The sequence below is a fragment of the Pseudorca crassidens genome, chromosome 2 (assembly GCF_039906515.1).
Source record: "Pseudorca crassidens isolate mPseCra1 chromosome 2, mPseCra1.hap1, whole genome shotgun sequence".
Taxonomy (NCBI): Eukaryota; Metazoa; Chordata; class Mammalia; order Artiodactyla; family Delphinidae; genus Pseudorca; species Pseudorca crassidens.
The window spans coordinates 120,296,398-120,368,486 of NC_090297.1; the positions used below are offsets into that span (position 1 = coordinate 120,296,398).

The window sequence follows — 72,089 nt, forward strand, 5'->3', positions numbered from 1 at the left end:
ACTAGCCCCTCCATCCCCATTTTCCCCATTTCAGTAAATGGAGAACATTCACCCTGTCACTCAGGTCACTTTGCTTTCTCTCACACCCCATATTGTGCAGGCTCTACTCTCAAAATATAAATCTACTGTTACCACCCTCGCCCCCGCCACTGTCACCTGCTTCCTGATTATAGCAACAGCCACCTGCCCGTCAATGCCACTCCTGCCCTTGACAGTCTGTTCACCACACAGCAGGTGGAAGGATCTTTAAAAAACATATCAGCTATTATCCCCTGCCCAAACCACCCAATGGATGTATATATCACTTAGGGCCTCGTGGGCTGCGTCCCCTGTCTGCCTCTGTGACCCCCTCTCCCATCACACACCTGTCTCATTCTGCCACATCCACAGCAGATGCCTGTTCCTCTCACATGCTTGACACATCCCCATCCTCAGGTCTTTGTGTCGTTCCGTCCATCCGGCGAGCTCCTGCCCCCCACCTTGGCATGGGTCATGCCTCTCTTTTATGTCATCTTCCCAGGCTGGCCGTCCCTGGCCTTCTTAGCTAAAAGAGCCCCCATCATTTCTATCCTTACCCTGTTTTTATTTTCCTTCATAGCACCCAGAATACTTCTAGAAGGACATACAAATTGTAAAAAGATGGTTGCCTCTGTGAATGGAGACCAAAGGGCGAGAGTAGGAGGGAAATGTATTTTTCAGTGATAATTATTGGAGCTGTCCAAATTATTTCCCATGGGCATGAACTAGCTTTTCAATCAAAAAAAGAAAATCCCCTTTTGTCTGGTCACGTGTTGTTCTAATTGGACACATTTTGCCTTATTGATAACACTCCTCAGCCTCCCCTATTGCCCTACCAGGGTCTTCAAACATCTCCAGTCCACACTGATTTCTCCAAATGGGACCACCACATCCTCCAAGTTTTGTTTTGGTTTAGTTTTGTTTTTCAGTGTGGGGAGGTTCCTTACCACCAAGATCAAAGACCAGAGTTTGATTTCACATATACTATTCTGACAGCTCCAGGGACAGTGGCTCCCCTGCAGAAGGACATTTCTCCACTCCTCTCCCAGGGAAGCTCGGAGCTTCGCTCTGTCCCAGTTACATCTCCCCTGCTCTCCCAGTAATTCTTGATTGTTCTAAACCCCCAGTCTGCCAGTTCCAGTTTGCACCAGTCTCAGAATCACGCATCATTAGTTTGGGCAACACCATTTGTAAAGGACAGCGGGGATGTGTCTTTCAGTAGGAAGTAAAGGGGCTGTTTCCTGCCCCGCTGCTTGTCCCTGGCCTGGTCCACAGAACCTGAGACCCACAGACATAGCTCCTGTGTTTCTCAGATGACCAAACAGAAGCCTAGAGTGAGGCACTTGCCCAAGGTTGCTCGGTGAGTTAATGAAGAACCAGGACTAAATTCAGGTCCCCAAGTTCCCAGTTCTAGGCTCTTTCCAGCCAGATCACCATCAGGGGGCCATCCAATTAGGCTGCCCCTCAGCCCCAGGCTTGGTTTTCAGGGGAATTGAAGGAAGGGGAGGGAGGAGATCAGGTTCACAGCCAGAGCAGGTTCTGGAGTCTCTGAAGGGCACTGGCCTCTCATGGATTTAACCAGGGCTTGGGGCCAGCTCCTGAGCACACTTGGGACCTATAGGGACATAGGTCCCAAGTGTGCTCTGAGGGACATTTCCTCAGACCTCAGCCTCCTTCACATACCTCAACACACATATAATTTCCCTTCCATGATCCAGAATTGGGTATCCTTTAAGTTGACTGCAGAAAACTCCTACCTCTAAAAAGAAAAAGAAAACAAAGTATTGCAAAAGCAGAGGTCACTAAACAAAACTACTCTTCTCTGTGGTGATGCCTGATTGTTTAAGAAAACACCAAAAGCATGGGATTCCATCTGTAATGGATTTAGCCATCAGAGATTACACACTCTCATGGTCAAAATGAGTGATAAGCTTTGGTGGTTACAGGTCTGCTAGGGAAAGAGTCCAGAGGCAGCTTCAGGTGTAGCCTTCACGTAATGCTCCCAAGAAAGTTCATTGTCAAGAGTTTCTCATCCAGTGCAGGGGGTGGTGATCTCATACGATCCAGTGTCGTGAGAAGAGAGATTGCCTGCATTGTGTGTGCTTTTTGAGGCTGTGTTGAAGGTCTGCAGCCACGAGCTGTGCTCCAGCCTCATCTAACACACACTTGGACTGCTTGGTCCTGGAACCTTGTCTGCTGGTCTTGCTGTGCTCAGAACCATAGGTTATCTGAGCAACTTCTCTCTGTGGGATGGCCTTAGCTGAGCAGTTCTTTTGGAATTCTTCTGGGACTGGCTGTAACCTCTGATGGTGTCAAACAGCTACTAATAACAAATTGAATTCTATCTCACCAGCAAATTAGTCATTATTACTGCAATATTATTTATTTGGGGGAACTTAAATTATTGTATTATTCTGTATTGGCTATGATACATTTTATTAATAACTCATAACAATTCTAAAATCAAACAAAAATAATAGCTACTGCCTTTTCTGAACACTTTCCTATATGCCAGATTCCCTATTAATTATGTCGCTGAATATCAAAAACACATTGTAGGAATAAAGTATGATTATGCCCATTGTACAGATAACAAAACTGAAGAGGGATTCAGTGAGCTGTCAGTCACACAACTGATAAGTCAGGTCCACCTGACTCCAAATTTCATGTTTTAACCACCATGTTATACAACCTCCCATTACTGAGTATTTAGAGCATTTATAAGATGCTATTGGCATCATGGAGGAAGTGATTCTTTGGTGGCCTCTAAGTTTGACCTTTCTACCCGTTAACCAAAGGGGTATCAGTGAACCCTAGTTTTAGCTTCATGCTACTGCTGCCAGGTATGCAAAGACGATCTTCCTTCCACAGGACATTGTGGAACTTTTTTTTTTTAATTTTTTAATTTAATTTTATTTATTTTTTTACACAACAGTTTCTTATTAGTCATCAATTTTACACACATCAGTGTATACATGTCAATCCCAATCACCCAATTCATCACACCATGATCCCCACACCCCCGCGGCTTTCCCCCCTTGGTATCCATATGTTTGTTCTCTACACCTGTGTCTCAACTTCTGCCCTGCAAACTGGTTCATCTGTACCATTTTTCTAGGTTCCACATACATGCATTAATATACGATATTTGTTTTTCTCTTTCTGACTTACTTCACTCTGTATGACAGTCTCTAGATCCATCCACATTTCAACAAATGACCCAATTTCAGTCCTTTTTATGGCTGAGTAATATTCCATTGTATATATGTACCACAACTTCTTTATCCATTCGTCTGTCGATGGGCATTTAGGTTGCTTCCATGACCTGCCTATTAGTGCTGCCATGAACACTGGGGTGCATGTGTCTTTTTGATTATGGTTTTCTCTGGGTATATGCCCAGTAGTGAGATTGCTGGATCATATGGTAATTCTATTTTTAGTTTTTTAAGGAACCTCCATACTGTTCTCCATAGTGACCATATCAATTCACATTCCCACCAACAGTGCAAGAGGGTTCCCTTTTCTTCACACTCTCTCCAGCGTTTGTTCTTTGTAGATTTTCTGATGATGCCCATTCTAACTGGTGTGAGGTGATACTTCGTCGTAGTTTTGATTTGCATTTCTCTAATAATTAGTGATGTTGAGCAGCTTTTCATGTGCTTCTTGGCCTCTGTATGTCTTCTTTGGAGAAATGTCTATTTAGGTCTTCTGCCCATTTTTGGGCAGCACCACAGAAAAGACCAGGGTCACAGTCAATTCAAAAATTCACTTCAGAAATCTTTATGACATCATAATGCATACTATTAACTGGCAGTATATTGTCATGAACTTAATTTCCTTCAACAAGAGTGATTCAGGACCTACTATGAGTTAGGCATTATACGAATATACAAATATTTACATAATGAATAGGTCCCTGGGTCCCAAGGAGCTCACAGTCTAGTGGGAAATGTATAATTATGGTACATTATGATGAGAATTGTCATAAAGTACAAAGTTCAAGAAAGCCTAGGGTAGGTCTGTCTGGAGGAATCCCAAGAGGCCTAGCGTGTAAACTGAAGGAGGAATTTGAACTGGGGCTTATAGAGTAAGCGGGAATTGCAAAACCAACAGAGAACAAGAAAAGAATCCAAAGGGTAAATAATGTAAAAAGGCTGGGGAACACTGTGAGTGCCAGTGGATGCCAGCAAGCACCGAAGGGTCTAGTGGGAGCAAACAAGTGTGGGAAGGAGGTTGGGTCAGATCCTAAAAGGCCTGGACTCACACGTGTTAGGAAGATTGACCATCATCTGTCCACAAGACAATGGTGAGCCATTCAAAGTTTCTGAGCAGAGGAGTGGAGCAATTAGAATGGTTTCCTGACAAAAAAGATCACTCTGGAGGCTGTGTGGCCAACAGATTAATAGGTATCTGGGTCTGGGTAGATTTGATGGTCCTGAATATTTAATTAAACGACTTTCCTAAACACGAAAAGTATGATACATTTTAATGTGTTTCTGTCTCTCTCTCTATGGCAACTAATCTTAATTATCTCAGAACTCTGAGCTCAGGAAGATATCTCACCTGTTTATCTTCAGAGGGAACAAGTCAAGGGTTTACTCTGAGTATTAAATGTGCATTTTTATATGTTAAGGGCTTAATTAAATAGCATTGAAATCCATATGCAGCTTATTGAAAGTGAAAGCACCTGGAATGATAGAGGGAAAAAATATATAAAAGTTACCATGTTGAAGCATTGTTATTAAAAGAACAGAAAACTCCTGTTAAAAACCAACTCATGGTACCCTGGTGTCTTAATCTGTTCAGGCTGCTATAAAAAATGCCACAGACTGGGTGTCTTATAACAACAGAAATTTATTGCTCACAGTTCTGAAGGCTGGAAGTCTGAGATCAAGATGCTAGCATACTTGGATAAAGGCCCTCTTCCAGGTTTCAAACTTCTTGTATCCTCACATGGTGGAAGGGGCCTCTTTTATAAGGCATTAATTCCATTCATGAAGCCTCCACCCACACGACCTAATCACCTTTTAAAGACCCCACCTCCTAATATCATCACTTTGGTTTTTAGGCTTTAACCATAGCACCTGGATTTCATTTGCTACAGGTAAATTCATGTCCTTTGGGTTCTTAGAGCATCTTTGCCCATTACAAAGAAAGCCTGTGGAGGAAATATGATCCAGCCTACACCTGCTGGTCCCCCACACCTGCTCCCTCCTCCCCCAGAACATAGATAGGCACACACCCAACACCCAACACCAGTGTTATAACCCAGTCTACCACTGTGGTTTAACTGACTCCAAAAGTTTAAAGAAGTCATCCCCAAAGCAAAATAAATTGGAGTAAGCACCCAGGATAGCAGGACAAGTGGAAAAGAAAGAAATCTCAGTAGAGTCGAACAAAAGGAGTGGACCCTGCATCATATACACCAGTATATGCAATCGGCTGGTCATCTATTCATTCAGAAATCAGAGAGCACCTGGTATCTGCTCAGCTCTGGCCCAGGCACTGGGAATGCAAAGAGAAATCAGAAACAGCCACTCTCCTCAAGGAACGTCTATCTATATCTTTTGATGCTTACTGCAATTCTGTAACTGTTTAAGTATTCAAAGGAGGAAGCTGAGGCTCAGAGATGCTAATTCACTTTAAGACCAAGGATCCCTGCCTGGGGGTGGGAGGCAGGGAGAGGGTGGTAATGAGGCAATAAGACCAAGTGTGAGAGCTCAGGAAAGCAAGCATCATAAAAGAAGTCCCCAAGCCAGGGGCCAAATTTACACACAGGGACCCCAGATGAGGGGAAGAGCACTGTCTAGACTGGAAGCCATTCAGACCATTATGTTCCCCACAGACCATCTTAACACTAAAAGCATTAAATAAATAAATTAATTAATTAATTAATTAAAAAGGACTGACTTCTTAACTACAGTAAAGTTACTTAGGAATCAGCAGGTATAGAGGTAAACTGTGTAGCCTCTGGGGACACAAAGATCTGAGTTCAAATCCCAGCTCTGCTACCTAATAACTTCGAGCAGGTTACTTGATTTTGCCATGTGTTAACAATACTTATCTCAAGGGCTTGTTGTGAGAATTACATGAGATAATGCACCTAATGTGCTTAACACAGTGGCTGGCACTCAGTGAGAATCAGTAAAAGTGAGTTAGGACACTTCAAACTCACCAAGCTCAGAAATGAAAGAATGGTTTGTTCTCACAAACCTGTTCCTTCTGCACCTGGATTCCCTACCTGCGTGATTTCCACCCATTCACCCAAATCAGGAGCCATTCTCAATTCCATTTCTCATACCACCACCCTTCCCCCTTTCTCTGTCATCTTCATCATCACAGCTAACATGTTTGATGTATTTCTATGTTCAATGAATATGTTCATATTTTTTCTGTGATGCTAAGCTATGCACTTTAGAAGATCTTTAATTGGGCAGAGAAACCCTTATGGGGAAGGTACTATCATTATCTCCATTTTGCATTTGGGGAAATTGAGACTTAGAGAGGTTAAGAAACTTGTCCATGGTCATACAGCTAGCTCCATTAGACTATTTCCAAAACCCATATGCTTAAACATTACACTGTATTGCCTCCCAACCAACCAGTCACTAGATAAACCCTATGGATTCTCCTTGTTTAGTTCTTGTTGGATATATTTCTTGTCACTGCCCAATGACCACGACCTGCTTTGCTAAAGCCCAGGGAGGGCTGTGGGTTTTAGGAATGGAGGTGTGGGCCACCATGGGGAGCTTTGAATGCCAGGCTGATGGGGAAACTGACCAACACTGAATCTCTGAGCCTGAGAAAGCGTGCTGTTGGGCTGGAAGCAGCCTCAGGAGAGGGTGGGCAGGAGGTACTGAGGCCAGGGATGAGAAGAATACATTAGATGTGAGGTAGATGGGGCCTGAAGTGAGGGGGTGGGAGTGGGAATGAAAAGAAAGTCTGGATGCGACAGACATTACCTCACCAGGCACAAATACTCCCGAGGCTGGAACGTGGTTTAATAATTCTGTTACTAGGGCAACAGCAAAAGAATCTATCTCAGAAGGAACCCAACGTGGACTGTTTCTGCACAGAAGTGTGGCAGCTGTAAGCTGGGAAAACAGAGGTGACGGCAAGTGGCCAAATGATGCAGCAGGATATATGGACCAGGATTTTCTCATAGGCATTTTTCCGACCTTTAACCCTCTACAGTTTGGGGAGTGGAGAGACATCTGAAGCAAGCTCTCCAGGAAGAAAGACAGTAAGATCTATGAAGCAGAGGCTCTTTAAGCCCCATGACAGACTAGGGACCCTGCCGCTGATACTTAGATTAATCTAAGGACACCCACAAGGGAGGAGGATGCCTTGCCCACATCCACCCTCATAGTGAAGCTGAGCAGGACCCTGTGGGGCTCCTGGGCATGGAAACCTTTCCATGTTCCCTGTTCCTTGTTTGTAGAGAATACATTCCAGCCTCCTTGAACTTCCTTGAGTCCCAAAGGGCAGATTCAGACAGTTGCTAATCAGGGAAGGGAGGGGATGCAGAGACAAGGGAGGAGCAGACAAGAAACAATAGTGCAGCCTTGGGGCAGAGTCTTGGTTCCACCTCAAGGGATACACATAACAATATCTTTTGAGCTCCTAATAGAACTAAAACCCCAAATAAATGGAAGATGTCAGTATTCTTCATTCCAGAGAAGACCACCTGAGGCCAGATTAAAAGGAACCAGAGAAACTCATCAAGAGATTATCTGACACCAGATTGAAGGGGTGCAGGCCCTATACACACCCTAATCTTATCAGCAGCCCCACCCTTGACGTATTGCTCTAAAACTCCTCACCAAATCCTCCCAGGTTGGGACACACAGTTTTCAAGGACAGGAGCCCACTGTGTCCCCCCTTGCCTGGCAAAGCAATAAAGCTATTCTCTCTACTTCACCCAAAACTCTATCTCTGAGATTCAATGCAGCACCGGTGCACAGAGACCAAGCTTTCGGAATCAACAGGAGCTCTCACAGAGAAGAGCTCAGATGGAGAGCATGCCTGGTGGAGGAGGCAAAAGCATTTATCACAAAGTTAACCTGTCACTCAACTATCTACTTTCCTCTGACTTGGTATCACTGGGACTATGGCCAGGTCTTAAAGGTCATTTTTTCAGTCTGTCCAGGAAGTGAAGTTCTAGGAAGACCTGCCCATAGGAGTGGGTCCATGAGCTCTGATGGGAAGTACTGATGCTTCTTGCAAGGCCCATAGTACAGTAGGTTTTCTTCCTATGAGCTCCCTGCTTCTCCCTGCCTTTTACCATTTGTCCTGGCAGAAGCAGCATGATGAGATACCCATATCATTCCACGTAGCTCTGATAGCCAGACCTTCCAAAAAATTAACACTAGGGAAACTTTGAGACTTAGAGACATTCTCACCAGCCTCACTCAGGATTAGTGCTATCCTTTTCAATTTCCAAATCAAATACCAAGTTGACTGCTCTACATACCGTCAAGCAAAAAAAACCTCTAACATCTTCCTGTAGCGTTTGTGTTCAAAGTTTTTACCTCCCACATTATATATTTTCTTGAAAATCTGTCCACGAGGCATGCTGAAGGAGAGACAGGACTCAATTTCCTTCAATCCTCCTCCTGACTTCCTGTGAGCCTATGGGAGGTGTAGATTAAGAGACCACCAAAGGCTTTCACTGTATTCAAATTTCAGTATCAAACATTAAAAGAATAGGCCAGGGGGTAGAGTGGTCACACCTGATTATGGAGTGGTTTTGCACTATCAGGGGCTTCAATAAGTATGCACCACCAAATGGTTTGCTTTGCTCAAGGGATACAGCATGTACCAAATTGTCTTCAAAGGTCTAATGAATTCCTTCTTACAGGAGTGGCTACATAGGGAATTTGAGTCACCTCAGTGACTCAAATATATATACCAACAGTCTCAATCTTTAGTATAAGAATTTCAAGCTGATAAGTGTCATAAGCCTTTTGAAAGACAAGGAACCCCAAAACATTCCTAGATCATATGACAACAGTGGTTTTGATCTTGTCTGAAGTCAAGGTACCATTTGGTACTAGGAGGCAACAATTTATTCCATGGAGCCTGTAAAAACAATCATGAACATTTTGAGGCATTTGCCCATGATGCGGTGGTATGGTTTAGTAATTAAGGGCTTGCACTTAGAAGTAAAACTTTCTGAAGCAAATCCTGTCTGCATTATTTACCACCTCTGTGACCTTGGGCAGATGGCGCCTCCTAGAGCTTCTCTGTCTTCATCTGTAAGATGGGGGTCATGCTACGTGACTCACTGTGTTCCTGGGAGGATCACATGTGTGACACAAGGGGATAGTAAACAGTAGATGTGTTATATTAAATCATATGCAATCTTTTTTTTTAACATCTTTTATTGGAGTATAATTGCTTTACAATGGTGTGTTAGTTTCTGCTTTATAACAAAGCGAATCAGCTATACATATACATATATCCCCATATCTCCTCCCTCTTGCCTCTCCTTCCCACCCTCCCTATACCACCCCTCTAGGTGGTCACAAAGCACCGAGCTGATCTCCCTGTGCCATGTGGCTGCTTCCCACTAGCTATCTATTTTACATTTTGTAGTGTATAAAATCATATGCAATCTTTATAACAACCCTAGAAAAGCAAGATTTGTCATCCCTATTTTATCAAAAAGGAAACTAATACCCCTAGAACTAAGGTGTTTGCCCAAAGTCACTCAATGAGGAGTCTTCTCATCTCAAACCTCACACTACACCACGGTTCTCTCAGATCCCACGTTGAAATCTACAAAGAGCCCATATTCTCCTCCCACATCAGTGGGCTCAGGCAAAGTCACAACGTGAGTTTCAGGCATAATGACTACTCACCTAAGACTAGCTGTGGGCAATAGGATATAGATTTGTTATAAGCTGAAAATGTGATCCTATCCCCCCAAAACAGTGTGCAGTTTTGAGGCTTCCCCTTGGATTCTTCTGGATAATGAATGTTGCAGAAATGTGTAATGCAGATGAAGCCTGAAGACAAAGGCATCCCTGGGGAACACAGCAATTGGCCTCATTTCCCCTGGCCTGCACTCTGTAAGGTTCCAATCTCCTGCTGGAACTCAGGCAGCCAGAAGGAAAAAGACAAAAATAGTTCATACCAGGTGGTACTAAAAACAGACCCAAGGCTCATTATAGATAGATAGATAGGTAGGTAGATAGATAGGTAGATTTGGCCCTTAGGCCCCAGGCTTCCCAGCACGTCTTGGGAGTTTTTTGTGTTTTTCTTTCTTTCAGGCTGACCCTCCTATTAATTTTCATCTGCTTTCCACAGGACTTACCCCAAGCCTCATACCTGCTGAGATGACCTTGCTGAAAAGGGCTCAGACAATGTCAAAAGTCTGGAGTGAATTGGATACCATCAGCAGCTCCTACAGAAATGTCCTTGAAATTTTGACATTCTTTAGATCTAAATTCACTAAATACCCTGCCCAGGAAGCAGGACAAAGTACTAACTTGTGTGCCCCTAGGTTCCTAACCCCATGTAAGTACTGACTGGAACACATTAGCAGTTTTTACTTAATGGCACATGTATTATTTTCTGCTATTTTTCTCCTGGGCAAATAAACGTATGTCAAAATTACATTTCCCTTAGCACCTATACCCATGCATCTGGGTGGAATATTTACTGGTTAACTTTTACGGACTTGCTTACACTGTGTCAAGCACTGGGTGGTTGCTTGACTCTCTGTCCCTAGTGCTTGGGTCTTAAAAGCTCCAAGCATCTGTCCTCTCCCTGCACAGACTGGGTCTTCATAGAACTTTAAATTTGGAAGGGCCCTTAGAGAGCATCCTGTCTCATTTCACAGAAAGGAAATCAAGGTCCTAGGAGTCACAAAGTCACACTGCTTTACAGTGAGAGAAATCAAGTGTCTCGGTTGAGTCCACTTTGCTCTATGTCACCCTGCCCTTTCCTTTTATAATATCAGGGGCCTTTTGGATCACGAGAGAGCTGTTTGGAGGCACGCTGGTACCTGAGAGTGATCATTAAGCTGGGAAGTCAGTGTCTCTATCAGATACAGCTAAAAATAGAAGCCTGCCCAAGACCAGACTCAGCAAGAGAGATTGTACTGATACCAGGGGCTTCTCAGCGTGCTCACCTGATACCCCACCTGTGCTACGGGAAGGATCGTCATGCCGGCCACCTAGGGGGCAGAGGTAGGCTCATAAAACAGCTGTCCATACTAAGGGCAACTTAGCTGCAGCTGAAGCTGCATGAGTAGCTCACTGGGTGGTGCCTGACAGGTGGGGCTGACAGGTGACAGGTGGGGCTACGTGATGTGCTTAGAAGGAATAGAAAGGCTCTTCTCTTGGCTCCAAAATTCTTCCCCTACTGGCTCACTGGGTGGTGCCTGAAACCTCTCCATTAAGAAGGAGTTTGGAAGTCCTAAGGAGATTTGGAAATTATCTTGTCCACCTCTCCCAATATGTAGATGAGAAAAATAAAGCCCCAGAGACCTTAAACAACTCCACCAAGGGCAAACAGCCTCATCTAGAATTTCCCAAAAAAGGATCCCTGAGATAGTAGTTTCACTAGATGTTCCTTGAAAGAAGAATTTTTAAGGTTCTGAGATCAGGTAGCCTGGCTACATTCTTTACCCTCCTTTTTCTCGTCCACTCATTCACTAACACATATTTACTCAGTCTCAAAATGAAGAACACACTTTAGGGATCTGGTCTAACCTGGAAAAGCTGAAATTAGCCTGTGGATATTCAGACCTCAGGACCAAAAATTACACAGCTAGCTCAAGCCAAAGGACTATTCCTTGAGGTTAACCACTCATGATGCTTTGTTAAAATAATACTACTTCAGAGAGAGAGACACAGCCACTGTGTGTTGGTCAATAAGCTTTAGTATGCTTTATTCATCTAAGGCTTTTCTAAGTGACAACACTTGTAATCTTATGGCCAGACAGGTAAGCCTGAGCCTGAGGCTAATGTCTTGAGAAAGTTAGTCTACACGAGGGGCTGGAAATTCAATAGGGCAACATGGAGACACTGGTTCCCTGAGGAAAGGAAGAGTCAGAAAGAGAGAGAAAGTCATGGAAGAAAAGGTGGACTTACTTCACTCAGCATGACCATCTCTAGGTCCATCCCTGTTGCTGCAAATGGCATTACTCCATTCTTTTTTATAGCTGAGTAATATTCCATTGTGTGTGTGTATATATATACCACATCTTCATTATCCATTCCTCTGTCGATGGACATTTAGGTTGCTTCCATAGCCTGGCTATTGTAAATAGTGCTGCTATGAACATTGGGGTGTATATATCTTTTCGAATTACGGTTTTCTCTGGATACATGCCCAGTAGTGAGATTGCAGGATCATATGGTAGCTCGGGAGATTGGGACTGAGATATACACACCACTATATATAAAACAGAAAACTAATAAGGACCTACTGTATACCCCAGGGAACTCTACTCAATACTCTGTAAGGCCTATATGGGAAAAGAATCTAAAAAAGAGTGGATATATGTATATGTATAACTGATTCGCTTTGCTGTACAGCAGAAACTAACACAACATTGTAAATCAACTATACTCCAATAAAAACTTTAAAAATAAAGTATTGAGAAGATATTTTTAAAAAAGAAAGAAAGGGTGGAACATCAATAAAATCACTCCACGAGCCCTGGTAGGCCAGGCAGCATCATCTCTCATCAAAAAGAAACACAACACACACAGCGCCATCTAAATAAAGCATCCCCACCCCACCCCACCATCAAACCACACCTTTGCCCCAGCCCCGAAAAGAAACGATCACTTTGGAAATTAATTCTTCTCCATAGACTTCATGTTCCTAATTCCTCTCCTGGGCAATCATGTAAGATCTGGCCAGGAATTTATCATTTTTTTTAATTATAAGGAGAGGGTGACACTTCTATCAATAAAATTCTGCTTCAATTAGTACAATTACCATTTGGGTCATTATTTTAAGTGTTTAAATTTCTACTTAAATAAGGTCACTTTCAATTCGGTAAACACACCAAAGTCATCATCCTAATTCATGGCCTGGGAATGCTGAGTAAGTAAAACACAATCAAGCATTAGCTAACCAGCCACAAATCCACTTGAGTTTATTAATTTCTCTCTTGGCAGAGAAACAAGAAAAGGGAGCAAACCATCAGAGACATTCACGCATCATTCATTCAATAAATATTTATTACATACCAGGTGCCAGGCACTGTGCTAAGCTAAATATAGATTTCATTACTTTATTAATATTCAAGTTATGTTATCTATGAATGTTTCAAAGAATGAAATCCTATTTTCCCTAAAATAAAAATTTTAATTCCTGAGATGCTTTTTCTTTGTTTCTGCCCAATGTGCCTTCTTCCATAGAATGGGTGATACATCCTAACACTTAAGCTTCCAGACTCTCCATCCTTCCCTCCAAAAGACGCTCTCCCATTATCCTTCAAGCAGCTAATGAGTATAAACTCATACTAGAAGCACTAGTGAGGCCCTCATTATTTTAAAAATCCTAGAATATAAACGGTAAGAAATAGTTCCTATCATTGCACTCAGATTTTTTTTTAATACATTTGGGTTTTGTTTTAGGGGGAATATTTATACTTGCTCAAAAGGCTTTTAAATACTAGTACACATATATATTCCAAATGCAGACAGGGTTGTATGCAAACTGGGAATACAGTCGTAAGAACACCACCTTATTAGGGAATTTCCCTTGCCTCATTTCAAAGGCGCTCCCCCCTCCTCCACCCTTTCCCATCTTCTCCCGACAACATCCCAAAAATGGCACCTATCCAAACTCAATACCTAAGGAAGAGACCCACGCTGAGAACTGACCTCAGGTCACTTTTCACATCAGTAAAAAAAGGGAGTTGGACTGGAGATTTCCGTGATCCCTCTGTGGCCTGCGGATTAGGGGGTCCAATCTAGTCTAATCCACTGCACCTCCTTGGGGAGCTGATTCACACGCGCGCACACGGTGAATCCGTGCGCTTCCCCCCACTCCCCCAGGGACAGCCGGCTTACTGAGTTAACACAAAACACCCTCACACCACCCAGAAGAAGAGTCAGGACTCTCCCTCCCTCAGCTGGGCAGTCTCCGGAGGCTGCTGACATCACAAAGGTGTCAACTGGCAACCTCATTGTCATGTGGCTCTCCCCTGGCTCCCCTTCACTTGCGAACGCAGGGAAAGAGTGAGACCTTTTAAAGCCGCCAAGCCGGCAGGCTTCCAGCAGCAGTCTGGGAGTGAGCAATCAGCAGAGCCACCAAGCCGGGCGGCAGGGCATTGGGCCTCGCGTTTCAACTTCTGTTCAGTTCTCCTGTAATGGAAAATCGCTTCGCCCAAAGCCAGTGTTACAGTTCTTTCCAGCGCCCCTCCCCCCGCCCCACCACGCCCCTCGGCAGCCTCCCGATCAGAGGGACAGCGCCCGCTGGCAAGTGGAAGGAGGGTAGTCGCCGCTTCTTACTATGTCCCGTGCTTCAGGCCCTGGGCCCGGGTGGTTACTCTTTTCCTTTGGAATGGGACTGGTATCGGGGTCAAGGTGTCCAAATAATTGTCAGTGTCAAGCCCAAGAAGTGATCTGCACAGGGGTCCAGTTAACTGAATACCCCTCTGACATACCCCTGAACACCCGGAGGCTGTACCTGAATGATAACAGCATCCGCTTTTTGCCAGCGATGAATCTAGGACTCCTCAGTGACCTTGTTTACTTGGACTGTCAGAAGAACCTGATTCAGGAGGTGATGGATTATACCTTCGTCGGGGTCTTCAAACTCATCTACCTCGATCTCAGCTTCAACAATTTAACCTTGATCTCCCCATACAGTTTCTCCATGCTCAGCAATCTGGTGCAGCTGAACATCTCCAGCAACCCTCATCTGTTATCACTCAACAAGTACACCTTTGCCAACACCAGCTCTTTGAGGTACCTGGACCTCAGAAATACCGGCTTGCAGACCTTGGACCCTGCTGCCTTCCATAACCTCATAACACTCCAGACCCTGTATCTGAGTGGAAACCCCTGGAAATGCAACTGCTCTTTCCTGGACTTCACCATCTACTTAATAATGTCCCCTGTGAACCATCCAGGTGAGGACTTGATTGGGTGCGGGGATGAGGATGTGATGGCATAGGAGGAATTGGTTCCAGAAAAAGTGAAGTCAAAAGATGGTCAGTGTGGGAGAGATATCTGGGTAAAGTTGATTGAAAGCGTTCTTATTGCTCTGCAGGATCCATCCCTGGGTTGACTGGAGAGGCAGTAAGGACCAGTAGAAAAAGTTCTAGAATAGCCATCCAAATAGCTGAGTTCTGCTCCCGCACTCAGCCCTTACTACTTGGCCGTCCTTGGGGAAGTCACAATTTCTCTGTGCCTCAGTTTCTTGATCCATAAAGTAGGGACAGTATTACCAAACATACAGAGTTGTCATGTCAACAGGAAATGATATGTGTGGAAACGGTAAAGTACTGTAACTGCAAAGTGACAAAGAAATACAGGGACACTGTATTCCATTGGTAAACTATTTTAATCTGTTTAAGTCAGTGACTGACTTTTTTCAGGATCTAAAAGTAAATTCAGTCATTCATAGCCAGCAGAAAATCCAGTGGTATGATATACAGAAGGGAAAGTTCAACAGAGACAGAGGAGGGGCACGTGAGCGACCTGGACATGAATGAGAGAGAGAGAAGAGAAGGCATTTGATATCTTCTTTGTCTTCAGATGCTAACCTCACAAGGAAGGAGAGCACGGCATGAATGGGTGGAGAATGGACCACCAGTGTCCACTGTGTCAAGCAGGGAGATTCCAATCTCACAGGCAGACTCTCAAGTCTTACCTGGTAGAGTTCCAAGCCAGTTGCTGCCACTCTATCCACTGTCCCCACCCCTCTGCCATGGTCCCTGGGGCACTCTGGTGCCTCATCCCTTCTTCTTTTCAGTGACTTTACTGTCCCATTCTTATCCTTCAATTCCCCCACTCCACCAATACCACTTTCACCCAGGGAAGTCAGAGCTTAGTAGAAGTGTGAAATAACCCCTCACAGAAAGCCTGGAGGCACTGATGTAATTAAACCCTATCAGAACCAAATCTTCTCTGCCTTCCCTGGGTGTGTGTTTTTGAAAATATTTTCATGCACCAGCTTCACAAAAGTCCTGCTGAAGTTTCCACCCTGAAGTCCTGCCCATGTGGCAATATTCTAGAAAGATTCCTGACCAAAATGACAGACTTTAAGGCGCACTGGGGGAGAAGGAGATGGGTGGTGAGAACAAGTAAAAATGTGCCCTCCTGGCTTTCCAACGCACGTGTCTTGAACTGTCTTCCAGGCAGGGGCTGGAATCTGATGAGGCAAGCAAGGCTTCCAGGATGCAGAATCGAAGGTGGCACCGAGACTGAGTGTCTCCTTAAATTTTGTGCCCGAGGCACCTGGCCCTGCTGCCAGGTACTTCAACTTGAGTTAGAATAAATCAAAAGGAACAAATTTTGTCAGACCATCTTAACAGTAGTAATCATAAAAGAACACAGGAGCAGTTTCTTGGGGGGCTTGCCTTGCCTTTCTAGTGATCATGCTTTCCACTTTTCTCAATGACTGGTGCTGTGCTGCTTTCTAGAAAGCTCTCTAAAAGAGGGTCAGTATTAATCATTCTCATGCATCAAATGTGATTCCCCAATGGGATTCTCCCTGTCAGTGTTCATGTAACTAGCCTGTGGACCGGCATCATCTTTTCTTGCCACCTCCCCACCGTTCATACACATTTTCCTTGAGCAGAAACCACCAATTTGCCAGGAGGACCCCCTACTTAGCTGAAAAGGGTAAGTAGCTTGGCTTCTTCCCCAGTGCCTAAGCCTATCACTTCAGTTCCCACCAAATCTCCTGTAATCAGAATTTTGCTTAAAAAGTTGTATCTTCTCAGAACTTTCAGGCTAACTACTTTGGACTCCTTGACTCAATTCAATCCAGGATTGAAAACCAGGTCTGTTTCACTGCATATTTTCAAAAACGTCAGAGGCGGGTGTCTATCTTGTCAAGCTCATAAGCTCCTTGTGAATGAAGAGTCTGGCTTTTGAGGTAGACAAATCTTTCATCCACTGGCCAGTGGGAGCCCCCCACCCTGACGCACACACACACACACGCACACACACACACACAACTGCTAATCTGCTCATCTCCCTCTGCTGTTTGGTGGCGTAGAGGAACCCTCCCAGTTCACTTCATACAGAAATATGGTCTCATTGCTCCAGTTCACTACTATTATCTCTTAAAAACAACAGTGAGCCCCAGCTCAGACATAGAATAATTTAGCTTTGTACGGAGCTTTGCAGCTGCTGAAGTTTTTTCACACATGCTGTTTCAGTTTCTCTACTTGAGTGTCACACCAACCCTTAAATTTTGTGCTCTAGGACTGGAAGAGGCTAGGATGGGTATTTTTAACCCCTATCCTATGGTTGAGAAGATAGACTGATTCACCCAAAACCACACAGCTACTAAAGGCAAGAAAATGGTTGGAACCTCCTGATTTCAAATTCAAGTCTTTTCCCATGTGGCAACTCTCTCTTAAATCCTCATATTACATAACTATGATTGAATAAGTCACTTTAGTTATAAATATAAGTCATGTTTTAAGCATATGCCCACAGCACCTAAATTTCAGCTTTACCTGTCTACACTTGGAACTCACAGTAGATCATTTTCATTGGATAATAAGTCCTAGTCATCATAAACTCATTATAATATGCCTGCACTTCCCTTGCAAACTGAGGTTTCACCCCAATCTACCCGAACTCTAAAAGAATGAACCTAACCTCAGTGTTTGCTCTCCTTTGCATGTTATTCAGTCTGGTTCTCCCTTCCCATACACACACACACACACACACACACACACACACACACACACAACCACAAACATACACATGAACACACATGCAAACACATACATACATGCACATATACAAACACAAAGTTGTATCTACACGAACATACCATACATACATATATACATAATTACATACACACCCACGTATTACATATGCATGACACACATACACATATAAATGCACAGATACACGTCAACACATGAACACACACACAGACACATACACAAAAAGCTGAAAACACTCACACAATAAAATTCATTAGATGCTTCTCTTGCCCTTTAGCCAGACCTCAACATAATGGAAGATGTTTATTTCATGTGACTCTCATATGATGATTCCTGCCTCTGTTAGGTGGAAATATCTTTGCTATTTACAAACACTCTAGTTGAACTCTCAACCTTTAGCCCACCTATTATACCACATTTTCTATCAAAACGGTACTCTCTGGCATGTTCTAGAATGAGGTCTACACATCTCTTCCCCATGTGCCCAAATTTCAGGATACAGGAAGAATTTCTATGAAATAAGCTAAATGACCTGGTTGTTTATAAAGGAGAATCCAACTTAAAGATGGGTTTCATTTTAGACCCAGGGAGATACTAAACCTCAGTATTGGGAGATTTTGCCTGCAGTGCAGTATTGAGGTCTGCATGACAGCAGAATTCCAGTATATAGACCCCTTGTAAAGCAAGGCAGTGAAGTAAGGGACTTCCATGCTACCACTCAGCTCAGGCATTCATCCATTTAAATATTTATTGAGTGCCTATTATGTGCCAAACAAGTGTTCATAGAGGTAGCTAGCCAAGAACCCTGGGGTTGTGCATTGAGATTCATCTGACTATGGGCCACCTGCACCTTATGTGTCCCACGGTCCAATTAGGCACAGCAGAACTAACCTCATGGACACAGCAAGACAAAAAAGGCAAGCATGTGCCTTTTGGGGTAGAACAAGTACTTCGGACAGCCTCAGCTTCAGGTGGTGAAGGACGGCCACCATACAGGCAGGAGAGCCCAGTATGAAGAGCTCAGGTTCTGGAGTGTAATGGTTGTGGATCATAACCCTAGCCCTGCCACTTTGTATCTGTAGGAGATAGATAATTTACTTAAGCTCTCCACACTTCAGTTTCCTCATCTTTCAGACAGGTCTAATAATAGAACCAACCTCTCTAGGGCTGGTGTAAGGATGAAATGAGAACATTTAAAAACTGTCATCAACATTAAGCCTGGCACACCATAAACATTCAATAAACAAATGGTTGCCAGATGTAGGAAAGACACAGGATACTAAGAGAGTAGCAAATATCATTCAGGTCGTCCCTGGGACAAGCAGTGGACTTCAGGAAGGCTCAGTCTTATTGGAGGACAGTGTACCCTGTGCAGGAGATATGACTGTACAGATGCATATGGGGATATAAATAGGAGATGGGAAGGTAGGCAGCAGGTCCAAGGATTCTAATCCCTGAGAAAATGGGACAGAGGGAATCCTGGATTTGAATATTGGATGAGTTATGAATACAGGAGTTCAGACCCTGGGAAATAAAACCAGAAGCTGAAATCAAGGCTTGGTCTCAGCCCAGGCCATGAGACTCAGGGCTGGGCCAGCAGCAGCAAGGTGGCTCTTCCTGAGTCACCTGAGTCTGGAACTGAAGTTCTATCTTAAACACAAACCCCACTTCCAGAAACAGGTGTGAACGTGCAGACATCTTTCAAGGGATGAGGGCAAGGAGGTCAGTTCAACTATGGGGCAGACATGGCCTTAGGAGAAGGAAGTCACCTACATGGTGTAATTTTGTGATCTGAAGAGTAATGAGCAGCATTTTTGCCCCAGTCTCTCCCCATCCACTGCCTACCATTGGGCTAAAATTAGCCATTAGAGATTCATCCTTCTCGGTCCCTAAAAGTGCCCCAACCTTGAAAAGGATTGTGAACAAATATGTAAGTTCCAGGGCAGAATAATACCGGTGCCCCTAAGCTTTTATCAACTTTCATATCAGAGGGAAGAGTGAGTTCTTGGGAAATGCAATTAGCTAAGATTAATTCTGCAGCAGTGGGGGAACCTTGAAGGAAGCCAAGATCCAGGAAAGAAATGGAGAGGTGTTAAAACAAAAGACATGAGGGCAATAATATGTCCTTCCCCTATGTCACACCTTGGCTAAGTTCACCCCCCACAGAGGGGCTATAGAGGAGGCTGAATGTTTTATTCACCTTATTTCATCACAAGGCTACAGCAGATAGGAACATCAAAACTTTCCCATATTGACAAGAGATTTGGCGCTATCATCAAAAGTCTTCCTCAAAGGAAACCCTCCAATGATATACTCACCAGATGCACTGAAAACTGCCCAGTCCTCAAAGAGTTCACGTATTCACTTTCCAAACACAAAAATCATAGCAGAAATGGAGGTGAGTTGAAATGTGCTGGTTGCCTGGATGCTCTGATCAATACAGAGTTAAAACAGGTCCACAGATTCCATTTCCTTTTTGGCTCAGGTCAGAAAATAGGAGAACTAATTCCTGGCTGGAACTGTAATTTTCCAGTCATTAATGCTGTTTGAAGGTGAGAGTAGAAATTGAGCTCTTCCCAGGAGAGGGCTCCCCAGCAGGACGGGGTTGAATGCCTCTGAAGATGCTCTCAAAAACTCATGTAGCTCTAAGCTCCTGGACAGAAAAAGCCTGGCTTCCTACATGCCCTCCACCCTCAAAGTCTGGTCCACCACTGCCCAACAAAAGCTTATGCAGCAGTAGAAATGGTCTAAACCTGTGCTGTCCAATACACTACCCACTAGCCACATGTGGCTGTTGAGCTCTTGAAATTAGGCTTGTAGAACTGAGGAACTGAATTTTTCATTTTACATCATTTCAATTCATTTAAATAGCCACATGTATGGCTAGTGGCCACCATATTGGTGGGCGAAGCCTTTAATATAGGAAGATATAGGAAGCTTAAACTGGAACTTTAGAATCTAGCCACGTCCCAGGTAAGTGGCTATAGAGCCCAGCCCAGCGTGGAGATCTTCTGACACCCAAGTTCAATGCTTTCTCCCATGCCATGGTATTTCCTTACTATCAGGCACATCACAGTCTATTCAACTCTGAAACATTTATTGTATGTTTATTACATGCCCAACATTGTATTTATGTTGCTGGGGTGCTTTATCACAGGGAAAGAAGTCATAATTCCTGTCCTTAATAAGGCAAATCTAGGGGGATACAAGAGAGAGAAAATGCAGTTGAAAGCCAGGAAGCCTGATCCCAGTCATGCCTGTGTGTGATTTGGGGTGAGTCATTTTTCCCTCTGAGTCTCATTTGTCTCTGAAATAAGGGAATGGGATTAGATACTCTATAAATCCCTTCTCGTTGGCAGCCTATGAACCTAAATAGAAAGATAAGATGCACTTAGATGAAGGAAAAGGAGAGCAGTGGTCAGCAGACAGGGTCCCAGATGAGCAAAGTGCACAACGAGTCCGTGTCGAGGTGCAGGTGTTCCTAGAGATGAGGGCAGTGGTCACACAATTAGGAAGTGCAACCTCTAACTCCTGCACTCTCCCGCTTCCTGTCTTAAGCAATGGCCTTGAACAATGTCTGGCCTTGAAAAATGCCTCCACCCGCCAGGCACTTAGTGCCCTGGACTTTCCTCCCAGACCTGATCTGCTCCACCAGTGGTTCTCAAACTGTAATGAGCGCAAGAGCCCAGGCTCCATGTCTAGAGGTGATGACTCAGTGAGATGTTGGGGCAGGTGCTCCTTAGGCCGCATTTTGAGAAACCCTAGGACAATGGTCTGGGTTCTAGCTCTATGGTGGCCGCTCCATCTGGTGAATAAATTGATTTACACTAAGATGTTAGTAGCTAATAATGTTTTGATATGTCTCCCTCAAGGAGCATTTGCAATGTGACAGGGAACAACCAGAAACAGTGAGAATTCAGAAAATCACAGGCTACTAAAACGTAGATGTGGAGGTAGTCTCAGGACAGAGGTTCCGTCTGTGTCAACACTTAAATTATAGTCCTTAGGCAGTCCTGCTTCGTCCGATGGTGGGGCCCACAAGTCAAAAAGAGGAGTCTGCACAGGAGTGCTGCCAATGCAGGGGGACAAAGCCACTCAGGGACATCTGCAGGGAGCAGGTGGGTTGGGTCATGTGCTGTTTCCAGTCCAAGTCATTTTGAGGGCATTTTGAACAGGAACATCTCAGTCTCATTCTGAGGCTATTTCATCCTGTATTCAAAGCTGCTCTCATAGGATAATGGCCCCATTTGAATCCACCAAGTACAAAATCATCTACAGCTGCGCCAAAACTTAGATTTCCAGAATGAATTCAGGTCCTCACACCCTTCCACTATTAATGCTAGCCCATTTCCTCCACCAGGGAAATTGCAATAAAGACCAGACACCAAAAGAGGGAACAGCTGGGCAGCAGTCATTGCTGAGGCTGTCAACTGCTCCGCTAGCACATCTCTCCCACCTTATCATGGACACCCTGGCCTTGTGGCTCCCTCCTGTTGAGAGCCAGAGGAGCAGCCTCATGAGGACAACAAGGGGGCTGAGAGGGGTGCGACTGGGTCAGTGATCCCTAAATCATCCAGAAAATTCGAGAAGGAATGGGGATGGCAAGCATGTGCGGTTTGGGAAGGACCTCTAACTCAGCCCTGTTGGAATCCCTGAGGGTGGGTGATCTAAATTTCCCTCGAGCTCAGAAATGCCAGACCTCTATGCATGGCCCCTCTGATTGCCCAGCACCACTCAGGCCCCTGGAAGGAGGCAGTGCAAGGCCAGCCAAAGCAGCCAACCTCAGTTTCTTCATCTCTAGAGATGAAGAATTCCCCAAACTATAAGGAATCCAGCAAAGCATGGATGCAGCTAGAAAGAGAAACAGGGGTCTGGCCATCTAGGGCCTTTGTTTATGGTCTTTCTAGGGAACATGCAATGTATCCTGAGAAGTTTTGGCAGGCAGGCAAGATGGATACAGGGCCAGGAGGCTAGTATGGGCATTCAGACAAGAGAGGATGGCAACAGTGTGGATGAAGAGGTACAGACAGGTCAGAAGGAACTGTTTAGAAGGTAGAAGCAACAGGACTTGGGACTGAACTAGACCCTCCCAGAGTTCCCTGTACTCCCTTTGTGACTCTTAGCACAATTAACAGATTTGTATTAATTTAACATTTGTCTTCCCTGATAGACAGGAAGGTCTGTAAGAGCAAAGAGCAGGTCTGAATCTTCAGAAAGATTCAGACACAGAGAAAATGCTCAAGAAATATTTGAGTGAATAAAAAATCCATGAGACATGGAAAATAAAGGAAAAGAAAAAAATCAAGTATTGGCTTGGACAGCTATGGGGGCTCCACTGTGAGGAGGGGTAGTGAGGGGATTAGGAGAGAAGCCAAGTCCCATCATGAACGTGTTGAGTGGGAGGTCTTTGTGAGCCAGGAGGCATTTGGATATTCTGACCTGAAATTCATAATAGAGAATAAAATATATGTTTGGAAATCATCAGCTCACTGGTGATCATCAAAACCAAACAAAGGATGAGATCAGCCAGGGAAAGAGTTTAGAATGAGAGGGTAACAGGGCAAGGACAGAAGCTTTGGGGGAATGCCAACATATTGAAGCATCAAGTAAGAAGAGCAGAGAACTTAATAAAGTGAAGGGACCAGCAATGGAAATATGGTGCAGGGTGGTGTGGTCTTTCTAGACAGAGGGAAGAACAAGTGCAAAGGCCCTGGGGTGCAATGAGCTCGATGTAGCAGAAGGTGGGTATGGCTGAAGTGGAGTGAAGCCAAGGTAAGAAATGAGGTAAAAAATCAGAGGCCAGATCTTATAGGACCAACAGGCCATGGAGAGGCTTTTGACTTTATTCTAAATGTGACAGGAAGTCACGAAAGGGTTTTGAGCGAGAAGTGACACGATCTATGGTTTACAGCTGGTTCCCACTGCTAGATGGAGAGAGACTGTGGAAAGTGGGGACACAAGTTAAGAGGCTGTCACAGTTCAGGCAAAGGGAAGACTGTGGCTTGGCCCAGGGTAATGGTCCAGAAGATAAGAAGAGGTAAGAATTGGGATATATTTTGAAGGTAGGACTAACAGGATTGTCTCATGGCTTAAATTATGGGATGTGAGAGAGGAAACAGGAAGGGCTCCCAAGTGTCTGCCTGGGTGACTGGTGAACGGTGCTGTCTTCCACCACTGAACTTTTCTAAATTGCCTATTATCCATGAGGATAATAACTGTCCACTATCTGGATTTTTCTGAGAAGATGAGTTATTATTCAGCAGGTCCAGCTCTAGGCCAAACTGAGAGCAAACTAGGGTTTTCCATTAGCTTCCAGGAACTGCTTGGTACCATCCCCCAGGCCTGTCATGTAGCTGGCTCCCCTCCTCCATCAAGAAAGGCAGTAGCAGGGGTTCCCCAGGGAAGGGATTAAGTCATTGGCTTCTTTTTCAGAGGACTTTACACTTTAAGCCTTCTTTTATCAGTGGAATGAATGGTTCTATCTCCTGCTGACAGAATTTTGGGCACTGACAAGCACATGAGAAGTATTATGAGGAAAAGGGGTCTTTCTACCTCTAAATCTTGCCCATATACAACCACTTATACAAAAAAACCAGTCCTGTAGCCTAAAGCACCCTTAAAGCACAGGAATAATCAGATTGAACTTGCTGGATTTCAAGGTTGTTCCTGTAATGTTCCAAGAGTCTATGAATCAGGTTTAACCTTTACCAAAATATGAACTCTTTATCCAAGGGAAAAAACTGTATCAGATAAGAACTGTACTGCCCAAGCCCAAATGGTCCAAAGCCAAGGATGCTTCAGACCGAGAGTCAGCACACTTTCCATGAAAGGGCAAATAATAAATATTTTAAGCTTTGTGGGTCTTTGTTGCCACTATTCACTCTGTCATTTGTAACATGAAAGCAGCCATAGAATATACATGAATGAATGGGCATGGCTGTGTTCCAATAAAACTTTATTTACAAAAACAGGCTGCAGGATGGATTTGGCCCACAGGTTGTAATTTGCTGAAGCCTGGCTCATGCCATCAAGGGAAGACAGCTGAGTGATGAGGAAAAGAAGCTCTAGGGTGGCAAAGGTAGGAGCCAATGGAGGACTAGAAATGCTCAGAGGACCACGCATGAGGGTCTAAGAAGGGAGCCTTGCTGGCCAGTTGGCTTTGGTGGTGCTGGGCTGCTATACGGTCCAGTCTAGGTTTCCCTCTGGGGAGTCTTCTCCTCTGGGCCACCCATAGTACAGCAGAATATGATAGTGACCCCTCAAATTCTATCAGAAACCAGTCCTAAACAGCAAGGCCAAAAATATGAGTTTAAGAACTGCTGTATGAGATTAAACCGATAATCCAGCCATTCTCTATGCATTCAATAGACATTTATCAAACCTCTGTTGTGTACCAGGCACTAGGGATACAAAGGTGAACAGATAGGGTCTCTGCTCTCAAACAGTAATTGGGGAATAATAATAACTACCTTTTGCCATCATGCTGGCAGCCCTTGCATCCTCAGCCCCTTCCCCATCTGCACTTACCCTCATTTCCTTCTCTGCAGTCTCAGAGGACACTTCAAGGCTTACCCCTCCATTTGAACAGAACAGTCATCTGTTCCTGCCTCCTCCAGGACTTCACACCCCTTAGCTCACTGAATCCTTCCCCAGACTCTCATGAGGTAAGCAGGGATTGGTATTAGCCTAGTGTAGAGTAGTCTAAGATGGCAAGAGGTTAGTTAGCTGACCCACCTATAGTCTTCTATCTCCCCAGGTTCCCTTTCCTCCAGCCGAGCATTATGTCAATGACATTGACCCCAAGGGGCATTAATAACAAACAATATTTAATTCACTCAACAAACATACTTTGAGCTCTAGTATGTGTTAAGCACTATTCTAGATGTTGAGGACACAACAGTGAAAACAAATCCATGTCTTCATGGAGTTCATAATCTAGGGGGCAGAGGCAGACAAATGAATAGGTAGTTGACAAATACATAATTTAGCTGGAGAAAAGAATACGGAACATCTAATGATGTTCAGGCAAGCTAGGGCCTAAGGGGGAGAAATAAGGGAATTAGGCCTTTCTCTAGGTTCCAGGTGGAAGTTTCATGACAAAGTGCTTAAGCTGATGGAAACTGGTATTTGCTCTCCAAGTTGCAGTGTAATTGAGAGAGAAGTCTCCAGATTCTATCCTCTCACTTTACGTGGCCACCACATGGAGGCTGGCCTCCTCCACTCAGCCCAGACAGGTCCTAAGCAAGACTGCCCAGGGAGCTCAGAGCAGCCTGCTCCTCTGGAGAGCTCAGCAGACCCCAGAACTGTGGTCGCTTCTGCAGACCAAGAAAAGGAGCAATTCCTCTTAAAACCACCAGGTTCAAGCTGGCTTTCTGAAGGAAGGCTTTCTGGGTTCCTGCATTAACAGGTGTGGTTCTGGGCCCCAGAAACTCTTGCTGCTCCATGCATTCGATTTTGGCAGACAGGTTTTCCACCTGTGAGCAACGTGCCACATGTGGAACTAAATAAGAGGGTAGTTTATGTTTCCTTAGGAACTATTTGCAGGAAGAATTTAAACATTAATGATACCTGTAATTGTACCTGGGCGCTTTAACTGGGGCAAATGTCCTGCACCCATGAAGTAGAGCTGAGGAAGTGATAAGATGGGGCTTAGTCACATGTTTGTAATGTGAATGAAAGCCCTGGGATTGTGCAGCGCACAGAACACACAGCCTTTTCTCAGAGGCAAGGAGATCAAGAAAGGCAGAGACAGAATAATTGATGAACAATTTATTCATTCTGTAGCCTGGGAATAGTTAAAACTACTTAGTGGGGTGCTCAGGAGTAGAATTTAATTTTGTGAAGCACCTTATATGGTGTCTAGCACATATCAGACACTCCAGGATGAGTAGATAGGTCTATAAACTCTAAAGTCATCATACTAGACTAGGAAAAGAATGCATGACTAACAAGCTAAAGAAGAGGAAACGAAATAATAAAATAGAAGGAACATAGTCAAGGGGTAGGGTCATTTAAAAAGTAGGACAAATGGAAAACAAATAGTTAATCCAAATATATCAGTCTAACATTAAACATTAATGGGCTGATTAAAATACAAAGTTTGCTAGATTGATGAAAAACAAAACCAAACTACATCCTGCTTACTAAATATGCCTTAAGTATAGAAACATAGAAAGATCAAAAGTAAAAGGATGGGAAAAGCTACACAATGCAAACACTAACCAAAAGAAATTTGGTACAGCCATACTTATGTCATCAAACAGAGTACACTTTAAGGTACGAAGCATTACTACAGATAATAAGTGATATTGATCAATGAGAAAAGGATAAATCTACCAAGAAGAGGTAACTTTATATGCATCTAATAGCATAGCTTCAAAATAGGTAAAGCAAAACTTGACAGAATTATACAGAGAAGTAGACAACTGCATAATCATAACTGGTGGTTTTAACATACTTCCCCTGTAACTAATAGACAACTAACAATCTAATAGTAATGGAGACAATAGTTTTGAAAAGTCAATAAAGTCAATAAAAAGTCAAAGAATATAAAAAGTCGATAAAGATATAAATAAAATAAATAAAGATACAGAAGATCTGTATAAAACCACACCCTAATCAACATACAATGTACTCAACAAAGACAGAATACATTTTTTTCAGTGCACATGCAAAAACTACTAAAATCGACTTTATGTCCAGCCATAAAGCAAATTCTCGATAACTCTCAAAGGGTTGAAATCATAAAGAGTATGTCTCTGACCACAGTAGAACTGAACTAGAACTCAATAATAAAAACATTACTAGAAAATCCCCAAATACTTAAAAATTAAGTAATTCATTCAGTGAATGATAGCTCTTATTATCAGAGCAGTAATGATCAAACAAGGATTGTGTCATCAAGAGCTAAAAATGTCTCTAGTAGGAGAGAAAAGATGTACCCCTTTTCTAGCAAATAACCACCAAGCAACACAGGATGTGATAGGTGCAGTAAGAATGATACTAGGAAATGCTATAGATGAGTTCGAAGTGGGAACAATCACATGACTGCCCTCTGACGCGGTTTGGGATGGGTTACTGGGGGTAGATGCAGGTACACTAGACCTTGAGGGATAGGAAGGACTTGATCACGTAAAAGTTAGAGGAAGAGATATTTGATGCAAAAAGAGGAGTGTAACAAAGCTAGCTACAGATAAGGGGGATATGTAATCAAGGAATAAAGGCAGTTTAATATGAAAAGGGTGGGGTACTGGGAGAACTCAGAATTAAGGTGGGGAAGGTAGGAGGGGGCAGATCCTGAGGGCTCTGAACACCAGGCCAGTTGATCTGGATGTTATTCTGAGCCCCACAGGGGAGTCAGAGGAGGGTTTTGATCCAGAGTGTGGCTGGCAAGAGCCTAGCTTGCAGAAGGGGAAATCTGGCAGGAGTGTGTGAAATGGTCCAGAGCTGGGAAACTGGGAATGGGTGGAGACAGACCTGCTAAGAGTTGAGAGCTCACACCTTGGCGGTGACAGGCAATGAGGGGGGGAGAGTGAATGCAGCAGTAGAAAAACCCTCCCCACAGATCCACCCACATCCCTCACTTAAAAGCAGCCTAACGATGCATTAAAATCACTGCCTAATTGCTCCTTTCAAGGTAATGCTCCAAAATGGAGAAATATGCGTTTAATGTTTAGTCTCATCTCTGCCACCCAAGCGCCAATTTAAAAGCCTAATCTTTTTAAAAATAGAATGAGGTAAACTGCCGTAGGCACACTCCAGACCCTCAGAATCCCACGTTCTCCTTTCTCAAATACATCTTTCTTTGTATATTCCCACGTGGTGTCTCTGGCAGCTTGGGCAGGTGACTTAAGCCCTCTCTTGCTAGAATTCCTGAAGATGGCAGGGGCCTGCCTTACTCCTCACTAGCCCCACTCTTGGGCCTCCTGGGCAAAGCCCCAGAGGTCCTGGAAGCAGGCTGACTAGAGACAGGTCTTGAGGTGTAATTGTGTTCCTGTCCCTTTACAGCACGCTGAGATGGAGGCCCAAGGCCCCTTTCCCTCTCCCACGGGCCAGGGTTGCCCTGAGGGCCACTGTCTCACACTCATTCTAGAGAGGGGCTTCTTCCTCTCCTTTCCTCTGTAATCTTTGTAACCAGTGGATGTAACAGCCCCCATGCTGGCTTCCTCCTCGTATGTCTACAGCCTCCTCCATCAGGGAGTCCTCACAGCACCACAGACTTCAGGCCATCTTCCTGAAAGTAACAAATGACTTCACTATAGGTGCACTGACCCAGAACCAGGGTGCAGGGAATAGTGTCCAGCTTGGAGAGGACTTAGCACTCAGCCTGGACAGCTGTCTCCAGCCACCCAAAGCCAGCTGCCTCCTACCCAGTCAGCTCACTTCTGTATTCCTCTCCCTAATTCTCCTGCTTCTAGCTCCAGTCCAGACCTGATTTCCCTCACGTCCTTGGTCACCAAGGATATCAGTGTCTTCACATAGTCTGGAGTTTCTACCCTGATCTAGGTGAAGCTTCCCCCCACACTTGCCTCTCTCTGTATCTCCCACTTCTGCCAAAAAAGCTCAGATAGCTCAGTCTGGGTTTTCTCTGTCTCCTGTCCCCTGACTGGAACCTGCAGGTTATCCAAAACCTTCAAGTTAGGAAACCTTCCTGCGTCTCAGTTTCCTTATGTGTAAAACAAGGATGATAGTGTGTGTCAACGTTGCTGTAAGAATTAAACGAGATAGCATTTGTATATCACTTAGCATGTAGACAGAACTTAGTAAATATCAGCTGCTATTATGATTTGGATCATAGTTTTCTCAAACCCTGGTCTCAACCCTGAATGGGAGCTCATTTATCTAATGCTTATTTATATTCACCTGGACACCGCTCACAGGCACCTCAGCATCAACACGGCGGAGTATATGGAGCTAGAAAAACGCAGGGCTGATGACAGGGCTGAGTCATCTGTGCATCTATTGTGCAGAGTGTATTGTGTGCACTATTGTGTACAAAGCTTGCCTTCTCACCTGCGGCAGTTAAATCCTCCTAACTACCCTGAGAATAGGTATCATTCTTTGTAAGATGAGGCAATGGTATTCAGAGACAGAGTCAGACATCCTGCTGAAGTTTACCAAATTAGTAAGTAACAGTGTGTTTGAACCTTAGTCTGTCTGTCTCCAGAGCCCACTTTGCCTTCTGTTATATACTGAAGTCCGCAGTGCTTGGTGTGGAAAGGTGCTGAGAGAAGGAGCCAGGCAGCTGAGTCAGTGGCTAAAAAGGACTGAAGGCTCATGTAGATCATATGATCATCTAGTGATACCAACATCACCACTGAGAAACAGAACTGCTTCCGGTATTGGCTGTCTCTTTTCCCTGAGCTCCCCCTTTGTTTCTCCAGGTTGGGGGCAGGTGGAGCTGAGGGTGAGGCATAGAGAGCACACAGTAGGCATTTCCAGAGAATTTTGTCCCTCCTAAGTGGCGTGCGATGACATTGGGTGGCCTTAGTGATCCCTGGCTGGGCTCAGGAACAGGACAAGGGGAAAGGGCAAAGCAGAGGGGGAAGGAGGGGGTCAATAAGAGGAAGGGGAGACAGAGATGACGAGCACTGGTGGAGTTCTGTGGAGTGTCAACACTCCACGGCAATCTTGCTTAAGTTTCCAACCTCCCAGCTCCTGCTGTGGTCTCTCGTTCCTTGAGGAGCTTTAGAAAGCAAAGCCCATTTTCAGGAGGTGAATCTGAACACAGCTAAGCCTCGGGCAAAAAGCAGTCCAGGAGCAGTCTCAAACCTTAATGTGCCCCAGAGATCACCTGGGGATCTTGTTAAGATTCAGATTCTGATTCAGGAGGCCTTGGGGCGGTGCCTGAGATTCTGCATTTCTAACGGGGTCCCTGTGATGCCGATATCGCTGGCCCGCAGACCACACTTTGAGTAGCGAGAGTCCAGACAGCCTCTCCAAGTCCCTGCTGGCCTCAGCACCCTGGGAGTTCTGCTGTTTCAGCACTCTGCCTGCTGTGTGTTTCCTCTTAGATGAACAAAATGCCACGTGCCTGGAGCCCACAGAGCTGGCAGGGTGGCCCATCACGAAGGTGGGGAACCCGCTCCGGTACATGTGCATCACGCACCTGGACCACCAAGACTACATCTTCCTGCTGCTCATCGGCTTCTGCATCTTCTCCGCGGGCACCGTGGCTGCCTGGCTGACGGGCGTGTGTGCCGTGCTCTACCAGAATGCCCGCCGCAGATCGAGCGAGGATGAGGCAGAGGACGAGCTCGGGCAGAGGGTAGAAGCCAGCAGGAGGATTTTTCAAAGCAGGGTGGAGTCTGGCCAGGACGGGTTTCCTCAGCTGATTTAGTTACCAGGCGCTGCTCTCTGATGGACCTTTCCCCGGCTCCCTGCTTTCTGTCTTGCCCTCCCCTTCCCACTCCTCAAAGCTGTCTTAGAGGTTGAAGCCTACTAGTAAAATAAATAAAACATTTGGTGGCCATTTCACAGGTTGGTCCTTTCCTGTTCAACCAACCCAGGGATAATTCCTTGATCTCAGAAGGATGGCATAGAACAAAGTCTAGAGAAGCTGTTGGAGGCACCTAAATGCTGAGGAAGGCCACCCCGAAAGCGGGCCAACTTGTGTTTGATGAGCACCTACTATGCTATGCCCCTAAACTAAGTGCTGGAGGGAGGGATGTGACAAATACAAGATTTGAGATCCGTCCTCAAAGAGCAACAATTTAGGGCAGGGTTGTGGGGGGAGGGCAGTCAAGATTAAAATGATTCAAATGGAGAAAAATACAAGGCAAAATGACAAGGACTAACATGAATGGAATATGTCTATGGGCTATCTTCACACTTCACCTCCTAATTATCACAACAATCCTACTTTACAGTGACACTGTTTTACTCAAATGGTAAGCAGTACAGCCTCCCAAAGTCCACATTCTTTCCTTTGAACAAAGCTGCCTTTCAAAGGAATGTTTAGCAACATAACCAAAGGTTCGTCGTGTCAGCCTTGGACAAAACGAAGGAGAGAGGCACACAGAGCCAGCCACCACTTACGGAGGCCTTACCAAATGCCCAGCATCCTACCACGCTTCAGAAACATTTTCTCATGGGGTTAATCCTCACAACAACCAGGTCAGGAGGTCATTGTTTCCTCATTTTTCTGATGCTCAGAGAGACCACAGCTCAAGATCACACAGATGATAAGATGCAGAACAATTGCTGAACCTCAGGCTGCCTGACCCCAAAGCCCATGCTCTATGCACTGTGACCTCCTGTCTCTGATAAAGCAACAGAATAGCTAAGTGTGTACCCATATGGTCCTGCTCTCAGGACTGCTTAGGAGAAGGGAAAGAGAGCAGAAGGCAGGGGTGGCTCAACCCAAAGACCCATTCCAGGTTTTCCCTTTCTCTCTACCCAGATCAAATCATGCTCACGTTCAAAACTAGATCAAAGGCCCGCCCATGGAGCTAGCTGTCCCTAAACCCCCAACCAGACCTACCTTTACCTCTGCACTTCCGCTGTGAATTGCACGTTATTCCCCCAAATTTGTCTGGTGTGATGGTTAAGAGCATGGGCTCACAAATAGATTCCTACCCCTAGTTTTGTCCTTACACCTGGTTTTGTCCTTACACCTGTGTGAACTTGGGCTTCCTACTTGTCATGACCTTGAGGACAGAGACTGCCTGTTATTCTCCATGGACACAGCACATGCCTTACACAAAGTAGGGGCTCAATAAATGTTTATTATCGCATTCTATTTAAATCCCAGCTCACCAATCATTCTTATTCTGTTATCCCAATTGTGAGGGGTGACCATGGACAAGTTATTTAACTTCTCTGTGCCTCAGTTTCTTCATCTGTAAATGGCACTCATTATAGTGCTTACATCACAGAGGGATATTGTGAAACTAAAATGAATACCAATTATAATAATATATCCTGGAATAATTTTAGACTTACAGAAAAGTTACAAAGAGAGAACAGAGAATTCCCATATAGCCTTCACCCAGTTTCCCCCGAAGTTAGCTCATATTACAGTTATCTCACAGTACATCTGTCACAACTAAAAAAGTAACATTGGAATATTACTATTAACTAAACTTCAGACTTTATTTGGATTTCATCAGTTATTCCCCAATGTCCTTTTTCTGTTCCAGGATCCAATCGAGGTTACCACATTTGCATTTAGGATATTCTTAAAAATAACAATATATCTAACATTTATTGGGTATTTCTGTATGTCAAGCATTGTTCTGAGTGTTTCTATATATATTGACTCATTTAACTGTCAAAATACCCTGCGAGGTGGATATTAGCATTATTATTATCCCCATTAGATAAGGAAATTAGGGCTTAAGTAACTAGCTCAACATTACACAATAAGACCAGAAGTTAAACCAGCTCTGTCTGACTGTTTCCCCCAAAGCACTAGTCAATAGTAGCTTTCAAGAATTTAAACTACCAAGATAGTCTTGGCAAAAGAAATCTGAATTGCAGCTTTGCACAATAGTTTCTCTCCTAAGAGGCCCTGGCTCTTTCCACACACAAACAAAAACAAAACAAAAAAAAAGGACTCAGCATCTTCTCTGACTGGCCCTGAAGAGACTGCAGTGAAGGGGCAGAATCAAGACGCTCGGGGATCTTAGAGTCCAGTTTGGTGGAGACATAAGTAAACAGGTGATTTCAGGCCAGAGTGGTAAGTGAAGGGTAGGCCTCGGGGTTCAAAGGGACACAAGGGAGGGATACTAACCCAGAAAGTAGTAGGGAGTCTTGAAAGGCTTCCCTGAGGAAGAGACATCTAAGCTGAGACTTGAAGGTTGAGTTGGAATGAGCCAGGCAAAGTGGCAAAGAATATATGTGGGCTAGGGGGACATTCTAAGTAACAAGAACTACACATGCAAATGCCCAGAAGTGGGAAAGAGCCTGACACACCATTATAGCTAGAATATAGAGTGGAAGGAGAGGAAGACAGGAGAGAGGTCATGTAAGAGAGAGACCCAAGGCCAGACTCCGAAGTCCTTACGCATACCTTGTGTTACTCAGGGTTATGATAGGTTCTGCTGCAGTAACAGAAAAACCCCAAAGTTTCCTTGACTTAACACAACAAAGACACTTTTCACTCATGTACAGTCCAATGTGGGAAGGGCAGCCGTCCTCCATCCTGCAGCTACAGCCTCTAGAACACGAGCCTCAGGTCCACTGCAGAAGAGAGAAGAGATATAATGGGCATGTAGCTCTTACCTCCCTGGGCCTGGAAATGACACATGTCACTTTCCCTCACACTTTACATGGCCCCAACCTCATGGCAGTCTGTGTGCCAGGAAAGCAAAAGGCGATGGTGGACAAAATACTGCGTCTAGCCTACCGTGATAAGGAATTTGAAGTGTCCCCTGGGGACCCCAATGTCCACTCGAGAGTTTTTAGCATGAGAATCACATGGTCTAATTTGTGCTTTAGAAAGCTCACTCTGGCTGTAAGGTCTTCACCTTAGGTGAAGGGAGGGAGGTATGATGGCAAACAAGGAAACTAGCATATTGCGCTTTTCCAGGGGAGACAGAGGGTGACGGAGCAAGGGCTGTGGCACTGGGAACAGAGAGAAGCAGATGAATGGCAGTTATGTCGGAGGTACAGTTGACAGAATTCTGTGAGTGACTGGACAGGGGAGGTAGGGAAAGAATGGATGGGCGGAGGATACACAGAAAGTAGAAGGAGTTAAGGAGGGTGCCCAAACTTCTGATTTGGACAGCCAGGGGCCTGGTAGCACCAGTCACCCAGGCAGAGAGAACCATCGTGGTTTACTGGATGTAAAAACTGGCCAAACAATAAAACATGAGGAGCGGGACAGGGCGTTAGTGGCAGGCGTCGGGGGACGTGGGGAGACAGAAGGTTAAATCATTATTCTCTTCAGTGGAAAGTCAATAGACAGTGCCTAAAATTGAAAAATCAGATAGAAGCAATATAAGCATATGCTTTAGAGATACCAAAAAAAATCAGTCAAAAGAGTTTCAAGTGTCTGCCTCTGGGGAGGGAAAAGCATGGGGGAAAAGAATGGAAGATTGCTGTTTTTCATAACAAATTTTGTAGAACTACAACTCTTTAAATAAACTATGTGCTTCTGTATTTGATTAAAATTTTTTTTTTTTTAAAGAAAAGACTGGCTTGTCTAGGGTGTTGCTACCTTCAAGAGGTGTCTTTAACCACCTTTTTTATACAGAGGGGTATCCACATGATTTCAAAGGGCAATGTGCCTGCAAAGGGAATGTTCCTACTCCCTGCCAGATTTCTTCATTCACACTGTGCCCCTGAGCTTGAGTCCCAGAAAAACCAGAGAAGGCTTTCTAGAGGAGACCATGTTTAGCCTAGATCTTGAAAAGTCATAGGATTTCATGGAGGAAGGGACACTTCAGATGGATGGTAAGAGTGAAAGCATGGGGGTATGACAAAGAGAGATGTGTTTGGGGAATGATTGTGGTTCTGTTTGGCAGCCTGAATGACAAATTGAAGTGACTCTAGGATGGAAACAGAAGATCAGTCAGGTAGCTAATGAAACTGATTTTCACAAAATCTGGCCCATGGGCCACCTGTATCAGGGTTCTAAGGATCCCTCAGTGCTTCTAAATCCTCAGGAGAGGGTGAGACAGTAATCTGCATTATAATATTTTCTCCCGGTGAAACTTATACATACTAAAATTTGAGAAACGCTGATCAAGCACGAGTAGATAAAGTCCTGAAGTAGTGACCATGTGAATAGGAAAGAGGAAATGGTCACTAGACCTAGGACCTCATAGAATGCCAGGGCCTCTTGGGTCCAGAGTTGATCTCGGCCATCAGGTCAGGGTAAGTGGCCCTCCTGCCTGCAAAGAAATGCAGATGCTGGGGAACCAGCAGCACCCAACAGCTCCTGCCCACCACCTACTGCCATTCCTGCCTCACTAAAAGGACGCCCACTTCACACGATATGGTAGGAGAAGTAGTAACTTCCAGTTTCAGCTTTTCCATTACACATGTGATCTAAGATGTCGCTTCATTGCTTGGGTCTTAGTTTCCCCAAATGTAAAATGAGGTGGTTAGACTAGATTACCTCAAAGCCCACGTCATATCTAACCTTCTGAAAACAACTATGGATAATATCCAGAATATACAAGGAACTGAAAATCAAAATGATAAATAACAAGAACCCCAATAAAAATATTGGCCGAGAATATGAATGGGCAACTTATAAAAGAAGAAACCCCAAAAAACTAACTAGCATATAAAGAGGTGCTCACACTCATTAGTATTCAGAGAAATGCAAATTAAAACAATAGATGTTACTTTACACTTATTAGATTGGCAAAAAAATTGAAAACTGGATCATGTCACATGTTGGCGGGGATGTGCACTGCTGAAGGAAGTAGAGATGGGTACAGCCAACCGGGAGAGCAATCTGGTACCACTTAAGTCAGATTGAGTGTGTGCCTACCCTACCACCCAGCAAGTCCACTCACTCCTAGGTAGATCTCCTGCAGAAATGATCACACAGCCTATAAGGGAGCACACAGGAAGACATCCATTGCAATGTTATGTGTAGTGGCAGAGAGTTGGAAGAGTGACTAGGTAAAATGTATAGAGTGCTATCGAACAGTTATAAGCAACTAACTAGATGTACATATAGCAAGATGGGCGGATCTCAAAAACACAATGCTGAGTGAACAAAGGGAGAAATATAATGAGAAACCTCCGTGATTCTCAAAATCCTGAAACCCTGTGGTAAAATATAAAGTCCTTACACTGTCCTACAAAGCCCCACATGATCTGCCTCCCCTGTCTCCATCACTCCATTTACCTCACTGACATCATCTTCTACCAGTGTCCCCACTACTCACTCTGACCCAGCCTCACCGGCTGCCCTGCTGTTAACACACGCCAGGCACTGAGACTGCAACAGAGTCTTTACACTGGCTGTTCCTCTGCCTGGAATTACAAGCCCTCAAAATCCCCTCCACACACACACACACACACACACACACACACACACACACACACAGTCCCCCTTGCCCTGCTCTATTTTTACATGAGACAATAATGAAATGTAATAATAAGTAAATTTTATAATCGTCTGAAAGATAATGAGTATTGTCCCACATTTACCACTAGAAGGTGAGCTCTGTGAGGGCAGGAACTTTTGCCTGTTTTGTTCCCTGATGTCTCTCAAGGCCTAGAACAAAGCCTATCATAAAAGGGGCCTTTATAAACTTTGGTTGACTAAATAAATGGATGGTGAGTGGGAATGAGAGTAAAGAATATTAAATAAAAAAGAGAGGCAGCTAGCACACGAAAATGATGATGAGGCTCAATTTATTGAGGGATATGAGTAATTTAACTTTGTGTGCCCAAGGTTTACAAAGGGGGGTGACAGGCGAGCAATGTCTCATCACCCTCACCAGCCCCCACCCCAGCCCATCTGTTGGAGTTCCTCTTCCTGCCAGGTCTTTGTGGAATGAGCAGGAAAAGTCCTGGCTGTGGAAAGAACCCTCTGCTTTGTCTACACAGCTGCTGTCTCTGAGATTTCAAGGCTGCAGCAGGGCTGAGGGCACCTCCTGGCATTCACGACTCCACCCAGTATCTCACACTCCTCAAACACAGGACCTACCCAAGGAGGAGAGGACTGGGCTCCACACAGAACAGCACCTAATACTGTTAGAGTGACTTCCAACTCACAAAGGCTTTCCACAACTTTGAAGGAAATTACTGTCCCATTGGATGGATAAGAAAACTAACATTTAAAAAGGATAGCATTTGGTCAGAATGGCCATCGTCAAAAAGTCTACAAGTAATAAATGCTGGCGAGGGTGTGGAGAAAAGGGAACCCTCCTACACTGTTGGTGAGAATGTAGATTGATGCAGCCACTATGGAGAACCGTATGGAAGTTCCTTAAGGAACTAAAAATAGAGCTACTATATGATCCTGCAATCCCACTCCTGGGCATATATGAGGAGAAAACTGTAATTTGAAAAGATACATGCACCCCAATATTCATTACAGCACTATTTACAATAGCCAGGACATGGAAGCAACCTGAATGTCTATCAACAGAGGAATGGATAAAGAAGATGTGGTACATATATACATTACTCAGCCACAAAAAAGAATGAAATAATGCCATTTGCAGCAATATTGATGGACCTAGAGGTTATCATACTAAGTGAAGTAAGTCAGAAAGAGAAAGACAAATATCATATGATATCACTTAAGCGTGGAATCTAAGAAAAAAAAAAGATACAAATGAACTTTCTTACAAAATGGAAAGGAAAGAGACTCACAGACATAGAAAACAAACTTATGGTTACCTAAGGGGAAAGGGAGGAGGAAGAGACAAATTAAGAGGTTGGGATTCACACATAGACACCACTATATATAAAATAGATAACCAACAAGGACCTACTGTATAGCACAGGGAACCATACTCAATATTTTGTAATAACTATAAGGGAAAAGAATCTGAAAAAGAATACACACACACACACACATAACTGAATCACTGTGCTGTACACCTAAAACTAACACAATATTGCAAATCAAACTTATGGACTTGATACAGGCTATCTAAAAATTAATGTTAGAAAATAAGGCCAAATAAATCATCTCCTACTATTAAGACTTTAAAGGGATTATCCATTCCTTGCAAGCAGCCAGATGGTGGATCCTGTATACTAGCCATCATCAGCTCTGGCAATAATAGTTCTGATACTTTTGGGGGTTAAGGGAGGAACCACCAGGAATATGGGGCAACCTAAAGGCAATGCTAAGTGCAGTCAGATTAGGAAAGGGTGCAGGCTGGTTGGTTTCTTAAGCAGGCCAATTATTTAAGCCAAGAGATTAACGTTTACGAGCAATACAGTCTGGTGTATGACTTGGGGTCTTCTTGTATATCACTCCCTGGACTCATTTAAGTGACACTGGCCTCATTCCCAAAGAGCAAAGTGGATCAGAACTGGCTTAATCCTTTGATCTGGTCTCCCTCAGAAGTAGTCCATGGCTTGCAGTTCTTTATCTCCAGTGAACTTGGCACCATGCAGTGCACATGGCAGGAGCTCCATAAAGCTCCCTGAGCTGCAGACTCACTGAAGCCCACACGGCACAACTTTACATTGAAGCACGGAAACCCTGCAACTCTCCTTCTAAGAAGCCTCTTAGGGATTACCAGCTTCCACTAAGTATCGATTTAGGCTGATCTTGTCTTAACCCCTCAATCCCACCCAGCAAACAACAAGTAAAAAGAAATTCACCATAATGATCAGTGTTACCTACATAGTGAGATATTTCCTTGTAAGCTGCATGAACCTTGAACACATGATAATCTCTGTCATTCTCATTTTCCCTCAAGTTAAAGTGGGGATTAAACTCCGTTTGCAGTTCTAAAACTGAGAGATTCTTTACATAAAGGACCTACACCTATTCCCAAATCACAAACACAGAAATTTAGAGGTGTAAGAGATATCAGAGCTCTTGTCCACACCTTTATTTTTATTAATGAAAAAATTGAAGCCCTTTAGGCTTCACCTCTTTAAAGTGAAATGACTAGTTTAAGGTCACACAACTGGTAGGTGTCAAGTAACATTAGTCTCTGAGTCCCATCTGAAAGGCTAGCTTCCTGTACATTGGTGTTAAGGTGGTTCATTTTCTCCCTGAAGTTCCTTAGAAAAAGTTCATTTTTCTAAGACCTACCTTGTGCCAGGGAGAAAATGAATGGGGTTTAGTCCAAAAGAGTTCTACAAGCAGAGAATTTTGGTTTCTCTTTGTAACAGTTTTATTTAAGCTCAAAAGAATTTTTAAAAGCATTGTTTAGAGAATACGACAAAACTCTCAGACCCAGGCAGAGAGTTACATAAGCAAACAATAACATTACCAGACACATTCTGTGAACATAAAGATATGCATAAACATTTTTATATCATAAAAGAGAAAACAGCTCTCAGCCTGGAGAGGCTGGGGAATGCTTCAGCAAGGACGGGACATCTGAGCTAGGATCTCAAGGATAGGGGTCAGGGTCAGAACTTTCCATACAGAGGGAAGCATGTGCAAAGTCCCCAAGGTAGGTGAGGGCATGACACACTCAAGGATTTGAAAGGGGAGAACATTGTAGTGTTCAATAGAGACAATGAGAAGAATAATGCAAAATAAAACAGGAGAGAGAGAAAAAGCCAGATCACACAGGACCCTCAGGGCCATGGAAAGGATTTTGGGCTTTATCCTAAAAGCTATAGCAAGTCATAGAAAAGTTTTAATCCAAAGGGAGAAATGGCCAAGTTCAAATTTTTTTAAATGACTCTGGCTGCAGTTGTAGCACAGAAAACAAATTAGAAGGGGAAGGAAAGAACACAGGGAGAAAACTGGGGCTATTGCAGTAGTACAGGAGTGCAGGAGTACACAGTAGTGCAGGAGTAGTACAGGAGTGCACAGTAGTGCAGTAGTACAGAAGATCATGATCTGGGGTGGAGGTGGGGTGGGAGGAGATGGAGGGAAGTGGCTGATCGGAAAGGCCCTTAAGAGACAAAGGCAAGGTAACCTGCAAATGGACTGGATAAGCGAGGGAAGGAGAAGGAGGTAGCAAGGATGCATGCTAGTGTTCGATGTATAAAAATGGCTGGATGGTCTGGTCCTAGAGGGTATACATAGAGTAACAAGAGTTGGGTTTTGTTATATTGAGATTTATATGTCATTATAATAGGATGTCACGTGGGCAGCTGACGATATGGGTCTGGGGCTCCAAGGCATCTGAACTGGGAATGTTGAAAAAAGATTCCTCAGAGAGTAGTCAACTAAAGCCATGGTTCTGTATGAGGTCAGCCAGAGAAGAGAGCATAGAAGGAGAAGAGAAAGGGGCCTAAGAAAGCCAACATTTAAACCAGTAAATAAGGATGGATCAGCAAGTGGCTGAGAAGAAGAGTTAGGAAAATATTTTCTCAGACACTGACAACTTATCTTTTATGAGCTTTGCTTTTAAAAAGAAAAACTGAAAAAGCAGACAAACTGCCACAGCCAAAGAGAAAGATAAAAACAAAGAAGCCCAAATATTCCATGTATATAATTATTAATCTTTGGATTACCAAGAATTGCCTCCATCAAAATTCTTACTTTTTAATATAGCTTGTTTATTCTTTTACAAAGCCCATGCCATGCTTCCCTTTAGGTAAAGTACACTTCCCCACCAACTGACGTAGGGTTTGGCCATATGACAATGGATGTGAGCAGATGTGATACGCACCATGTCCAAGAAGAAACTTTAAATACACTTATATTGCTTGGTCCCAGCTCTTTTATTTCTGCCCTCTGCCATGAGAAAAGCATGCTTCTTCAATCAGGATCCTGAAATGAAAAGATACAATGAGCGAAACCAAACCCAGTGCAGCCCAGCAAAGAAACAGTTAATTCAGCCCGCAGGTGACATGAGCAAGAAACAATGTATGGGATTTTTAACCACTGAGATTTGCAAGCTATTTGTTACTGCAGCAAAAGCTGACTAATATACTTGGCCACAGTGAGATTTCTTTAAAACTAAATATAGTTATTTCAAACTCCCATAGAAGGAAGCAAAGTACTCTTTGTCTAGAACACATTATACCCCTGGCACTAATAAGCTATTTATAGACATTCCCTCATTTTACCCCTTGTGACAATTATTTTCACCATTTTACATGAACAAACTGAGGCTTAGATAAGTTACATATATTTCTCAGAACCACAAAACTAGCAAATAATGGAAATGCAACAAAAATTCATCTAACCGATTCCAAAGCCTAGGGACTCTCCATAATATCCTATTAAAGGATTTGCTAGAAATCAAACCTAGATCTCCCACATAGGAAACAAGAAAAAAACTGGTGAACCATCAGACTCAGCTTTAGACTACACTCATATACATGGATAACTGTGCTGCTGTTGAATAAGCCCAGAGTAACCAGCAACTCTGGATCTGAAATCTCACATAGTCACAACCTCCACCTTCCTCTCACCAGTGATATCATACTTGAGAAAATGGAAGCTGTAAGGTGGAATTTAGTGCTCATGATGTCACACTGAAAATTGGAAACAAAGGTGGCCTTGTATCTCCATCTCTATAGCTATGTAAACCAGGTGACTTTTTGTAATACCTCACTGTGATCACCTCTTATGAATTCAGCTTGGTTTTCCCATCTAATCCTTGGTGATGAAAATCACATCTGCCATCCTTAATCTCAAAGCAGAATTAAACCTTTAGCATGTTAAGTAAGATAGATAAGCAAGATATATTAATCACTTAACACTATCCATTTTTCCATTGAAGAGTTATGTATGTGTTTTGTCCAGAATTTATCATTGTCTTGTAAATCCCCTGATGAGACTTGGTGGGGGTGGTGGGGGTGGTGAGGTGTAAAGGAAAAGCAGAAGCTTTGAAGTTAGAAAAGTCTGGGTTTAAATCCTGCTCTGCCTCTTACTAACTCTGTGACCTTGGGAACTTGACTTTATCTTTCGGAACATCAGTTTCCTTGGTGCAAAATGTGGATGAAAATAGCTAATTCAATAAGTTGTCTGAACAGAGAAAGACAAATACTTTATGATATCACTTACATGTGGAATCTAAAAAAATACCAAAAAAAGAAGCAGACTCACAGATACAGAGAGCAAATTACTGGTTACCAGCGGTGGATGGGGGGAGCAATACAGGAATGGGGGAATGGGAGGCACAAACTATTGGGTGTAAGATAGGTTCAAGGATGTATTGTACAACACAGGGAAAATAGCCAATATTTTGTAATAACTGTAAATGGAAAGTAACCTTTTAAATTGCATAGAAAAAATTTTAATTTTTTAAATAAAAATTAAACTTTTAAAGTTGCTTGAAGATCAGATGAGATGGAATGTTCACTTCTTCACTGTGAATCATTGGCATCTGCCTTGAGCTGCAAGGAGACTCAGTGTCCAGGATGAGAACCCTTTAATAGCACACACACAATGCTGTATAATCATCATCATTATCACAGGTACCAACAATGTCAAGCACCAAATAGTGAACATCCATATACTCCGACATTTTTCCAAGCCTTTCCACACATTATCTATAATCCTGACAACCTTGAAGCAAAATAAATGCTGTTATACTCATTTTAGAGAGCAGCAAACTGAGAGGTTAAGTGACTTGCTAAAGATCAGGGTTGGTCCTCCTGATCCTCAGGCTAGTGCCTTTCCCACCCACCACACTGCCTCCTGCTTTTGGCTGCTGAGCTATGCCTCTCTCTCTCCACTGTTGTCCGTGAGAGCTCTGGGGAGAAAAAATTATGAGCAAACAGATTTCCCTAGCAGGACCACATGAAAGCTCAAAAAGTATTGACTGTAAGACTTGCACACCAAAAACTATAAATTATTACTGAGAGAAATTAAAGATCTAAATAAATGGAGAGACATTCTGTATTCATGGATTAGAAAACTTAATATTGTTCAGTTGGCAACTGTCTTCCAAATGGATCAATAAGTTCAACAACACACACACACAAAAATCCTAGCAGGCTTTTTGCAGAAATTGACAAGCTAATATTTACACAGAAATACAAAGAACACAGCATAGCCAATAAAGAAGAACAAAGTTGGAGGGTTTATACTTTCTAATTGCAAACTTATCATCAAGCACATAACCAAGGCAGTGTGATACTGACCATAAACAAACATATAAATAAACAGAATGAAATTGCGAGTCCAGAAATAACCCCTTATATTTATGGTCAATTGATTTTCAACAAAGGCACCAAGGCAATTCAAAGGGGAAAGAATAGCTTCTTAAAAACGGTACATGAACAATTGGACATCCACATGCTAAAAGATTAGCTTAGATTCCTACACACACCATACCTAAAAGTTAATTCAAAATTAATCAAATGCCGAGGAAGTTTTCACAAGCCTCTTAGATAGTCTCATCCACCAGAAGGCAGACAGCAGAAGCAAGAAGAACTACAATCCTGAAGCCTGTGGAACGAAAACCACATTCATGGAAAGATAGTCAAAATGAAAAGGCAGAGGACTATGTACCAGATGAAGGAACAAGATAAAACCCCAGAAAAAGAATTAAATGAAGTAGAGATAGGCAACCTTCCAGAGAAAGAATTCAGAATAATGATAACGAAGATGATCTAGGACCTCGGAAAAACAATGGAAGCAAAGATCGAGAAGATGCAAGAAATGTTTAACAAACACCTAGAAGAATTAAAGGACAAACAAACAGAGATGAACAATACAATAACTGAAATGAAAAATACACTAGAAGGAAGCAATAGCAGAATAACTGAGGCAGAAGAATGGATAGTGACCTGGAAGACATAATGGTGGAATTCACTGTTGTGGAACACAATAAAGAAAAAAGAATGAAAACAGCCTAAGAGACCTCTGGGACAACATTAAATGCACCAACTTCCACATTACAGGGGTCTCAGAAGGAGAAGAGAGAGAGAAAGGACCAGAGAAAATACTTGAAGAGATTATAGTTGAAAACTTGCCTAACATGGGAAAGGAAATAGCCAACCAAGTCAGGAAGCACAGAGAGTCCCAGGCAGGATAAACTCAAGGAGAAACACACCAAGATACATAGTAATCAAATTGACAAAAATTAAAGACAAAGAAGAATTATTAAAAGCAACAAGGAACTCCCATCTGGTTAACACCTGATTTCTCAGCAGAAACTCCACAAGCCAGAAGGGAGTGGCACAATATATTTAAAGTGATGAAAGGGAAGTACCTACAACCAAGATTACTCTACCCAGCAAAGATCTCATTCAGATTCGACAGAGAAATCAAAATCTTTACAGACAAGCAAAAGCTAAGAGAATTCAGCATCACCAAACCAGCTCTACAACAAATGCTAAAGGAACTTCTCTAAGTGGGGAACACAAGAGAAGAAAAGGACCTACAAAAACAAACCCAAAACAATGTAAAAAATGATAAAAGGAGCATACATATTGATAATTACCTTAAATGTGAATGGACTAAATGCTCTAACCAGAAGACAAAGGATTGCTGAATGGATACAAAAACAAGTATGCTGTCTACAAAAGACCCACTTCAGACCTAGGGACACATACACACTGAAAGTGAGGAGATGGAAAAAGAAAGCAGTTCTAGGAGGGAAATTTATAGCAATACAATCCTACCTCAAGAAACAAGAAACATCTCAAATAAACAATCTAACATTATACCTAAGGAACTAAAGAAAGAAGAACAAACAAATTCCAAAGTTAACAGAGAGAAAGAAATCATAAAGATCAGATCAGAAATAAATGAAGAAAACAATAGCAAAAATCAATAAAACTGTTTCTTTGAGAAGGTTAACAAAATTGATAAACCATTAGCCAGACTCATCAAGAAAAAAAGGGAGAAGACTCAAATCAACAGAATTAGAAGTGAAAAAGAAGTAACAGCTGACATGCAGAAATTTGAAGGATCATGAGAGATTACTAAAAGCAACTATATGCCAGTAAAATGCACAACCTGGAAGAAATGGACAAATTCTTAGAAAAGCAAAACCTTCTGAGACTGAACCAGGAAGAAATAGAAAATATAAACAGACCAATCACAAGCACTGAAATTGAAACAAACAAAAGCCCAGGACCAGATGGTATCACAGGAGAATTCTATCAAACATTTAGAGAAGAGCTATGACCTATCCTTCTCAAACTCTTCCAAAATATAGCAGAGGGAGGAACACTCCCAAACTCATTCTACAAGGACACCATCACCCTGATACCAAAACCAGACAAAGATGTCACAAAAAAAGAAAACTACAGGCCAATATCACTGATGAGCATAGATGCAAAAATACTCAGCAAAATACTAGCAAACAGAATCCAACAACACAGTAAAAGTATCATACACCATGATCAACTGGGGTTTATCTCAGGAATGCAAGGATTCTTCAATATACACATATCAATCAATGTGATAAACCATATTAACAAATTGAAGGAGAAAAACCATATGATCATCTCAATAGATACAGAAAGAGTTTTTGACAAAATTCAACACCCATTTATGATAAAAACTCTACAGAAAGTGGGCATAGAGGGAACCTACCTCAACATAATAAAGACCATATATGACAAACCCACAGCCAACATCATTCTTAATGGTGAAAAACTGCAACCATTTCCTCTGAGATCAGGAAACAAGACAAGGTTGCCCATTCTCACCACTATTATCCAACATAGTTTTGGAAGTATTAGCCACAGCAATCAGAGAAGGAAAAGAAATAAAAGGAATCCAAATCTGAAAAGAAGAAGTAAAACTGTCACTGTTTGCAGATGACATGATACTATATATAGAGAACCCTAAAGATGCTAATAGAAAACTACTAGAGCTAATGAATGAATTTGGTAGAGTAGCAGGATACAAAATTAATGCACAGAAATCTCTTGCATTCCTATACACTAACAATGAAAAATCAGAAAGACAAATTAAGGAAACACTCCCATTTACCATCACATCAAAAAGAATAAAATACCTAGGAATAGACCCACCTAAGGAGGCAAAAGATCTGTATGCAGAAAACTATAAGACACTGATGAAAGAAGTTAAAGATGATACAAACAGATGGAGAGATATACTATGTTCTTTCATAGGAAGAATCAATACTGTGAAAATGACTATACTACCCAATGCAATCTACAGATTCAATGCAATCCCTGTCAAACTACCAATAGTATTTTTCACAGAACTAGAACAAAAAATTTTACAATTTGTATGGAAACACAAAAGACCCCAAATAGCCAAAGCAATCTTGAGAAAGAAAAACTGAGCTGGAGGAATCAGGCTCCCTGACTTCAGACTATACTACAAAGCTACAGTAATCAAGACAGTATGGTACTGGCACAAAAACAGAAATATAGGTCAATGGAACAGTACAGAAAGCCCAGAGATAAACCCACACATACATGGATACCTTGTCTTTGATAAAGGAGGCAAGAATATACAATGGAGAAAAGACAGCCTCTTCAATAAGTGTGCTGGGCAAACTGGACAGCTACATGTAAAAGAATGAAATTAGAACGCTCCCTAACACCATACACAAAAATAAACTCAAAGTGGGTTAGAGACCTAAATGTAAGGCCAGACACTCTAAAATTCTTAGAGGAAAACATAGGCAGAACACTCTATGACATAAATCACAGCAAGATTCTTTTTGATTCATCTCCTAGAGAAATGGAAATAAAAACAAAAATACACAAATGGGACCTAATGAAACTTAAAAGCTTTTGCACAGCAAAGGAAACCATAAACAAGACCAAAAGACAACCCTCAGAATTGGAGAAAATATTTGCAAATGAAGCAACTGACAAAGGATTAATCTCCAAAATATACAAGCAGCTCATGCAGCTCAATATCAAAAAAAAACAAACAACCCGATCCAAAAATGGGCAGAAAACCTAAATAGACATTTCTCCAAAGAAGATATACAGACTGCCATGAAACACATGAAAGAATGCTCAACATCACTAATCATTAGAGAAATGCAAATCAAAACTGCAATGAGGTATCACTTCATACAGGTCAGAATGGCCATCATCAAAAAATCTACAAACAAGAAATGCTGAAGGGAGTATGGAGAAAAGGGAACCCTCTTGCACTGTTGGTGGGAATGTAAATTGATACAGCCACTATGGAGAACAGTATGGAGGTTCCTTAAAAAACTAAAAATAGAATTACCATAAGACCCAACAATCCCACTACTGGGCATATACCCAGAGAAAACCATAATTCAGGCACCCCAATGTTCATTGCAGCACTATTTACAATAGCAAGGTCATGGAAGCAACCTAAATGCCCTACGACAGACAAATGGATAAAGATCATGTGGAACATATATATGATAGAATATTACTCAGCAGTAAAAAGGAACAAAACTGGGTCATTTGTAGAGACGTGGATCGACCTAGAGACTGTCGTACAGAGTGAAGTAAGGCAGAAAGAGAAAAACAAATATCATATATTAATGCATATATGTGGAATCTAGAAAAATGGTACAGATGAACCGGTTTGCAGGACAGAAATAGAGACACAGATTTAGAGAACAAACATATGGACACCAAGGGGGGAAAGTCAGGTCAGCGGTGGGATGAACTGGGAGATTGGGATTGACATGTATACACTAATATGTATAAAATAGATAACTAATAAGAACCTGCTGTATAAAAAATAAAATTCCAAGGCAATAGAAAAAAATTAATCGAATGTCTAAATACAAGAGCTAAAACTAAAACTGTTTTAGAAGAAAATCTAAAATCTCCTAAAATCTAGGAGAAAACCTTCATGATCTTGAGTAGGCAAAGATTTCTTAGATAAGACACCAAAAGCAGGATTCAAAAAAGAAAAAATTGATAAAGAGGGTTTCATCAAAATTAAACATTTTTGATCTTCAAAAGACACCATCAAGAAATTGAAAAGACAAGCTACAGAATTGGAGAAAATATTTGCAAATCATATATCCAATCAGGAACATTATCTAGACTATATAAAGAACTCTTGCAACTAAATAATAAGACAAACAAGCCGACTTAAATTTGGGCAAAATATTTGAAGAGACCTGTAGCTAAAGAAGATATATGAATGGCAAATAAGTGCTTGAAAAGATGCTGAACATCATTAATCATTAGGCAGATGCAAACTAAACCGTGATGAGATACCACGTCATACTCACTAAAATCAAAAACACAGAAAACAAGTGTTGGTAAAGATGAGGAAAAACTGGAACCTTCATGAATTTCGGGTGGAAATATGAAATGATACAGCCACTTTGGAAAACAATTTGGCAGGTTCTTAAACATATATTACCATGCAAATTAAGAAGTCCACTCCAAACTACTTACCCCAGAGTAATGACACCGTATGTCCACACAAAACTTATACATGAGTGATTATAACAGCGTTAGTCATAATAGCTAAAAAGTGGAAACAATCCAAATGGCCATCAGCTGATGAATGGATAAATAAAATGTGGCACATGCATACAATGTAATACTATTTAGCAATAAAAAAGGAACAAAATATTGATACATGCTACAACATGGATGAACCTCAGAAATATTTGCTAAGTGAAAAAAGCAAGACACAAAAGACTACATATCGTAGACTCCATTTATATGAAATGTCCAGAGAAGGCAAAACTATGGAGGTAGAATGCAGATTCGTGGTTCCCTGGATCTGAGCTGGGAGTAGGAACTGACTGAAAACAGGCACAAAAGATCTTTCAGGGTAGGGGTGATAAAAATATTCTAAAACTGGATTGTGGTAATGGTTGCATAGCTCTGTAAAGTTACTAAAACTCATTGGACTGTACAGTTAAAACAGATGAAGTTTATGTTATGTAAATTACACCTCAATAAATCTGTTTTTTTAAAGTCTTAATTGAGTTCCTCCGCAAAATATCTCAGACAAGGTGAAGGAAGAAGCCTGGGGTGGTCTGCTCCCCGGCCTTGCTCCTTTCTGTTCTCTGGGAAGGACACATGAGCCCCTCTGTCAGTGCTAAGAGCTGTTTCCCCAGGAGCCTGGAGCGGCTGTGCCTGACTCCTCTACCTTAGTGACTCTTAACTGCCCCAATCCAGGCCTCTGGCAGCAAAGCTCACCTTGCAGAAATACTGTAAGTGTTATAAATACTTTAGGTCCTCAGGGAGCCCTGTCAGTTCTCTACTATGGCATCAGCGACCTAGGGCAAGGAAAATTCTATTTCTAGGCATACTGAGTGTCTGTGACCTGCCTCAAGACAATAAACTGTTTCTTTCAGGGTATGGTTTGGACCCTTAAGTTATCCATGCTCTCTTAAATGCTAATTCCTACAAGCTAATTACAGCCTACAGCCCCAGAAAAACAGGATGAATACACGAAATTCAAACTAAAGCCCTGGTGGAAGGGCTGTGGAACCTGGGTTTAGAGCAGTGCAACGTTCTCAATCTGGGCTGCGTGATAAAACCATAAAACCACCTGGGAAGCTTTTCAAATGTATTAGTGGAGATGAATGTCCCTAAATGTATTATAACTGCCAATTAAAATATATTTTGTTTGATCAAATTAATAGTAATCAGTAATAGAATAAACACATAAACTCTAAAAAGTAAAAACAAAAAAATGCCTATTGAGCTTTTTGAAAATACTATAACTGTGTGCCCCCCAAAGAGATTTAGATTTAACTGGCCCAGAATATGGTCTGAGCATCAGTATTTTTTAAAGCTCCCCAGTGAATGTGCTGTGCATCCAGGGCTGAAAATCACCAGCTTTAGAAGGAGATGGGTGTCAAAACAAGGTCTTCCATCAGTTACTCATTCACGCCTTAAAATGCATTTCTCTCTGAATAAGCATCTTCTTCCCATCTAATAAGAGCAGCAACTGGACAGAGCCAGCTAAATGTTGGACCCCAGGATGTCGTCCTTTGCAGTGTAGATGCCTCCAGTTCATCTCTGTTTATCCTAAATGAGTTCACGTTGAGCGTATTGATCTGTACATCCTTAACCGTGACACTCGAAAAAGGGGCTAATGCTACAAACGTAACTGGTGGTGGAGAGGCTAAAAGAGAAAGACAGCCTTTATTATCAGTATTCAAGGACTTTTCTTGACACCAGGGACCAAGAATAAAACCAGTTAGGACCTAGTGCAATAGTAACACAATATTGAATATCAAAGGCAATCAAACATTCACCTCATCATGAGAATTTAGTGTAGAGTTCCCTGCTGGCTTGAGTGGACAAAAAAAGCTTTGTGGATGAAGCAGAACTCCAGCTGGGCCTCGTCAGATTGACAGAATTTGAACTGGGGAAGGGGAGGAACAGTAAAAATAATCTCCAATAACAATAATTGCAACAGCATTTACCATAAAGCAGCATTCTTACTCAAGCATCATTTTATTTAAGCCTCACAACCACCTCATGGTCCTCATTTTACAGGTGAGGACATGGGGCCTTACAGAGGTTAAAACATTTGCCCAAGCTCAGTCAGCAAGCAGGACTTGAATCCGTGCAACTTGACTCCAGAATCCAGGTACCTGGGCCAAGGCAGAGAAACAGAAAGGAACCCCATAACTTGTGTGATATTGTGCAAGGAATCCACTATGCTGGGAAGAAAAAACAGCCTAACTGGGACGAGTCTGGATCACCCACCCAGCCTATGACCAAAAAGGGGGATACGCAGATATTAAGCCAGCTACAACAAGGAGAACTGAATGAAAAGCAAACGAAAATGGTATTTCCTTTTTTTAGAAGCACAAGATGAGAAAAGCATCTGAAAAGGTGAGCATGACTAGGGAAGCACAGGTCTGGAGATTCCCAAGGGGTGAGATTTCACCAGAGGCTGGGAGAAATGCTGAGAACTGGAACTGGAAAGGAATCACTAAGCGTCAGTCTACATTCTACCCATCTAGGACCCTCCAGGATCATGTAAAGGGCAGAAGAGCTAGAGAGGCATAGACTAGGAGGAGAAAGAACACAGAGGCAACATGAGATGTTAAGGCAAATAGTTGAGCATATATACCTTGGCTGAATTACAGTTTTCAAAATGCCTAGTTGTAATCAGAAGGTCATAGGTACACAGTGTGTGTTTTAATTGAGGGAAGGTACCCATGTAAGTGTCTGTGAAAGGCACAGAGAGTACACAGTCCCTGCCTGCAAGGAATGCACAGTCTTGTTGGAGAGTCAAGGAATAGTACTTATGCATAATCTCCTCAAATCATAGGAACCAAATCAACAGAAGCCTCAAAAGAAAGAAAGGAAAAAAGGAAAGAGGGAGAGATGAAGGCAGGGACAGAGGGAGGGAAGGAGGGAGGGAGGGAGGGAGGACGGATGGAAGGAAGGGCACGGGAGCAGAAGGAAAGCGAAGATGAAAGGATAGGAAGAAGGAAGGAAATGAAGAAGAAAAAGAGAAGGAGAGAGAGGGAGAGAAAGGAAGAAAAGAAAGAAGGGAGGGAGGGAAGAAGAGAGAGAACCAAGTTCACATAAGAAATTCATTTAGGGTAAAGTTCATCAAAGTGTGCATCACACACCATCGGCATCAGAATCACCCAAGGTGCTTCACAACACGACAGACCCTCAGAAGTGGGGTCTGGTAGTCAGAACCAGCACAGGTCTCCCAGAGGAATATTACACACTCTGAAATCTGAGAACGACTGGTGTGGGCATTGCCTATGGTCAGTCCACACTCTCAGCCCCCTGCACCTCCTGCTACATCTCCAGCTACCAAACTGTACAGAACAATCTCATGTTCAGAATGCTGGGCCTCAGGTGAGATGAGGTCCTGAGCCATCAGATAGACATGAAATTATATTCATAGTAGAGCACGGTCTTTTTCTGGAGTGAGGCAGATTCCAATTCAAATCCCAGTGCCACTTCTTCCTAGCCTTCCAGATTTCAGGCAAATTACTTAAACCCACTGAGTTTCATGTTCCTCATCTGTAAAATCTTCATAAGACTGTTTGGAGGAATAATTTGGGCAGAACCCACTTCTTTCTGTCAGCTGCCTTTTATTTGCTGACTTTTAAGACAGGACTTCCTAGAAGGATTCTTTAAACACTAACCTTAGATATCAAAAATTGAATGCCTCTCCTGGCCACAACTAATGGGGAAAAATTACCCTTAAGTATTTCATCAGCTTCATGTTTCTTATTCCTCAGAACATTCTCCTGACATCCATGGTCTCCAAACCTTCACACATAAATTTCTCTCTATCTGAGATACACACACACACACACACACACATCTACCTCCATACCCTCTTTATTCCTGTAAATTCTTACTCTTCCTTCAACATCCTGCTCAGGCTTCACCTCTACATTAAAACCTCCCCAAATCCCACACTGCTGCCCCACTTCCCCCATATCCACTGCCTAGGACGGCTCACAGAACCCAAACAAACTCCACAAGTGTGATCTCACCTTATTATGATGACTGATCTTATTCTCCCTTCCCACCAGATGATGGATTCCCCAAGAAGAAATACGTATTAAACTTTGCAACTCCTCCCCTTAATATCATGCCTACTATGTAGCAAGCACCCTGTAATTTGAGTTCATATACTTCATATGTAAAATATGAAACTATGAAACTGATTTTTAGAGTATTACAACTTACTCATCCTATTGTTTTCAAACGCCAGTCAGAGGCCGGGGCGGGGGGGAAATCACACTAGTTTAGTTTGTTTTTTAAAATCTGAATCAGAATTACTCAGCTTGATCCTTCACCTTATTCATTAGATTTGGCTCTGAATTACAAAATCCACCCACCTAGAAGGAAGATTTGCCACCATTGAAGGATTAAGAAGACTGTCTCTGACTTTGAAGGCAAGTCCAGTCAGTGCAGCAAACGCTGATCAAGGAAAAGGCACTAAGCCAGGCACTGTAATTCTACAAAAAGAAGACTTCCAAAATCACAGAATCTCCGATGGAAACTTCCAAAGTGCTGACCTCCTGGCTGGCTGACAGGCTCTTCTCTAGACCATCCCCGGGCGGGGGGTGGGGGGGGTGGGGGGGTGTCTGCCTTTTTTTTTTTTTTTTTTTTAACATCTTTAGTGGAGTATAATTGCTTTACAATGTTGTGTTAGTTTCTGCTGTACAACAGAGTGAATCAGCCATATGCATACATATATCCCCATATCCCCTTCCTCTTGAGCCTTGCTCCCACCCTCCCTATCCCATCCCTCTAGCTGGTCACAGAGCACCGAGCTGATCTCCCTGTGCTATGCGGCTGCTTCCCACTAGCTATCTATTTTACATTTGGTAGTGTATATATGTCCATGCCACTCTTCCACTTCGTCCCAGCCTCCCCTTCCCCTGCTGTGGGGGTCTGTCTTTTTAGCATAGTTCTGATACAAAGAGCAAAAGCCACATTTCTATACCTGGGCACTACCCAAGCTTACCTTGCAGTCCCCACCCCAAACTCCCTCCTTTATGAATCACTATCCTTGCCCTTTTCTTGCCATTTCCAATGCCTGAGTTTGATTTTTCATTTTAAACCATTGATGGCCACTTCAAAATTCTACTCAAATAATAGCTACCATTTATTGAGTGGCTCCATGTGCCAGGTACCCTTTTAGAGGTTTTATGTACAGTCTATCATTTTAAATCCCAACAACCCTATAATGCATGTACTATAAGTCCCCTCATTTTACACCAATAACTTAATAAGTGAAGATGCTAGATGTGACTCTAAAGTCCATGTTCTTAGCTACAAAGACATACACCTTCATGAGCTCATTAAATATTCACATAATTCTCTGTGCATGAGGTATTATTGTTCCCATTTTACAGATGAAAAAACCAAGGCTCAGCCATAATATTTCTCAGACTAATTCCGAATTATTTAAGCCACTCTAGTTACTCATGTCTCTTTAGGTCTATGCTGGCAGCTGTCTTGCCAGCACAGACAAAATTGCAGCCAACCAGGAGGAGGACAGAACTGAGAGGTGGAGAGAGATGGGCCTTGGAGACACAACCAAGGCTTACTAATATATCTATGGTCTTTCCTGTCACATAAGGCATTAAACTGCAAATTTAATTAGACTGACTTGGCTTTTTAACTGTTGCCTGCTAACCAAGGAGTCCTATCTGATACAAAAATGAAACCCACAAGGTGAGACCATAAAGTACGGTGGATGACTTTTTATAAAGTTACAGGTAAAATTGATTCATCCAAATGAGAGCAGTTCCCTTTAATGTAGTTGTCTTAAGGGAAATAAAGTTGCAACTAAAGAGGGGGCAGGAAGCTATGAAACTATATCTCCTAAATTACAGTATTAATCAAGCAGAGGCTAATATTTTGGAATGAACAATGTACATCATTTTGCAAGCATAGTTGCTTCATGTTGTAGAAGGAAGTAGATCAAAGGACAGGAAAGAAAATATTTGCTTCTACTCCTATTCAAACTATTGAATAGACTGTTGCTCTGTCAATTAGCACAAGGGAAGCCCATTCTGGACATTGGTATATAATTAGGGAGCAATCGGTTTCGCACACTGAACTAAAAGCCTTGAAACAAGCAAATAAAATACCAATTCTCAGCAAAATCAGGCCTGAAATCCCCAAACAAGTCATATGCCAGAGTCTACCTTTGACCTCAGATTCTCCTATTCCCTTCCCTCACTGGACTGAGACTCAGTGGACTCTCTCCTGGGATGAGGTCAGTAGTTCAGCTAAGGCAGCACATTTCCATGCCCAGTTCATGACCCACGGCCGACACTGCTGCCCAGACTATTACACCAGGGGAATCAAGTCACAAGACCATGCTAACCACAAGCTATGAAATAGGGGGAAATTGCCAAAAAGTATCCCTTTAGAGCTGTGCTATTTCTCTTCATGTAAATAAAATGATATTCACGGCCCTTATGCAATTATAGAAGGATCAGATTAGCACCAAGAAGAATTTCCTTGGTTTAAGGACGAAAGAGAGATTTCAGAAGTGTAGACCCTCAGAATTCTAACCTGAGGCTCTTTGACTCAGGCCTAACTGTGACCTGCACCAACAGAGCTGAAGAGATGAGGGAGAAACTTTTCCTTTGGCATTTCCCTTTAGTACCATTGAGCTTGGACATAACACACTGTTGACCTCTCTTTCCTTACCTAACTGCACACGAGTGTGTGAAAACCTAGACTAACATCTTGGCTTTCTAGCTCACATAACAAACACCCATAAAGCTAGACCAGCTGTACAGAGGCACTGAATCCAAAAGAACAAGCCACGCTTCAAGGAGATCTGAAAGGCAATTGAAATCTTTGCTGCAATTTCTTTAAAAGGTACCAAGGAAGAATTCCATTCATAATAATAATAAAACTTCTCAAGACCCTCTTTCCCCATCCCCTTCCTACTCTCCTATAGAGTGCTGATGTTCTACCAAGCTCATGGCCCACACTCCCCACATGCCCAGAAACTACCTCTCAGATCTCAGCCTGCATTTACTGTCATCCCCTTTCCTGCTTCCCTTCCCGAAATACCTCTTTCCCTCCAGCACGTCCCTGCCCTTACCATTGTAGCTCAATCTTCTGTTCCCTTCTCATCTGATTCCACAGAACAAAAGCTGCTGCCCACCTGAGAAGCCTTCCTTTTAGAAGGCAGGAGAAAGGAAAGCTTCTGAAAGTGAACTTTTTTGTCTTTATCCCATTTGCTCACCAAAATATAGACTTAAATGTACAGAAGGAAGATGATATCTGAAGTCAGATAACTTGGATAGTCTCAGTCACTGTGTGTGACTCTGGGGCAATTAATCTAAACTGTCTGACCTCCATCACTACATCTATAAAACAAGGTAACAGTGATGTCTCCTTCTCAAGGATGTGGTGATGATTAAATGAGAAATCATGTTTTGTCATAAGGAATAACAAGTAAATCAGAAAGTGCTCTATGAACATGATTTCCAGTCCTACTGGCATAACTCTTTACATTGGTTTGGATATTATATATGCATCATTCTCAATCCTTATAAAAGATTTAATAAGATACTTAGAGATATAAAATAGTCTGTTTTGGGACTTCCCTGGTGGTCCAGTGGTTAATAATCTGCCTTCTAATACAAGAGACGTGGGTTCGATCCCTACTCGGAAAACTAAGATCCTACATGCCATGGGGCAACTAAGTCCACACGCTGCAACTATTGAACCCACACACCACAATTAGAGAGCCCATGTGCCACACGAAAGATTCCATGTGCCACAACTAAGACCTAGCCCAAAAATAAATAAATATTTAAAACAATAAAAATAGAAAATAAAATAAAATACTCTGTTTTCCAAGTTGGTCACTCTTCACAATCTTGGCTAGAATCTTAAAAATTAGATACCTTTGCCTGTGTTGTGAGTACCTGATTCTTCCAATCTGTTTTGGTGTACATCATAAAATGGAATCCAGAATATTTAGGCTATCAGTTTGAAATCTAATTTTTAAGTCTCAACCTGAGACTCCACATAAAACTTCCAAATCTCAGCTAGCCATAGCACAAAAGTTCTGATCTGATCCTCTTTTTAAAAGAGACTCTTAGAGGAAAACATAGGCAGAACACTCTATGACATAAATTACAGCAAGATTCTTTTTGACCCACCTCCTAGAGAAATGGAAATAAAAACAAAAATAAACAAATGGGACCTAATGAAACTTCAAAGCTTTTGCACAGCAAAGGAAACCATAAACAAGACCAAAAGACAACCCTCAGAATGGGAGAAAATATTTGCAAATGAAGCAACTGACAAAGGATTAATTTCCAAAATTTACAAGCAGCTCATGCAGCTCAATAACAAAAAAACAAACAACACAATCCAAAAATGGGCAGAAGACCTGAATAGACATTTCTCCAAAGAAGATATACAGACTGCCAACAAACACATGAAAGAATGCTCAACATCATTAATCATTAGAGAAATGCAAATCAAAACTACAATGAGATATCATCTCACACCAGTCAGAATGGCCATCATCAAAAAATCTAGAAACAATAAATGCTGGAGAGGGTGTGGAGAAAAGGGAACACTCTTGCACTGCTGGTGGGAATGAGAATTGGCTCAGCCACTATGGAGAACAGTATGGAGGTTCCTTAAAAAACTACAAATAGAACTACCATATGACCCAGCAAACCCACTACTGGGCATATACCCTGAGAAAACCAAAATTCAAAAAGAGTCATGTATCAAAATGTTCATTGCAGCTGTATTTACAATAGCCCGGAGATGGAAACAACCTAAGTGCCCATCATCAGATGAATGGATAAAGAAGATGTGGCACATATATACAATGGAATATTACTCAGTCATAAAAAGAAACGAAATTGAGCTATTTGTAATGAGGTGGATAGACCTAGAGTCTGTCATACAGAGTGAAGTAAGTCAGAAAGAGAAAGACAAATACCGTATGCTAACACATATATATGGAATTTAAGAAAAAAAATATCATGAAGAACATAGGGGTAAGACAGGAATAAAGACACAGACCTACTGGAGAATGGACTTGAGGATATGGCGAGGGGGAAGGGTGAGCTGTGACAGGGCAAGAGAGAGGCATGGACATATATACACTACCAAACGTAAAATAGATAGCTAGTGGGAAGCAGCCGCATGGCACAGGGATATCGGCTCGGTGCTTTGTGACCGCCTGGAGGGGTGGGATAGGGAGAGTGGGAGGGAGGGAGACACAAGAAGGAAGAGATATGGGAACATATGTATATGTATAACTGATTCACTTTGTTATAAAGCAGAAACTAACACACCATTGTAAAGCAATTATACCCCAATAAAGATGTTAAAAAATATATATGTTAAAAAAAAAAGAGACTCCTGCTAATTTTTAACTATAGAAGTCAAAATCCCCCTACTCCAAATTTCTAATGAACAGCAGGCAAAGACATAATACAGTCTGTAAGAGAACTAAATTAGAAGGGGAAAAGGGTGGGGGGTAAATTGAAATATACATATAAATATATATAAAATACATAACTAATAAGAACCTACTATATAGCACAGGGAACTCTATTCAATATTCTGTAATGACCTATATGGGAATAGAATCTAAAAAAGAGTGGAGATATATATATATATATATATATAAAACCGATTCACTTTGCTGAACGGAAGAAACTAACATAACATTGTAAATGAACTATACTTCAATAAAAAATTAATTTTAAAAAAGCAATTAAAATTTTTTTTAAAAAAGTAGGGAAAAGAATGTAAAAACCCAAGATTGAAGGAATAAAGAATTAAGGAAAATCACCAGAGTACTTACACAACAATAACAAATCTACTCCTTCTGAAACAGGAAATGAAAAAATTGTGGGCACATGTGGATCCACTGATTTCCAGTGAAAATGATTCCAAAGTAATCCCTTTAGGTTCCATGTGGGAAGGTGTCAGGGTGAATAAGCCAGATTGGGTAAAAGGGGACAAAAAAAAGGGGAGGATGAAAGCACAAAGTGATATGCAAGCTAACAGAGGCGGCACCCAGGATCTTCTTTATCTTTGAGCTTCACATTTGGGTTATGGGTACCTATGAACCAGGTGGAGGAAGAACCAGACAGCTCCTGTAGCACCTGTTCAAGAAGGGCAGTAGGTTTTGGGTGTCTTTTACCACCCTCCTCTCCCCCAGGATTGGAGGAACCTCATCTTTCAATGAAGATGTGATATTTTCCTTGGTTCACTGGATATCACTGGATAAAGGGAGGAAGATGGATAAGAAAGGATAGCGAGAAACAGCTAGAAAGAGATTTTTTTAAAAGACTATTAAATTGCTCTCTTTGCCAGACTCCATACCAGGCAGATAATCAGAAACAAAGTTAATTTTCCTTGGTCTTCTCTAATGAAGATATGCTTTCTTCTGTAGGATACACAGGTGGATTGTCCTGGAGAGCTCACAAATCCTGGATAACCCCTTCTTTATGTGAGAGTTTTCCCTTAGATTATCCTCACCACCATCAACAACAGCAGCTAAAGAGGTAACAAAACCTGGATTCCATTTTCAAGGAGGAATTTAGCTCTGCCCATGCTGGTAAGAAACTATGAGATCCAACTGATTGTATGCTTAAATTATAGGCTTAAACTTGACATTGAAAGCCAAATAAATATAACACCAGAAGACATTTTCCATTGATCCCTCCTCTGAGTTCCACTGCATTTAGCTTAACAAGCAGCTCATCCATATGTGGCTAGAGAGGAAAATACCCTCAAAGGCCAGAGAAAGCCAAAGAGACCCATGCAGGATAGAAAGCTCAGCCATGGAAACTCCACACTCCAGATTGAATTTCACAAGCAGGACAGACAGGCACCACCAAACTGGGTCCAGTGTCCTGGCTATGGCTCCTAATTCTCTAATCTGGTTCTATCTATGAGTCAAGGGAAAACCCGGAAATATTATACGGTCACCAAACGTGAAGATATTTCCAAAGGATACAGGATGCCATTCTCAAGACAAGCATCTTTTCCTTTTCCCTTAATATCTACCCAACTTCAAAGGCACACTCTAAATGTTGTGACACCAGAGGGAGACCACATGAAACATCTCAAGAATAACCAGACTGGATGTTGAGATACCCCAGAGAACTGCAGATTTTTCCCCAAATAGGAAAATTTAGTTCTTTAGAGCATATCTCAAAAATCAAATAGCTAAGACCACATGCAGAGGTGGGGATAAAACGAAAGCTGAACCCCAGGGATGGGGTGACTAAAGAAGAAGACTGAAAATCTTTCCATCAGCTGTACAAGCTGCAGATTAAATCACTGTGATCATCTAGGTAGACCCTGCATCTATGGGATAACTGAGTTGACAGTGAGTTTTCCCACAAATGAAAATGATCTAGCTCTGGCAGCTGTGGACTTTGGGGACAAACACTTGCAGGAACTGGGCCACATCAGACTCTGAGTGGTCCCCACAGGGCCCACAGCAGGTCCAGAGACCAGCCCAGAAGCAGAGGAGAGCCTCTTGGGGAGGTGGAGGTGGGCTGTGGCTCACGGCGTGTGCAAGGACACTTACAGCAGAGACCCCAGGGAAACATAATTATTACTATTAATTTTATTAGGTTTTGGTTCATTCTATTGTTGGTTCTGACTTTTTATTTTTTTTTTAGTTTCTTTTTCTTTCTTTTTTGTTTGTTCGTAGTTGTTTTACTTTTTTTTTTTTTTTTTTAGTCTTTTGGGATCTCCATGTTTTATAACATATTTTTAATTTTTTAATATATATTTCTATTTTTACTTTGCTTTTCTGTTGTTCTGTGTTCTTTTACCTTATTTTTTTCTTCTTTTTCTTTAATATATATATATTTTTTTAATTTCCATTTCTACTTTGCTTTTCTGTTGCCCTGTGATTTTTCCCTTTTTATTTTATTATTTTTTTAATCATTTTTATTGGTTTGTTCTGTTTCCTTGCTTTATTCTTCAGTTGGTCCACTTCTTTGGTTTTGTTTTTACGTTATCTGTTTTTGCTAGTTTTAATTCTAATTGTTTGATTTCATTCTTGGGTTCTTTTCTTTGGTTGTTGTCTTGCTTTTTGTTTTATTTGGTTCTGTTGTTGTTTCTTTTGTGTGTGTGTGTTTCCTTGTTTCTGTTTCTTTTGTTTGATTTTACTTTTTACCATTTGTCTGGGGTTTTGTTAGTCTTTTTTTTTTTTTTAATCCTCTTTTTTGCTGGGATCAGCAACTTGCGGGGTCCTGGTCACTCAACCAGAAGTTGGGCCTGAGGCTCTGAGGTGGGAGCACGGAGTCCAGTATACTGGACCACTACAGAATTCCCAGCCCCAGGGAAGATTAATCACCAAGAGCTCTCATGGAGACCTCTGCCTGATTCTAAGACCTGGCTCCACCCAACTGCCAGCAGGTCTCAGTGCTGGATGCCTCACATTAAACAACAAACAAGACAGGAACACAAACCCCCCATCATCACGCAGACTACCTAATGTCATACTAAGCTCACAGACACCCCAAAACACACCACCTGATATGTCCCTGCTCATCAGAGGAAAAAGACTCAGCTCCACCCACCAGAACGCAGGCAACAGTCCTCCCATCAGGAAGCCTATGCAAGCCACTGGATAAACCTCACCACTGGGGTAGAGAACAGAAGCAAGAGGAACTGCGACCCTGCAGCCTGAGGAAAGGAGAACTCAAATACCATAAATTAGACAAAATGAGAAGACAGAGAAATATCTTATAGGCAAAGGAGCAAGATAAAAACCCACAGGACCAAATAAATGAAAAGAGAATAGGCAAACTACCTGAAAAAGAATTCAGAGTAATAATAGTAAAGATGATCCAACATCTTGGAAACAGAATAGAGAAAATACAAGAAACGTTTAACAACGACCTAGAAGAATTAAACAAACAAACAGTAATGAACAACTCAATAACTGAAATTAAAAACTACTCTAGAAGGAATCAGTAGCAGAATAACTGAGGCAGAAGAATGGATAAGTGAGCTGGAAGATAGAATGGTGGAAATAACTGCTGCAGAAAAGAATAAAGAAAAAAGAATGGAGGACAGTCTCAGAGACCTCCCAGACAACATTAAGTGAATCAACATTCAAATTATAGGCATCCCAGAAGAAGAAGAAAAAAAGAAAGGGTCTGAGAAAATATTTGAAGAGATTATAGTCGAAAACTTCCCCAGCATGAGAAAGGAAATAGTCAATCAAGTCCAGGAAGTGCAGAGAGTCCCATACAGGAAAAATCTAAGGAGAAACATGCCAAGACACATGTTAATCAAAGTAACAAAAATTAAACACAACCAAAAAATATTAAAAGCAGCAAGGGAAAAGCAACAAATAACATACAGGGAATCCCCATAAGGTTAACAGCTGAGCTTTCAGCAGAAACGCTACAGGCCAGAAGGGAGTGGCAAGATATATTTAAAGTGATGAAAGGTAAAAACCTACAACCAAGATTACTCTACCTATCAAGGATCTCATTCAGATTCAACTGAGAAATCAAAAGCTTTACAAACAAAATTTAAGAGAATTCAACACCACCGAACCAGCTTTAAAACAAATGCTAAAGGAACTTCTCTAGGCAGGAAACACAAGAGAAGGAAAAGACTTACAAAAACAAACCCAAAACAGTTAGGAAAATGGTAATAGGAACATACATATTAATAATTACCTTAAATGTAAATGGATTAAATGCCCCAACAAAAAGACACAGACTGGCTGAATGGATACAAAAACAAGACCTGTATATATGCTGTCTACAAGAGACCCACTTCAGACCTAGGGACACATATAGACTGAAAGCAAGGGGATGGAAAAAAATCTTCCATGCAAATGGAAATCAAAAGAAAGTTGCAGTAGCAATACTCATATCAAACAAAAGAGACTTTAAAATGAAGACTATTACAAGAGACAAGGAAGGACACTATATAATGATCCAGGGGTCAATCCAAGAAGATATAACAATTGTAAATATCTGTGCACCCAACATAGAAGCACTTCAATACATAAGGCAAATGCTAACAGCCATAAAAGGGGAAATTGACAGTAACACAATAATAGTAGGTGACTTTAACACACAACTTACACCAATGGACAGATTATCCAAACAGAAAATAAGTAAGGAAACACAAACTTTAAATGACACATTAGACCAGATGTCCTTAATTGATATTTATAGGACATTCCATCCAAAAACAACAGAATAAACTTTCTTCTCACATGCTCACAGAACATTCTCCAGGATAGATCACATCTTGGGTCACAAATCAAGCCTTGGTAAATTTAAGAAAACTGAAATCATATCAAGCATCTTTTCCAACAACAATGCTATGAGACCAGATACCAATTACAGGGAAAAAAATGTAAAAAATACAAACAGATGGAGGTTAAACAATACACTACTAAAACAACTAAGAGATCACTGAAGAAATCAAAAAATACCTAGAAAAAAATGACAATGAAAACACAATGACCCAAATCCTATGGGATGTGGCAAAAGCAGTTCTAGGAAGGAACGTTATAGCAATACAACCCTACCTCAAGATACAAGAAAAATCTCAAATAAACAACCTAACCTTACACCTAAAGCAATTATAGAAAGAAGAACAAAAAAAAACCCAAAGTTAGCAGAAGGAAAGAATTCATAAAGATCAGATCAGAAATAAATGAAAAAGAAATGAAGAAAACAATAGCAAAGATCAGTAAAATTAAAAGACGGTTCTTTGAGAAGATAAACAAAATTGACAAACCATTAGCTAGACTCATCAGGAAAAAAAAGGAGAAGACTCAAATCAACAGAATAAGAAGTGAAAAAGGAGAAGTAACAGCAGACACTGCAGAAATGCAAAGAATCATGCAAGAGTACTACAAGTAACTATATGCCAATAAAATGGACAACCTGGAAGAAATGGAGAAATTCTTAGAAAAGTACAACCTTCTGAGACTGAACCAGGAAGAAGTAGAAAACATGAACAGACCAATCACAAGCACTGAAATTGAAACTGTGATTAAAAATCTTCCAACAAACAAAAGCCCAGGGCAAGATAGCTTCACAGGAGAATTCTATCAAACATTTAGAGAAGAGCTAACACCTATCCTTCTCAAACTCTTCCAAAATATAGCAGAGGGAAGAACACTCCAAACTCATTCTACAAGGCTACCATCACTCTGATATCAAAACCAGAAAATAATGTCACAAAAAAAGAGAAAACTACAGGCCAATATCACTGATGAACATAGATGTAAAAATCCTCAACAAAATACCAGCAAACAGAATCCCACAGCACACTAAAAGGATCATACACCATGATCAAGTGGGGTTTATTCCAAGAATGCAAGGATTCTTCAATATACACAAATCAATCAATGTGATAAACCATATAAACAAAGTGAAGGAGAAAAACCATATGATAATCTCAATAGATGCAGAAAAAGCTTTTGACAAAATTCATCACCCATTCATGATAAAAATCCCTCCAGAAAGTAGTCATAGAGTGAATTTACCTCAACATAATAAAGGCCATATATGACAAGCCAACAGCATTCTCAATGCTGAAAAACTGAAACCATTTCCTCTAAGATCAGGAACAAGACAAGGCTGCCCACTCTCACCAGTATTATTCAACATAGTTTTGGAAGTTTTAGCCACAGCAATCAGAGAAGAAAAAGAAATAAAAGGAATCCAAATCTGAAAAGAAGAAGTAAAACTGTCACTGTTTGCAGATGACATGATACTATACATAGAGAATCCTAAAGATGCTACCAGAAAACTACTAGAGGTGATCAATGAATTTGGTAAAGTAGCAGGATACAAAATTAATGCACAGAAATCACTAACAATGAAAAATCAGGAAGAGAAATTAAGGAAACACTCCCATTTGCCATCACATCAAAAAGAATAAAATACGGGGCTTCCCTGGTGGCGCAGTGGTTGAGAGTCCGCCTGCCGATGCAGGGGACACGGGTTCGTGTCCCGGTCCGGGAAGATCTCACATGCCGCGGAGCGGCTGGGCCCGTGAGCCATGGCCGCTGAGCCTGCGTGTCCGGAGTCTGTGCTCCGCAACGGGAGAGGCCACAACAGTGAGAGGCCCGCATACCGCAAAAAAAAAAAAAGAATAAAATACCTAGGAACAGATCCACTTAAGGAGGCAAAAGACCTGTATGCAGAAAACTATAAGACACTGATGAAAGAAATCAAAGATGATACAAACAGATGGAGAGATATACCATGTTCTTGGATTGGAAGAATCAACATTGTGAAAATAATTATACTACCCAAAGCAATCTACAGATTCAGTGTAATCCCTATCAAACTACCAGTGGCATTTTTCACAGAACTAGAACAAAAAATTTCACAATTTGTATGGAAACACAAAAGACCCCGAATAGCCAACGCAATCTTGAGAAAGAAAAACTGAGCTGGAGGAATCAGGCTCCCTGACTTCAGACTATCACTGTAACTACAAAGTTACAGTAATCAAGACAATATGGTACTGGCACAAAAAACAGAAATATAGATCAGTGGGACAGGGTAGCAAGTCCAGAGAAAAACCCACGCACATATGGTCATCTTACCTTTGATAAAGGAGGCAAGAATATACAATGGAGAAAAGACAGCACCACTTCAGTAAGTGGTGCTGGGAAAACTAGACAGCTACAGGTCAAAGAATTAAATAAGAACACTTCCTAACATCATACACAAAAATAAACTCAAAATGGATTAAAGACCTAAATGTAAGGCCAGATACTATAAAACTCTTAGAGGAAAACATAGGCAGAACACTCTATGACATAAATGACAGCAAAATCTTTTTTGACCCACCTCCTAGAGTAATGGAAATAAAAACAAAAATAAACATATGGGACCTAATGAAACTTAAAAGCTTTTGCACAGTAAAAGAAACCATAAACAAGACGAAAAGACAATCCTCAGAATGGGAGAAAATATTTGCAAACGAAGCAACTGACAAAGGATTAATCTCCAAAATATATATGCAGCTCAATATCAAAAAAAAAACCAAACAACCCAATCCAAAAATGGGCAGAAGACCTAAATAGACATTTCACCAAAGAAGACATACAGATTGCCAACAAACACATGAAAGGATGTTCAACATCACTAATCATTAGAGAAATGCAAATCAAAACTACAATGAGGTACCACCTCACACCAGTCAGAATGGCCATCATCAAAAAATCTAGAAACAATAAATGCTGGAGAGGGTGTGGAGAAAAGGGAACCCTCCTGCACTCTTGGTGGGAATGTAAATTGATACAGCCACTATGGAGAACAGTATGAAGGTTCCTTAAAAAACTACAAATAGAACTACCACATGACCCAGCAATCCCACTGCTGGGCATATACCCTTAGAAAACCATAATTCAAAAAGATACATGTACCACAATGTTCATTGCAGCACTATTTACAATCAGGTCATGGAAGCAACCTAAATGTCCATTGACAGATGAATGGATAAAGAAGATGTGGCACGTTTATACGATGGAATATTACTAGCCATAAAAAGGAATGAAACTGAGTTATTTGAAATGAGGTGGATGGACCTAGAGTCTGTCATACAGAGTGAAGTAAGTCAGAAAGAGAAGAACAAATACCGTATGCTAATGCAGATATATGGAATCTAAAAAAATGGTACTGATGAACCTAGTAGCAGGGCAGGAATAAAGACGCAGACACAGAGAACGGAGTTGAGAACCCGAGGGGGGTGGGATGGGGAAGCTGGGACGAAGTGAGAGAAGTAGCACTGACATATATACACTACCAAATGTAAAATATATAGCTAGTGGGAAGCAGCAGCATAGCACAGGGAGATCAGCTCACTGCTTTGTGATGACCTAGAAGGGTGGGATAGGGAGGGTGGGAGGGAAACTCAAGAGGAAGGGAATATGGGGATATATGTATACATATAGCTGATTCACTTTGTTGCACAGCAGAAACTAGCATAACTTTGTAAAGCAAATATACTCCAATAAAGATATATTTTAAAAAATCAAATAGTTACCTAAGCTTTCTACCGCCTTCATTGACACTACTGAAAATCAACTTTTCTCAAACCTAAGCTATGAGTCTACACCATACAAATGAGAGGGCAGGGCACTAAAGCGGCTCAGTCTAAAGAGATGATTAAGGGGAGTTCCCTGGTGGCCTGTGGTTAGGGTCCGGGCTTTCACTGCTGGGGCCCGCTTTCCATCCCTGGTCAGGGAAGATCCCGCAAGCCATGTGGTGTGGCCAAAAAAAGAAAAAAAAGATGATGAGAGGAAAGACTCAAGTCTAGTTTTGTATAAAGAGATGATTAAGAAGGAAATGTCCAGAGATTGCACAGATCGTGGCAATAATGCCAACTATCCATTCATTCACTCAATAAATAAATATTCAGCAGAACAGCTACATACAAAACACCTATGTGATAAGCAAAATGAGGAATAGAAAAATAGTTGAGATAGACTTTGCCTTCAAAAACTAAAACACATATATATTTTTAAAACCCATAAGTTAGAAAGCATTAATTGCCCTAAGAAAGGTACAGATAAAGTGTCATACTCACGTGAGTTCGGAGAAGGCTGAAATTATTTCTGGTAGAAAGGGTCAAGAAAAGCTTCACAGAGAAAATAATACTTCAGATGACCTTTGAAGGATGGGTTAAGATTTGGACCTGAAAGATGAAAGGAAAGTGCATCCATGTGGAAGGATTGGCCTGAGCAATGGATCTAAGGAGGCAAAACACTGGAAACAAGACATTTTTCAGTCTGGCTGGAAGAGAGGCTGCAAGGCACGTAATGCAGTGGGGGAAAGATTGGAAAAAATAAGCTAGAGCTAGTTCATAGGTGGTCTTCAGTAACAATTTGGAATTTATATTGTAAATAATGAAGAGCCCCTGAAGATTCCTGAGCTGCGGGTGGCATGGTGAGACTTCAGAAGAGTTCATGGGCAAGGCAGATTAGAGGAGAATGCAACCAGTGGTAAGAAGACAAACTAGGGGACTTCCCTGGTGGCGCAATGGTTGAGAGTCCGCCTGCCGATGCAGAGGACGCGGGTTCGTTTCCCGGTCCGGGAAGATCCCACATGCCGTGGAGCGGCTGCGCCTGTGAGCCATGGCTGCTGAGCCTGCGCGTCCGGAACCTGTGCTCTGCAACAGGAGAGGCCACAACAGTGAGACGTCCGTGTACCACAAAAAAAAAAAAAAAATAGACAAACTAGGATAGAAATACATGGTGGAGGTAAAAAGCAAAGAACTGGGTTATCAGTGAGGCCATGAAGAGGAAGGGGTAGATGAGAGAAATGTTGTCGAGTAAAGGCCAACAGGATTTGATCATTGGTGGTCATGTGGGAAAATGACATCAAAGATCATCCCAAAGTGTGTATTCTGGATGTCTGAGAAGATAGTCATATTATCAACAGAAACGGAACTTAGAAGGTGACAAAGGCTGTGGAACACCCAAGTGCTTATGTTTGGTCATCAACTGGAAATGTGGGGCTGGTGCCAGGAAGACACAGAGAGAGAAACCCAAAGGTTCTGTTCAGTCCACGTCTTATTTTACCTCTGTGGTATTTTCATTGTTGATCCCTCCCTCCTCAAAACTCTCCTCTTGGTGGGACTTCCCTGGTGGTGCAGTGGATAAGACTCTGCGCCCCCAAAGCAGGGGGCCCAGGTTCAATCCCTGGTCAGGGAACTAGATCCCACATGCATGCCGCAACTAAGAGTTCACGTGCCACAACAAAGGATCCTGCCTGCCACCACTAAGACCCAGTGCAACCAAATAAATAAATTAAAATATTTTTAAAAAAATTCTCCTCTTGGGTTTCTGGACAACATCCTTTCCTTGTTTTCCTCCTTCCCCTGTAGCAACTCTGTCCTAGGCTCCAACAGCTCCTTTTCTGCTACTTGTCCCACAATAGTTATGTTTCTCAGTCTTTTTCTCATTCTGCATCCTGTCCCTGAATGTTTCATCTTTGCCCATTACTTAACCACGCCTCCATGTAGATGGCTCTGTAGAAGGCGGTGGTTGAGAATGCAGGTTCTGGAATCAGCCTCGGCTCAAATCCCAGCTCCACCATTTCCTGGACACGTGGTACGGGACGAGTCATGTGCCTTGATCTTTCCCATCTATAAAATGCGGTTACAGGGTTGTGAAAGAGGATTTAACATGAGGATTAATACAGAATGTGGTACATAATAAATCCTTGGTAAACGGTTATTATTAGTAATCACAATTTGTAACTGGAAATCTAGATCTCTCTCCTGATGGCCAGATGCATATAGTAAGTTTTCACCTGGGCAGGATCCCCTGAAGTCTGAAAGTAAACTCATCATCTTTCTCACCTCCCACAACCCTCTCCCTCCTCCGTGTTACAAACATTCATCCAGTCATCCAAAGTAGAATCCTGGGAATCATCCCACATTTCTCTCACTTTCCAACTCCCCATTTCCATCTGCCGTGAATTCCTATAAGACAAAATTCCCAGTAACTCAACAGACCATAAAAAGCCCGTCATTATCTCACTCCAGCTTCCCTGCCCAATTCCCACCACTCCTTCTATTCCCCAATGTACTCATATAGTCTACTCCAGCTTCATACCAGGTACTTGCCATTATTCACAAACACCAAGCAATCGAATATGTGTCTTTGTACATTTCATTCCACTGCCTGAATGTCCTTCTTCCAACTTCTTATGCTCAATACAGATAATTTCTATTTGCCTTTAAATACTCAGCTTGTGTCACCTCCCTGTGAAGGCTTTCCTAACTGCCAGTGGGTATTTAGGTGCCTTTCTTTCTGTTTCTATAAAGAGGTGTGCTCTCCTGTTGTAGCAGTTACCACACTGGAAGTATTGATTTGTTTTTCTCTCTTCTCCAGTAAATTGTAAGGAGCTCACAAGCAAGGACCATGTCTTACGACTCAACTCTCTCCCTCACCCGCCAGTCTAGCACAATATATAGCACATAGCAGGTTCTTCAATGTTTTCATATATTCGTGAATAACTGAACAATTAAACAAAACAAGATAATCCTAGAAGTTTCATGCCCCCTTTTTTGTCAGCATGATTAATCATAAAATTCACAATCATATAATTCAAAAGGTTTTCTGGTTTAGTCCACACCTCTGGAAGAGTAAACAACAGTTTTTCTATCTTATTTTTCAAGATATATATCTTTTCAAGCTAATGAGTAATTTTTATTTTCTCCTTCATGCTTTCCTGCATTCTCTAAATGTTCTCTGGTTAATCTCTTGATCCATACCAAATCAGTCACCTGATAAAAATCAGAAAATGTAAAGGAAAGCCTGAAATAAATTTAAGTCTTCAAATATGATTAAACCCTCTTTAATACAAATGGTTGGGTAATGTGTTGTCTAAAGATTATCATTCAAAGTGCTAAATGGTCATTGTATTGGTGTTGAGGACCAGGGTGAGGGATAAATCCCAGGTAACAAGATATAAAAAAAAGAATAATTTTTAAGCACATCCTTCTAATTCAAAGACAATATGTCCTGGGACTTCCCTGGTGTTCCAGTGGTTAAGAACCTTCCAATTAAGGGGATGAGTGTTCGATCCCTGGTGGGGGAACTATGATCCCACTTGCCATCCCACATGCCCCAGGGCAAGTAAGCTTGTGTGCCGCAATTTCTGAGGCCACCTTGGAGCCCGCACACCACAACTAGAGAGCCCGCCCGCTGCAACTACAGAGGAGCCCACGCGCCACAGCAAAACGCCTGCGCCCAGCAACTAAGAACCGACACAGCCAAAAATAAATAAACAAAATTTTTTTTCAAAAGGAATTGTTGATAATTAAAAAAAGACAGTAGGTCCTACTAAGGGAGGATGAGGGTAAGAAAATTAATTCCTAGTTATTACAGTGACCTTACAAGACCAGCGTTTGATACCTATCAGCAGCCTCTGTTTGTGGAGGCTCTTAACGTTTTCATGCAGTCTCTTGGGATCAGCCTCTCTACCCTCTCCTTCGACACATCTGGACCTTTGGTGATCACCTGCTGGAAAGCATTTCATCCCACCATCACTCTCCCAGACCCATCTACAATGGGAACCTTGACTCTGGCCCTGAGCCATCTCCCCAAGTGTCCGAATGGACAGAAGCTCTGGGTCCTGGGCTTCCTCTAGCACTTTGGGAGCTGACATTGTACTCCAGTGTCCTGAACTTTTTGATGAAAAGCTCTCTTCCAGATTGAGAGAATGAACCGTAGATAATGAAAGGCACCAAAAAAAGGAAACTCTGAGCGACCAGCCTGCTCAGAGATCAGTGACTTGGACAATGCTGCCACCCATCGGTCAAAAATAAAAGTACAACTGGTCATTTTACCGAATTTGGAGTGATTTAACGGAACATTTCACGTGGAATTGGAACCGGCAGTAGCTGAATTCTTATTACCATTACTACTGGTGCTTTGACAATAAGCCGTTTATATTCATAACACAATCATAATTACAGCGGGCATATGAGCAGGGGCTGCTGCAGAAATGGAGATTTGGGGAATTGGAGTAGGAAAACTGTTCAGATCCTGAAGAGAGAGTGAAGGGCAAAAAAGGTTGGGCAAAGTGCCCTGATGAGAAAAATAGCTGGAGAAACTGGAAGATAACGGCTGAGCGCCTCCCGTACACCACAAACCGACTGACCTAGGTAACTTCACAGGACGAATCTAATTTAATCTCCACTAAAACTCTACCAGACTGGTATTTCTGTGCCCATGACTAGAGTGGGAAGGGCCAAAGAAGCGACAGATTTGCGTAAGCTCACAGCTCAGCCCCAAGAGGGCTGGTTTGAGCTCAGGTCTATCTGTCCTGTTCCCAAAGTCCGTTCTCATGCTACCAGCCCTAAGCACCTGTTCTCACTTCTCAAATTTGTGTAGGGCAGGTGTTGAGTCTATAAGATGGGTTTTTGTTGTTGTTGTTTTTGCGGTACGCGGGCCTCTCACTGTTGTGGCCTCTCCCGTTGCGGAGCACAGGCTCCGGACGCACAGGCTCAGCGGCCATGGCTCACGGGCCCAGCCGCTCCCGGCATGTGGGATCTTCCTGGACCGGGGCACGAACCCGTGTCCCCTGCATCGGCAGGCGGACTCTCAACCACTGCGCCACCAGGGAAGCCCTATCAGATGGGTTTTTTTGTTTTGATCACAATGTCCTGCTGGGGTGTCAGATAAAGGAAGTTGATGCGTTCTGTTTAAAGTTGAAATGTTGAACAGAAGGACACAAACCCTGGGAAATCTGGCGCCATTGATGCTTTATATCCAGCAAGGACTTTTTTTTTT

At 42.1% G+C, this 72,089-nt stretch overlaps 1 protein-coding gene across 1 annotated transcript; it reads left to right on the top strand.

Annotated features, from left to right (window-relative positions):
• Positions 1-14,457: 14,457 nt before the first annotated feature.
• Positions 14,458-31,363, top strand: LRRC52 (leucine rich repeat containing 52). Its single transcript, XM_067714199.1, has 2 exons — positions 14,458-15,121; positions 30,919-31,363. The coding sequence occupies exons 1-2, from the start codon at positions 14,500-14,502 to the stop codon at positions 31,242-31,244; spliced, it is 948 nt and encodes a 315-aa protein (XP_067570300.1). The 5' UTR covers positions 14,458-14,499; the 3' UTR covers positions 31,245-31,363.
• Positions 31,364-72,089: the final 40,726 nt, after the last annotated feature.

Coding starts and splice junctions, on each gene's coding strand:
- LRRC52 (XM_067714199.1), top strand. CDS start 14,500: ATGTCCCGTGCTTCAGGCCCTGGGCCCGGGTGGTTACTCTTTTCCTTT. Junction 15,122..30,918: donor GTCCCCTGTGAACCATCCAG/GTGAGGACTTGA, acceptor GTTTCCTCTTAG/ATGAACAAAATGCCACGTGC.